We start from the raw sequence: 72,089 nt of genomic DNA on the forward strand, positions 1-72,089 counted from the left end.
AAATGAAAAGTCTTTAAGATGAAACACTGAATTACAAGCCTGTTTCATAAACAAAAAAAAAAAAAAAAAAAAAAAAAAAAAAAAAAAAAAATTGCCAAAGGCACAGAAGGGCAGCAAACAACAAAAAAGAAGAAACCACAACCACTGCATTTTACAGGACAACCTTTCAAATAATTTGTGAAATTTCACAAGGGAGAGGAAGGAAATGACAACCAGGTTRTATACCCTTATCAAGTAATATTAACTATTTAAAAGGAATTAACATGTGAAATTCAAAAAACATCATCTACTGTTGAAAATGATACTTGTTGCATTTCACATGGCATATATATTTACTTTTTCTTAGTTTAGTTTATCTGTACCCCATTAGGCAACCTGTACCTAAATGGCAAATTAAAGGCACAGAATGCATGTGAGAACAAACCAACCGACCCAACAAAACCACATGGCAATAAATTCTGCAGATATTTCCTGTATAAGAAATAAAAACCCAAACAAAACAAGATTTATAAATCAAACGTGAAAACAAGTGCTGTTATAAACTTTCAAAACTAGTAGAAGGCCACAGCCCTCAAACATCTGCAAACTGTACAATCAATTTTTATATATGTGCAGAGCTCAATCTTAGGTAGTAGTCAAGATTATCATGGCTAAACAGGATAATGGGGACGCACTAAAGAAAGGGCTCATACGTGTCTGTGACCAACTGTACTGAAAGGGAAGAAGTTTCTTTGATCTATTCAAATGAGGGAAGATCATACAAAACCCAGTAAAATAAGAATTACTAAGTTTTCACTGTGCTTTTCAGAATTTAAGGTATCTAATCATACAGTCTTGCAGAAGTCTGAAATTTTACTTTTCAGAAAGTTTCACCATGTATCCTTTACCTTTCCAGATCATCACAAAAAACACTTTCTCAACAGAATTCAACTCTAAAAAATAGGTGGAAAATGAAAATAAACAGGGATTTTGTTCTGTTCAAATCTTTTACTTCTCTTGAGCTGAGCATGAAGTGTCAGCTGTGGAGTATCTCTTTAGACTGACACTGTCCATCTGGCTGGGTCAAATCCAGTCACTACCATGTGGTCTCTGTACAAATGCATGCTGACTCTGTTATTCACTGCTCTTGAATAGAAATAATTTTAAAATTAACATGAAAAGGCAGAAGGACATAGCTATTTACAAGGAAGATAAAAGCTGGTAACTGTCAGTCAAGAGTTTCAGCACCACAAATTTAGCAGAGTATTATTTTAGGGGATTGAAGTTATTGCCCAGATCTCACTCACTGGATTATTCTCATGTTCAGAATATGTTTAAAGGCTTGTAATGGATCTTAAGACAGGTGAAGCTTTGACATCTGAATGCAATAATGAATGGCCAAATTCCAGGCTGAAAGCCGTAAGTGAATGCCATAATATTCTGCTTTCTTAATGCCATTTCATACATGGGTAACAACTTCGGTTTCCATTTAGAGACTTAGGTATTTGTAACTATTTTTGTTTGTTTACAAAGGGACTTCCTGTGTTCACAGATTTTTCCTTATCAGCTGTAGATTTAACAGAAATCCAACCAGGTCTGGTCTTATCCATGGCTACAAGATCTGGTTAACGTATCACGTTCCAGAAAAATTAGTCAAGACCAAACCATGCTAATGTGAAGCTGTAAGCTATGCTGAAGTTCACTACTTACGCAATAGACTTTTACATAGCTGAGGCCCAAGGAAGAGGAAAGATAAAAGGGGAGGTATGTGAAAAGTATCAGGTATGTCAAAAGTATCACAGAAATATGTAAGCTGGACAGACAAAGGAGTAAACAATATTTTCACTAAATACCAGTGAGATTGATGCAGAACAGAAAGGCAGATTACCTAAGAGTCAGGTAGCCTGCCCAAGGCAGAGGGATAACCTGGCCATGGCAAAAAGCCAAATATGACTTTCAAACTGTTCACTGCCCAGGATGTATTTGATTTCTGAGAGGATCCTCTGGAAATAAACCTGGCTGTCCTTCACAACAGGCCACTCATCCTTCTGTTGTCTCAGCTGGGATACTGAAAATAMTTTTGCAATTCTGCAGCCCCTTTCTGCCTTGGTATGCTTGACTGGCACAGGGAACTCACCAGATAAACAGCAGCACTAAATTTTTTGCTGGAATTTTACAAATTCTATACATGCATATATTTCTTCAAAAAAAATTTTAGAAACCCTGGTTCTCAATTGAAACTTAAGCTTCACATGAAATTGTATGATTACAGCATACTAAGAAGGTGCATTCATGTATTCTGGTAGGTAGTATATACTTGGAGTAAGGAAGGATTTCATGAATACTCGGATTTTCCTCTCATTTGTTTTGAGATATGTGGTGTTAGCCATCACACRATTTCTGAACTTTCCCTCTGTAAACACACACATTTTCATTTGCAGGTGTACTCATGACAGTGCCTGAATCCTATTCTACATTGCCTTTTGGAGATCCAGTTCAAGCTATACACTAAGCACACCTCTTCCTCTTCACATTTTGTTTCAAAACTAACCAAGAGTCCTAGCATCAGCAGTCTGTCTGCTTAGTGTGACATGGCCATACACAAAGGTAAATTCAAAGCTGTAGATTTATCAAGACTTACAAACATACTGGAAATCCCCAACATTTGCAATTCATGAGAGAGAACAGACCAAAACAGTGCCTCCCTGGGTGCTGTACTGTTAAAAATATGCTCTGTACAGTAGATGCAGGAATGTTTTTATGATGAATCTTAAGTTTTAAAACTATAAAACAGCTGGCTTACAAGCCCATAATAATTCAGGATAAAAACCTCAAACAAATCAAGGACATTATGCTGCAGATTTACCAAAGACTTTGGCTTTTTACTTGCCATTTCCTAACACTCATGATTTTTTGTATAATGTATTTGTCTGACCTTATGCAAAAGTTTACTTCCAAACACCCAATGCCATTTACAAAAGCTGTTGGCTACTTCAAAAGTTCCTTTGTTACAAAAATGATAAGTTTATATGTAGTGAAGTACACCTGTTTATCATTCTATGAAATAGGAATCACATCCTACCTACAGGGTCTGACCTCTGAATGTTTAACTTGATCTATTCTGTGGTGAAGATTCATCAGTACAGTGTATGATGCAATATAAACACAAGGCTGATGTCATATGACTGCGAGACAGAGGCACACACCAGGAGGAACAAGAGTGTACTGGCACTTACACAATTCTTACTGCAACTGGGTAGACAGAAGTATGATTCTGAACCATGAACGCCAAGGCAAAGTTCTGTCAATTGTTGCTTTTACATAATATTGCATCATTTAAAGTCCAGCTTCAAATATGGTCCCCAGTAACAGTTCAATCATTCCARTTCAAGAAGGCCCTTGTTCACTTCTTATTGAACAAGAAATTAATGATAAGCTGTAGCACAACCATGAGTGAAATGAAGACATAGTGCTTAAACTGCAAGGAATGGTAGTTCCAAGGTGATGAATTAGAAGCAACTCTATTTCGTAGTGCCAAGATCTCCCTGTAAGACAAAAAACAATATCCTGTAAATTACAAACAAGACAATTTGAGATTTTCTACTATTTTAGGCTTCCTACAGAAGGCATCTTTAGAGAAAAGCTATGAAATACCAATGAGCAATCATTATTTGGGAAGAGCAAAGATACATGTCAGTCTCTAAGGAAAAAAAAGTTATTAAATTACTATTCTCTAAACCATTTTAAAGTATTTTAATTAGTACTACCTCTTAATGTCTTCCTGTGTGTCCTTTATAGACTCAATGGCACTCTGCAGTTCACCCAGGTCTGCCCCTTTTTTCCTTATTCTTGTATTAAGCTTCAGAAGTTGTGCTAGAAGGATATAAAAGCCAGATGTAATCGACTGAAATGACTGCTGCCATAAAAGAAACAAGAAAATGCCTGAATGACAAACTAAACTTCTGTAAAAATGAGAAGAAAGTTTTTCTAACTAGCTTCTATTGAAAACTTTATTTTAGAGTCACCTACAGCATCTCACAGTCACCTACAGGACAACAACTTAAGTTTCTGCAAGCATTATCAATAACAAAAATCTACCCTCTAGCCACATACTAATCTACAAATTAAAACAATTCATGTTTAGGAAATAAGAGAGTTTATAAACACCATTATTTTTCCCTAGGTATTAAATATGTGAAGCACTTAAGCCTACCTACACTGCATTTAAAAAGACAGGAAAATTTGCAATTAAAAACATGAGCCATTCTGCTCCTTTTGTTTTCCAGAAYGTGCTTCACATTGGATAGAAGTAAAACATAATAAAAACATTGTGATAAGAAGCATATGTGTGACAGTGAACTCTTCAGCTGTCAAATAAATTTATTACTTCTGTATGTAAACGTATCTCTTCATACCTTCACTTCCAGAGGAATCCTGGTTATCAGGCTCTGGGGATGAGAAACCACACTCTCCTTTCTTCTGACTGGCTGGCTTTACTTTCATTTTTGGAACAGTAACCTAAAATTGATAAATTTATGTATTATTTTCAGACAACCAGAACACAGCACATTCCAACAGCAACAGTTAATAGCAYAATATGTAAGAGTCCAAGTTAAAATTTTTGATGTATTAGCAGTCTTAATTTTGTGCATCTTCCCATTTAAGGGAAAATACACATTAAACTGCTAAGCTCAAGTTTTACCTACTTTATATTCCTGTTCAATCAAGTCACCTTTAYAGCTTAGGATGCAACAGAAATGAAAGACATTGTTTGGACTGTGCAAACATTTTTGTAGGAAAACAGCATTTCCCATTAGTTCCAATGCTCTGATGATCTTTATTCATGTAATGCATAATACATGTTCCTGGATCTTGCATGTGCTGTCAGAACTGGAACATACCATTGGTGTCCGATGTCGAACTTTCGTTTGGATTGTGCCGTCTTTTTCAAACTGGATCATATCATTCAAAGGGTCCCATGGTCTGGTACTRGAGAAAGTGAGCATTATTAACACTACAGCAATTTAAATAAGAAATATTTCCTTGCTCAGAAACGACTCAGTCTGAAGAGGCTAACTCTCCCCCTATATAGAAATCAGACATTGTGTCATGATCTTATCTTCTACCTATGGTCCTGTCTTAYCCTAAAGGGCCAACACAGCCAAAAAATGAACTTCACATCCAGATCAAACCCCCAGCCAGCTGGTAAGACTACAAACTATTGTATTAACCAACAATATCATTATGATTTTTTTTTGCCAATCATATGTATTTGCAAACATGGAGAGATTTCCTGCTTCAGATAGCTATTATTTTAATTCCAGGCAAATTAGGGGAATTTAAAAATATTTAGACTGATTTCTGTTTTCTTTTTTTTTCCTTTTAAAAATGCCTAGGAAGGAGAGTTTAAGAATCAGTTACTTCAAACCTGCTTTCATYCCAAAGTGATTAATGGTAATCTGAGACACTAATGAGCTATGCACAGTTTCTTGTTAAGAGTGCTTTTCCAATTACARCCTAATACAGAATTTAAGAAAAAARAAMCACAACAGCATAAGACACATAAGCTCACTGGAGAATGAAGAACAAGCAGGCAAAGGTAAAGACCAATGTCCCCAGTGATTACAGACTGGTCAGGACAGAAACTGCGAGTGAGCTGCAGTAAGGACGTTCTGACGCACAGCTTTAGTGAGAGTAGATTAAGCACGGATTTTCCTTTYGTGTCTTCCTGCATGCCTTTTAAAGAGTTGTAGCTGTTTCAGATGTTGTGAACATAGACCTGCATTTACATCTTAGCTTAACCTGACTTGAATTAAATGTCATCTGAGGTAACTGGGTTAAGAACTAGGCATTGCTCTTTTCTGCATTTGTAATCTGGATGCCTAAATCCATAATCCAGATGCCTTAACAAATGCTACAGCTCACTGAACACATCTTTCACAGTAAGTGCARAAGATTGCTCTCTATCCAGGTGGTGAGCCAGCATTACGTGCTTAAAAGCAGAATGAGACTTCTTCCAGGGAATGCTGACAGTGCAGACAGTCTTTCCAGCTCATAGTAAAATTTCTGTGGCATATCCTTAAATCACAAGGCCTCAAGGACATCAGAAATAATGCAGATTAACAAGACAGGTCTTAAAGCTGCAGGGGATCGTCTAATAGATTTCAAGTACAATTCTTTTCCTAATGGTTTTACACAGGGTTCAAGAGTAAGGGCAGTTAATTCAGCTAGACCGTTCACAACTCTTCCAACAGGAAGAGGCATCAACAGCACTAGAGGGTTCAAACCAAGAGAGGATGCTTCACAGAGCATTTAGTCTTGTTGGGGCATTTCCCTGCTCCAGGTTGTTTTCAGTGGTGAACGCCTGCACAAATTTAATRGGAAACCAATGAAATTAATGGAAAATAAATTTACCAAGAGTTGAAAATAAGAAACTGAGAGTTGCTAAATACACAGATTCCTTGTTTGGTTCCAAGAAACCTCCATGTTGCAAATTTGCTGGAGACATGTAGAGTATTCAGGATTCTTGTACTCTTCCCTTTATATACACTTAGGCCATGGTCTCAGTATTGCCATTCATGTACAGAAAGGTAAGGCCCTCTGAGGTTTAGCCATGGGAATATACTTCCAGCATCCATGGCTTTAAAGTTATTCAACTCTGTGTGTATCATCTTTGACTATTTTACTTTTGCAATCTTTACAATACAAAAGCATGCTYGGTGCTGAAAAGCATCAGCTGAATATGGGTGTTCTGTGAAAACCATGGCTAGTAAAGGACTCAGCTTCAAACTGACCTTTGCAACATTCRTGAGAACACAGAATGCATCCTTCCAGCAGTCACAGAGACCACTAYATCTTCCATCTCCTGATCCAGAGCATCACACAGAGAGATTAACACAYACTCGTGTGTGGGGCATACTCGACAGCCAGGCAGAGCCACCTGGTCCCAGCATTAACTACTGCTGTAAACCTGCTATTCTCAGAGTTATTCTAATATATAACAACAAATTAAATAGCTCAATCCAACTAAGCATAGGCTTTTCTGATATTCAGACACTAAATTTTATGATTTCTAGCTTGTATGCTCATATGTACCATCTTTTCCAGTTTGGGGAATCCGTCTAGTTGCTCTGGTCAGCGTAGGGGGAAAAAGGGAGGACAGTGCACCCCAAAGTGCRATGCCCAAGAAAATCTGGAACATAGTATGGATTAGATATTATAGATAAATAAGCTCTATGTCTGAGTTCTTTTGCTCCTTAAACCATAGAAGAGGCTCAGCAACATTACCATGCCCCCAAGACTCACTCAGCATATCTGTAGTGCCATTCTCCCGTAACTGAATCCTGATCAAACAACTTGCATGTCCAGTCTTCACCCTTAAGTTTCCTCTCCTTGGCACTCTTTCTCTGAGCTTCTTCCAGAAGATATTTCTCATGAGTAGCTTCTGTTTGGTCTTTATTATTTATTGCCTTTGTCACTTGTTGCCAAAGCCTGACAAATGAAAAACATAGTCACAATCTGGCTGACAAATAATTGCAAATKATTTCATCAATTATAAACTAAGTAAATGGACCACCCTCCACACAGAATATTACCATTTTAACAGGTGCTTTATCTAGATTTCTATCAAGATTTCCATGATTGTTGTATTTATAAATAACGATATCATATTTAAAAGTGTTACTTTCTTGTATCATCAAACATGGGAAAGTAATGATAGTTTGCTGATAATTTGGAAAACACTGTGAGTTTTATTTTGGTAAAATAAAGACATGGTTCTAAAGGGAACTTACTTCTCTGACTCAAAGTCATCTTGCTCTTCAAACTTCACAGTATATCTATGTAATCTACGCTGCTTAATATCAGATGTTGGGTTCCAGAATGTCTCTGAAGCACCTGTCTTCTTGTCACTAATAGTAACTTCACTGTCCTGTAACAGACATGGTTACCTTAATTGTAATTATCTCAAAGAGTGTCAAAATAACAAAAAACAAGGAATAAGCTTTTTTTTGTAGTAAGAATTGATATTCTTTTGAATTAATGCAGTTAAGAATAATAAGATATGCTGACTTTAAAATTCAATTTCTACCCTCTGTGCTAGGTTCTTGCTTGGAACAGAAATGCAATGGAATCATTATCACATCCAAAAATGAGTGATGCCATGTCACCTCACCAGAACTGAAACAACCTTATTTCATGCTGGTGCCATAACAATTCTTCATAGTACTAATGCATAGTACTAACCAAAATATTTCAAAAGTTTCATTGTGAAGAAACATTTCATTTTCTTCAGAAACTACTTAAACTTGCACTTTTCAACCTTTTAACAGCTGCAAATAGAGCAATGTTGATTCTCTATTTTCTTGAATACTTTCTACAAAAGCAGTACTTTTTAAAAAGCATGAGTCTTTTGTATTTAAGTGCTATTTTCTCCTGTCTCAGCCATCAGCCAGAATTTATATAAGAGCATCACTCGCTACTTACCCAGTGACCCTCTAAAAGAGCCAGAACTTCTTTGCCAAGCTTAATTTTCCCTGATATTTGGTTAACATTGTCATTGTTACCCAAAAAAGGCTGCAAAATAAAAAGAAATGGTTTCATGTTTCTTTTAATAACACATCTTTTTCGTTTATGTTTAGTGTTAAGGAAATTATGTACATTTATAAAATGTGCTRTAAACAGCCCTGACAGCTTTTAGTATTGTATCTTCTGCCTATTTAATCTCCAAAAGAAGTCTAAAACCAGTCTTCTTCCCTTATTCTTAAAAGATTTGCTGTGTAAAAGTATTGTCTAAGAAATGTGGAAAGAAAACAGAAAAGAATACAGAAAACAGTGACACAGTCATATCCCGAAGGACACAGTCATTTGCTACACCAATTTCATGGCTTTGCAAAGGACCCTTTGTTACTAGAGATTATCTTTTGTAGGAACAACAACTAGTTCCAGTGATTTTCTTTAGCCTTTTGATAGGCTGCACATGTATTCTGTGGACTGACCACGCAAACTGTCACTTAAGACAGTTTCTCAACTTTTGTGTTTCCCCTCTAATTTCAACTGAATACAGYTTCCCTCTCATCGTGCACATTTCTTGAAAACTGCTTTTTCATCTTTAAATCAGTTTCTGCCTCAGAGATGTCCAATGCATTTTTCAGAAGGGCAAGCCATCTAGAAGTAGTTTAGAAATCTTTGTTTAGCCTATGAGAGTGGACATCATGTTAATTCTCCATCTTTTGCCCACTCACAGCATTTACTAACCTTGAGTTTGAATTCAATTGTTGCACTGTAGCCAGTTTTCTCACAGGTGATGTTGACTGTTCCTCCAAGCTCTAAGGTCATTGTGCCATAAACAATTCCTGCAAGAGAAAAAAAACCCAAAACAAAAACCCCCAGCTAAAACAAATGTTTTTAACTGAGAAAACCAAACTCTTAAGTTACTTTGGGTACAATTCCTAGAGTAAACATCCTTGTGCCAGAGGAAAAATTTTATTTTCAGATGTCCTTTCCTAATGATAATCATGATTTTTCTGCCAAATAAGATAACCCAAACAGAAACAAAAAGATCTAAGTGAATAACAGACAAGCAGGAAAAACCTTCTACATGAAGAAAAAACTTTGGCAGCACATACGGCTGGCTCTAGCAAGGGTGATATTTAGTCTTACTGGAGATGGCTAGAGGAGGGAAGCTTCTAGGTTAAGACAAGACAACAACTGATGACAAAGAGAGCAAAGAAAAGCTTCACAGAAACAGACACAGTACATACAGTCAGGCCACAGGTGAAGGCATTCATGGACAACCAATATACGACAACTCTGATCACCTCCCTCAAGTGCACTTTTGAAAGTACAAGGGTGACACTGCTGAATACACTTTCTTGCCCATTACTGTCTTTCCCTCTTCAATCCAATCTTTGAAACATTGAATATATTTTCACATACACTGGATCATGTGCAAATATGCCTTTTCTGCATCTTCTTCTACCTTTCCCCCATCAGCTTTATTAGTAATACTAATTCTCCTTCTTTCTTTTTGACCTGAACATATAGCTGTATGTTTTGTGCTTTAATGGTTAAGTATTATTTTTGTCTTCAAAGCTATAAACAAATACAACATAATATTAAAAACATTAAAAAACAATGGAAAGAGAGAAATTTAAACTCATGACAAATTACCTATTTCTGCTAATTGAKCTTTTTAACATCTCAAAGGAAGAAAGTACTATATTTGGTGATTTTACAGTCAGGCTTCTGAAAGAGAGCTCTACCTATTCTGAAAGGGAATTCTGGAGTACATGGGTAGACACTACTGAAAAAATTACAGCTTAAAAAAGAGCAATTCTGCAATGTATTTTGTGCTAYTACTGAACTTCCAGCTTTACAAAACACTGGCTGGTTTCCCATAGGGAAACTAAAGACAAATGTTCATGATTTACAATCAAATCACACTGTGGTGTAGATATTGCACTACCTTTGATGTTTACAAGAGGAAAATACTGGAGAAGCTCAAAACTGCTCTAAAACAGGCAACTCAAACATTAAATTAATGTAGTGACAGATAACTATATATATACATATATGCTCCTACTATTTCTTACTATTTATGAAAAAAAGAATCTTTTTCTGTGCCAAACATTAAACATGACCTAAACAACAGATGTGGGTTTTTTCCTGATAAAATATGTGGAAGCCTAGAGCCACCACTGCTGCCAATATTCAGAATACATTTCTCAGATGACAGGCTTGAATCCAACACAGAACATTATTTGGAATAATGAACTATTTAGAACAACGAAAGTCTCATAACTTTACCATCTAGAGAATGAAGAAAACCCATTACCTTTACAATGAGCATATGGCATTGTCATTAGATAATCTTCTCCCCTATTTAGAAACGTTAGCCGTCCTTCTCCTTCTAGTATGGCAGATAATGAATTCCCTGAAATTCAAAGACAGACTGTCACATTTCTCACCCTGCAAGACAGCAGTCAACATTCCCTAACAGYTGAGCAATACAATTAAGAATATCAGTATATTTAGCACTGCAATGTATCCTGTTTAGTGAAGCCTCTAGTAATACACTGTGTCTCCAAGTAAAATTTTAACTATTTCAAAAGTAGACATTAAAATTCTAAAGACCAGTAGCAAAAACTCTTTAAGAAAAGGACAATACAACAACCAAAACACTGACTCCTCTAACAGCCTTCTTTTATCCAGAAAACACAGCTCACATGCACCGATTTTACATTCTCAACAAACAGACCACCAGAACTCCCCCATTATTTACCATAAAATTTTGATTTGGCCAGAATACTACCACTAAGGCAAAAACCATCCTTGCGGTTGCTAACATAGAAGGCAGATATTGGAGGATGATGTGATACCTGTTGGAAAAAAAATCACACATTTGAGAGAGAAAAAAAAAAAAAGAAAAACAAGAACAAGCAATATAACAAACATATTATAGACCTTGTGCTAACAATGACTGCAAAATTCAGGCTGCACATATTAGAATGCAGTTAATATATGTGAAATTTGACTAAAATCTTTAGAGATAATGATCAAGAAAACAACTACTGAATTTCAAGAATTAAGAAAATTAGCACTTGACTTTTTCCCAGAGGAAGAGGGAACAGAAACATTGAAAACACCTTCCTCTCTCTTTCTGTCTTCTTTAGGAATGCACATTTAAAAAGACATCTGTAAGAAAACTATGCCCACCAGGAGAGGTTTTAGGATACTACTTACACATTTCAATATATTTCCTGAAACTACCGTGGAATTTAACTAGCACAAAGATACAATATGGGTTAATTTTTCTTAAAAATATTTGTTCCAGTTATTGCAGCTACCTGTTCTGCAATATAAAAAGTCTTGCTGTTAGTCCTTGGATGAATCCACATGCAGCGGAAAGTCTCTCCAAGTATAGGATTGTACGGCTTTTTTAGTCCCTAAAGAGAAATAGAATAGAGTAACTATACTATGCATGTACACAAGTCACAGAACATTTTACCAGTCTACCACTGAAGAGATATCTTCATACATTCCGTATATCCGCTAAAATATTCTACATGTAAGGACACACAGAATATAAGGGGATTTTTTGCAGAATTATTAGAGTCTTTGTCTGAAGTGAGGCAGTAAGTACTTTTTGTCAAYACTATTTCCCAACAACGTGACTATGAAGAGTATTTAGTGCAAAGCTAAATGAAGCAGTGGAAACATCAGTGCTCCAACTGCAGACTGTTATCACTGAAGAATGGTAAATATGGAACTGGCTCAACTTTCTAAAAAATAYTTAGCTCAACTTCTACTCGAAAGGACAAATGCAATTGAATATAGTCTATTTTAAGCATGGGTAGGGACCAAAAATTTCCATGATGTGTTTGTGTAAGTAATGAAAACCTAAACTTGCTTTTTTAAAAAATGTGGAACAATATAATTTAAAAAGCAAAACTTACTCCAGCTTATCCCTAAGACCTCAAACTAGACATAATGACTAAAGACAAAATAGTATGTGGAAGTAGACCTTTGGCTTTTTGTAGAATCCTGACAAATACCACTTCACTACTTTTTTCATACGGTTGTAAGCATTCTCTTCAAGAGCAGCTCTGTGAAACAGAACASACAGATCAAGTATCAGTATTGAATCATTTCTAACACATATTCAATTGTTGTGACATATCTTGAATTGATGAACTGACTAAAACAGTTTTGTGATTTGCAGCATTGTAAAATTTTCAGCCCAATCTCACCAAATTTAAAGTTTTCATATAACTGTCTGAAAACTGGAATCAAACAAGAATGTCAGAAATAGTATTTGAGTCTATTMTTTGTAACATTAAATTCTGTTCTACCCACACTCAAGTTCTTCCATTTATAGGTTACTACTTTAGTATCTTTTTACTACCAGCCTACTTACATGCAGAGCTCTGAGCTGAATAATATTTCAATTTACAGTTTTTAATTTATTACCTACATTTGAGCAGGCAACTATAAATCTAGACAGAACTTAACACTGTATTTAAAAAAATAACTACTATTGGTTTCTCATTTTAAATATGCTTATTTGAGAAAAAATTAAACGGACTTTCAGAAGTCTTCCAACCAGTGCTGGAAGCTAAACCAGAAATGCCTGCAACACAATTCAATTACTCAGAGGGGCCAGACTTTAAGATGCACCACATGAGCTCTCAAGGCCATCAGCTTTCATAAAATGACAATATTTGACACAGTTATCCTATTTTAATTTTAAAAATAGTGAGCATGAAAGGATTTACTTACTCAGACAGAAAGTCTGCATGGTAATAGTAATCAGACAGCTTGTCTAGAAAAGAGCGAGGTTCCAAAATAAATGTAGGCAGTACAACCTTGGACAAGTCCATTCCGGGTCGGACTTGCTTCAATAGTGTCCAGATCAAACTTTTGTTTTCGTCTGACACTTCTTCTGTCTGAGCAGCCTCCCCTGCCTAGGATGAACCAAAAAATGCATACAGAAAGGAAAAAGGAAACAATCCTCCAGAAGACAGGTCAACACATTCTAAGGCTGCAGTAAGAATGGAAATCTATATGTAAAATAAACCACTCACAGATGCTGAAGCAACTACAGGAGTAAGATCAAGTTTCTATAAATACTCTATGATCTTAAATGAAGTATGATAGATACACTATTCAGCATTAAAACTGCATCTGTTTTCCTCATCCCTACACTGGAAGGATTTGAGGTAGAATGTTGTTTGGAAATCCCCCTTTAGTCCTTTCATAGGCATCAAGTACATCACTCTCTTCTCACATGCAGGATTTATACACCAAAGGGCTGTGCATTCTACTAGCTTTTCCCAACTATGAAAGCTGACATAGTTATGCTTTTCACTGCCTTGATCAATCAGTAGCATCACTGGTTTTCCTTAAAAAAAATACACGACTTAGTGGTAACTGAGCAAAACCAGCAGCCACACTCCAATACGCTTCTTTCTGTCCAAGAAGAGGGGAGATATTACCCTTTATAGTTTCTGGAATCAAAAGCAATGGTTGTAGGAAAAACAAAGAAAGGCATCCCCCTTCCAGAACAGTTCTAAAATGCATACATAAAAATCTCGCTTAAAACTCCTCAGCTTTTCCTAAAACACTGCTTTGTCTAGACACGGTACTACTGAGTACTAAAGCATAAGGTAGGCAAGTTCTATGGGTATGAAAAAAACCTCACAACCATTTCTCTTAAGGAGAAAGGGGAGATTTGTGAAAAACCTTATTTCTGTTAGTAAGTTTTTTGGTTTACAAATCTCTGCCCTATTTGCCTGTGTAGGCAAATACATAAAACAACTTGCAGAAGTGGAATGGCAGCTCTGGGGTATCATTAGAATTCCAAGTGACATCAGAAACAGAGCAAGCCTTCCACTAAATTCTGCAATAGAATTCTCYCTTGCAATGGAAAAAGGAAGTGTCAGGTTGCATTCAAACCTTCAACTTGAAGATTTTTACTTGAAGAAAAAAACAGCACTGAGTTAACAAAACTCAAATAGAAGTAACAACAAAAGAACAAGTAGTCATGACGAACTGCTGCTGCAGACAGCCCTTTCTATACATTCTGTCTGAGCAATATTCCAGGTAATTTCATTACCTCTGTAAAAACCTTTACATTAGCACAAGAGTGGCAAGGCAGAGCAGAGTATAGGTGAACAGAACCTTCTCCTGCCATTATTGCTGAAAATATGAAAGCCAATCCTGCAAGTCAGCTTTCAAGTGTAATCTGATCCTTAAAATATCAGCTTTCTATTTGGAGAAGCTGCTTGCTCAGTACATCAACAGCACTTTTACCTCCCCAAGTTCTTCATGACTCTGTTCTACGTAAGTTGTTTCCTTGATGTCAACTGGTTCTGGATCCACATAAGAATCATCCTGTCGCTCCGATGTGTCGCTATCACTTTCTTCACTTTTCCCCAATCCATCATTATCAGATTCCTCGTGGTCATGGTCATTTTCCTTATCAGACTTGTCAGAGTATGTATCTTGATCTTTAAACTGATGTCTTTCAATTTCACTGTCATTTAACCTATTAAGAGAAAAAGGCTAAATGAATCTTCAACTTTATAGTAATTTCATTGCTTTCAAACCAGAATCTTAACAAAATACACCAGGTATCAAGCCTGAGGTGGTAGCAGTGTCAAACTAGTTTAGCTGGAAACATACAGGGTGTATATTCTTCTCACTGGACTTTCAAATGACACTGATGAGCCTGGACATCAACCACCTCTCTAGGAAGCCTGTTCCAGCGTCTGACCATCCTTAGGCTAAAGAAATGCTCCCTAATGTCCAGTCTAAACCTCTTCTGATGCAACTTTAAACATTCCCATGCTTTCATACCAGGCAGAAGAGTTCAGCACCTCCCTTTCCGGTTTCCCTCCTCAGAAAGCTGTAAGAGCTATCAGCCTCTCACCCTCCTTTTCTTAAAACTAGACAAACTGAAAGTTCTCAGTCCCTCCTCACAGGACATGCCTTCCAGCCTTTTAACAAGGTTGTTACCCCTCCTCAGATCACAGTCAAGAACCTTCACAAACTTTCTTAATTTTGGGGCCCAGAACTGCAGACGTCCCTCAAGGTGAGGCCACACAAGTGTTGAATTCAGTGGCATAATTACCTCTCTTGACCAGCTATATAGATCCCTCTGCAAGGCTTCTCATCCCTTGAGAGCATCAACAGCACCTCCCTGTTTGGTACTATCAGCAAATTTGCTAAGAGTGCATTCAACTCCTGCTCCAGATCACTGATAAAAACTCCGAACAGAACAGGCCCATGACTGAGCCCTGAGCAACACTGCTGATGTCACCAGCCAGATACAGCCCCATTCACACATGTCTTTGAGTCCTGCCATTCACCCCGTTCTTCAACCAGCTCAACTGAGATGCTGCCACAACATCCGTTAGCTTCTCCACTTCTCTATGATGAATCCCATCACACCACATGGATTTACAAACATGCAGCTGATACAACTGCTCTCTTACAATTTCAGTGTCAACAAATGAAAAGTCACTGATCCTCACTCATGGGCCTCCAACTCAATGGGATCAGGCAGCCCAAGGTCTATTAGTGGTATTAATGACGAAGGCAAAAAAAAATACCCAATACCGAATATGCCCGCTTTTTCTTCATCCCTGTTTTGCAGGTGACCCTCTTCAGCAAGAGCTTCTTGCTATTAATCTACTTAAAGAAGCTCTCAGTTGAACTAAAACTGCTTTCACCTTTCTTCTCCCTGGGCTGCCAACCCAATTAAAGCTAGACCTGCCAGTTTTGTTCCTTAGTTAAGCACACTGAATATCCTTAGAATATGCTACATCAAAAGATCTACTTAATTAAAGCATTAGTCTTAATTAGACTTAACAATTGTAGCTAATTGCTGTGATTTCATCTGGGCTAACAGCTGATATTAATTAAACTACAATTCAAGAATACAGATCTCCACCTCAATTGTACACAGCAGTTATATTGTTTCTGTGAGATAAAAGGAGGAGCAAAACTGACGCTGAGCCAAGCTTGGTCATCTGGATATGGCCTTGACTKGTTGCAAGGGGCAACGATTTGCTTTTTTGTGCTTTTCTCAGACCATCTATGCATTACATAAAAAGAATTGCATTTCTCCAGTCCTGGTCTCTCTCTGGGAGGGCACACTTAACAGCAGTACAAAATTGCTGCCCACCCAGAAAAGACAAATGGACAGCTCARTCTTCCCCTGAATTGGTGGAAGATCACTGAGGCAGATGCCTGAGAGAAAGCTGTGAAGCCACAGGAGGCTCGTGCTGGAACAGGCTCCTGTCAGGAACCTGCAGATCTTTTGGGAGAGGAGCTCACACTAGAGCAGGTTTCCTGGTAGGATTTGTGACTCGGTGGGAGACCCCCACTGCAGCAGGCTGTGCCTGAAGGACTGCACTTGATGGAAGAATGGCCCAAGCGTTGCCTGTGGAATGGACTCACGTTGGAGAAGTTCAGAGAACTATCTCCTGAGGAAGGGACCCCACGGTGGACTCCTCACCCTGAGCAGCAGTTGGAAACCCCCATTCCCTGTCTCTGCACTGCTGAAGAAGGAGCTAGAGCTGGAAAGGAGGAAGGGGCAGAGCAGAGGTGTTTTTAAGGTKTTATTTTACTTCTCATTATTCTGCTCAGATTCTGTTAGTAATAAATTCAGTTAATATCTCTAATTCAAGCCTGTTTTGCCCATGATGRGTTTTTAGCGAGTGACCTCTCCTGGTCCTAATGTCACCTTAGGAACCCTTTGTTAATTTTTTTCTCCCTATCCAGCTGCAGAGGATAGTGAGAGACAGGCTTTGGGGGYGCCTGGCAYCCAGCCAGTCAACTCACTACAATCATTCATTCACTACACTTAACAGTTTCTTTCCACAAAAGCTTATGCTCACAAAAACCCAGCTGAAAGTATTTATTGAAATAAGCAGGGAGTAACTCCAGGTCACTCAGACATCAGATACCAGGTGATAACATTTAAACTTTTATGCATTTAATYGCAAATTGACTGAATGATTATTCATCCATCTGATGCTTCTGACTTTCCACTGAAGTCAACAAGAGATACCAACCTAAAATTTAAATTTTTTGTATCTTGCACAATTTAACTGAGTACTTAAASCTACTGATGTGATACTTCAAGTACCTTGGGCCAGACTTGCCTCTGGATCACTTAGCTTAAAAAAAGATTATTCGTTTTATGTGCTGGGTATAAAACACAGTGCAAATAAGGCATATAAAGAGAACTCAGGAGCAAAATAAACTGCAACCTTCGTCTCCCTGTGGAAGAATTATCACTATCCAAGTTCTGCCAAAAGGCAATCAGATTTAGTGATTAATTCACTTACGGTAAGTGTTCTCCACTGTGCAAGTTGTTAGCACGAAGCAGACCATAGAGAGAGACATTACTGTCTGTTGAGGTGTTCAAATCATGTTCTTTACCTTCCCTGATCATTGTACGTTTCAGCAGACTTGAACATTTCAGTGCCAGCTCCAAAGCATCCATCCAACACCTGCCTAAAGACAAATTTAGTATTAGACTAAAACTTAAGGATTTAACAAAACTATACTTACTTCCCTTTCCTAACAGGGAAAATGCATCCTTTGGGACTGCTTCAATAGCTTTTGAAGCCACATTTCAGACTTGTTCCATGTTATGTGCACTGGGTTTTATGATCTGGTGGGGGCATAAAAACAACTCACAACTACCCAGGGCAGGACAAGCAAGGTAAATCAGGATTTTGTTAAGAGCATATTCCAGCATRTCTTCCTTAGTGCAAGTTTGGTTCCACTCAGGCCATCACTGTGGAATGCCTCCAAAGTTACTTGCAGCCCTGCTCCAGTTCTGTAAACTAAGTAACTGCATCATGTGGCAAAATTTGCCCAAGTAATATGATAATAGTGGTAAAAGAGTTATAATGATAGCATATAAGTAACATTTCCAAAGATAAAAAGCAGATATTCTAATTTTCTTTGACAAAAAGAAACCAAACRAATGTGTGTATCCTTTCCACTTCTTCTTCTTTGCCACGTATCAAATCCTTTTCTCAATACAGAAGGCAAACACAGTTCTATTTTTAAAGTCTACAGGGGTATGCTTAATTAACCAGTAGATGAAAAGCACCTGCTAGAAAGACTACACAATAGTCTTTAATTTTTTCCCCCACATTGTAACTTTAGAAGCTAGATGCACTGATCTCCACCTTCMCATTTTAAAACTATGTTTTAAAGTTATGTTACTACTACAACTGTATGCAACTGCTGCACTTAACACAGAAATGCTTTAATAAGAATAATCTGTATTAGTACTTTACAAAGGCACTAAATTGATATTTAGACATACACAAGTATAGCTAAATAATATATAAACCTTTCCCCCTCCTCTACGCAGTCAAAAAAAGGCAATCTCAGGGAGTTCAATAACACTTTCTTCAGGACAATATTCTCCTTTAATAACCATGAAAAGTCCTCATACCAACAYAACTGACTGCTCTAAATTAAAGCAGAACCTTAACAACAATTAATCTGCAATCGAAGTGCTGTAACAGCCAGGGTCAGACAATTAAAACCATCTGTGACTAACTCTTGTCACAGCTGAAAATCAGTAAAGTATCTCTTTACCATCTGATTCTGAAGCGGCTCGGATGATCAAGTAACTGCTGGGCAATGGCAGAGTTATAGCACCAACTGCTTCTCCTTTAGGACCCTTGAAATGCACAAAAAAGAAACAGCATCAGATATTTTAATTTCGTTTTACAGTTTATCATTCAATGTAGTAAGAAGCTGACACACTGCAGGGCTATTTACTGTCACTTAGCAACATCTAATGAGGACATGAATGGAAATGTGGACAGCCCTCTTTCAMTGGATTTCTTCTTCAAAGACTTCATTCTAAATAGAGGACCCAAATCAAGCCCACTTTTAAAAAGAATGGTCTTTGGGATTAAAATGAATTTCAGTTTGGTTAGGGTTTTTTGTTTTGTTTTTGGTTTGGAGTTTTGGGKKTTTTTTGCCTTTTTTGGTGTGTAAATCAGACTTAGCCAAAGTTTTATTTTCACTGTGAAGTTCTTCACACWTAATATTTAAAAAAAAATCCAAAAGACCTTTCCATTTCTGTCAATCTTTATTTCAGAATAAAATCTTAAATAACCATTTTAAAGTCCCTTCCAAAAAAAGTTTACCTGTGCTAACTTTAAGACAATTGATAGGCAAAGAGGGCTGTATTAAACATACTTGAAGCTATCGCTGAAAGCTGGGTTAAGTCTGCCTAACAGATGAGATAATATGTTTTGATCTTTACTGATTTCCCCTGGAGAAGCCTGATGGAAAGTCAGTGTAAGGCTTAGAAGAGGGAACTGGAAAGTCAGCAGAAGTTCTGAGCAAAAGCAGATAAAGGCAGATAATTTTAGAAGCAAGCAAATGAAACAGCCAGAACGTTTCTGAGGGTGAGAAGCATGTTAAGTAGTCTTGGTGGCACTTAAATACCAGACAAGCTAGTGCTGGTGTAAATGATGTTCAGAAACTCCGCAAGAGTCAGTACAAAGTAACAGTAATTGGCTGTTAAAACAAGATTCCAAACCTCAGTCTCCCTCTGAGAGARTGGAAAGTCTCTCACAAAAAGTCTTTGGTGAAGCAGCAACACTGGGGATTAGGAGCTCGTGGGYACCAGGGAACCAAGAGGGAGAACCCCAATGCATGACCATTTCTTGCCCCAAGGGTAGGCAGGCAGGGAAGAAGCCCAGTCTCACCAGAGGAGGGGAAAGCACCACGGCACCCCAGCAGGCAGGGGTGGGAGAGGTGCTGGGGTGCTGTCCAGAGAGGCACAGGCCTCAGCCATCAGAAATCCTTCAAACTCTGGGGTCATAGGACATACATTAAGGGCAGACTTSTGCCCATGAGATCTGCCCTGTAGGTTTACACTTTAGGGTATGCTACTCCAAACAACTACAATTCAGAGATGAAGGGTGGTTTTGGTGTCTGGTTTTGCTTTTCTTTAATGCAAGAAAGTTGCACTTGCCTAAGTGTTTTAACAATATATCAAGTAACCAAGTGAGTTCTTTTTAGTGCAGATTTAAGTAAATTGACTTATTTTATACAAATAAAATCCTGCTCAAGGTTCTTGATTTCCTCTAATTTCTTACTGTTCCCAGGGCACTGGATACTTTTCTTTGGTATCAYCCAATTTCCAGTAGTTACTGATCTGTGTAAGAGGCACATTAATTTCAATTTGCAGGGTGACTTTATTTGGATTGTCTCTGCTCCTAATGGAATGATGCTACAACTACTCCAAGCTAATGGTCAACTTAAAAATTCCATTAGATAAAAAAAATTTTGAAGTTTGCTTCTTACAGAATAGTCATGCCAATAAAACTCAAATGCCATGAACATGCTTTAAAGCATAACAATGAAAACTGATAAACAGTCACCCCTGACTAAATTTACTCAGAAAAATATTATTTGCATTAACTTTTCTAGTTTTTAATTTCAGAAAACTGCAATGGCATCAGGATCAGGCACACAAGGAAGACAAAACAAGGTTACCTCRAGCGCAGGAGGAACATCAAAGACCACAGCAACAGGCTTAAAGGAGCATATGAAGTGACTGGCCACAAACTACTGCAGAAGAGAATTTGCAGTCTGCCAGGACACACCGTGGGAAGTGTGTTCAAGTGAGAAAATCTCCTGCAGTACTTACACCTCTATACATGTTTTTTGCTATGCTATCTTTCTGTACTACCTGCAAACAAGTTTCATCTTGCCTTGGAATTGAGGCTCTTTTTGGTACRTCTACGCTAGATTAAGTAGGTTGCTATTACACTTATGCAAGTTTGTCTCATGATAATAAATTTGTAACTAGGACATTAAGACTGACTAGGTAAACAAGGCAGAAAAAAAGTTTCAAACTTAAAAGGCCTTTCATCTAATGGAATCTAGTAATTCTCAACTGCAAATAGCCATACCAAAATGAACAAAYGCCACTCCAGCTCTCAGCACATTTAGAATGGACAATATCAACTTGTTCAGGTTGAAAATTTGACCTACCTTAAAAAAGTAAAAATCTGGTGGGGCATGTCCTCTAAATTCTAAATATCTAGTTAAAAAAACAAACAAATCCATTTCTCATTGCCAAGCAATAAAGAAATATAAGACTGATTTGTGATCTTCTGCAGACAGGCCACCACTTTGCAATGTATGTATACATAGAATAATAAAGCACATTAACACCAAACACTATAGCTTTGGAAAAGGATATGGAGTTTGTGTTCTGCAAATGTGAGATCACCACTAATTATTGAAAAGTCTGCCTAAGCAATAATAAAATAAAATTATTCAAAAGAAACTACAAATGATTTGATCTAAGTTTGGTAAATTTAGATAACACTGACAAATAATAACAATCCAGAATGACTACAAGCATCAGGAATTGTACTGACTTCCCTAAGGAAAGGATGACAAAATTAACACAGCATATTCTACAAATGTGACAGTACATCTATATCAATTTAAGATTTAGAAGATAAGATAGGTACTAATTGTGAGACTGTAAGTTGTATATTGAAGAGGGTATAAATAATTAATTATAACAGTCCTAATATTGTACAGCAATTTCATCTAAAGCAAGATGTTATTTCAGAAGGGAAGTTTGTTCACTTGTGCTGTGCTTCCCCATCCCCTCTCCACATGTAAACATAAAACAAGGACTACAATAGTTCATCAGATTGTAAACAATGAGTAAGAGCAAGCAGTAAAGATCCTTACAATATATTGAAATAAACCTTTGCTCTGCAGAATACACTGTGCTTTTCAATACAGGGAAGAGCTGCTAACAATACTATGCCAGGTATGACAAGGCAAACAGACATCAGAACTAAATCAAAACATTTATCTTCCCAACATCACAGCAAAAAGGAACAGAATTGGCTAACAAGTTGCAATATAAGTTATTGCACAAGCAAGTAATCTGCATTTTGACTCTTACAAGCAAATTGAACTAAGGTAACATTTTATTACATTAATATAGAGCTGGACACCAAGAAATGTTTATAAGAAAACTCTTTCATTTTGGCAAATCTCACCTTAATTTCTAARATTTGAATGATGTAAAATACAATGTTAAACACTAATTCCTTTCATTTATGTGATTGCCAGTGATGGCATTAACCTTCCTAATGACATCCCTTTGCACACCACACTACTGAAGCTCTTTAAGTACACAGAGCAGCACAAATCAAATACTTTTTCTGATGATCAGGACTATATGTTGAGGGCTTATATTCAGAATAAGCAAAAAACTGAAAAACACAGTTCAGTTTTTCATTACAGTTGTCTTTAWTCATAGCTGATTAATGCCAGTCAACCCTTAAGAACCATAAATACTACCACTAACCTTTGTAGCCCATATGGTTTGCTCCAAAGGATGAAAAAGTTTGAAACAAAAGCCATCTTTTTTGGAAGGCCTCTCGATGAGTTCACAAACATTCAGGAGCACTGTTCCCACCCACTGGTCATTTTTGGGAGTTTTGTAAAGAAGCAACACTCCTGGTTTCAGTACACACCACAGTTTGGTCCAGCTTTTCAAGGTACCACGAATCTAGAAGGTAAATAGTTACAGTTATATCTCAAAGAAGTCAATACCAAAACCATACCTCTTAACAAAATTAAAATTGAAATTATTTATTAGCTTTTATTTCAAAGCAAAGTTTATCAGATTTTTCAAGTTTACCCAGGTTTATTAAAGAATAGAAATGTATGCTTGCTCTTCTGTCTTGATGAATATTCAGTTCTACAAATGGGTATACACACACCCAGATATGGGTAGTATGACAATTCATCTGAAAACTTCATGAATTTTCCTAAATGAAAAATATTTTATCACTAGCATGAAGACAGGATAATCTTTGGAAACAAAGCTCTTCTGAACACAGGTCAGACAGCTGATAATAAAAACAAGATACAAACAAAATAACTCATATATTTTAATTTCTTAGGTAAAACCTTTTACAACAGCTGATGCCTTCAACCTGTATGTGAATTAAAAGAACCTTTCAATTTCCTGAATTTCCACATCTCATTAGACTGTTTGCATCAATGTTGTCAACTCTGMATTTTAATCATTTCTGCATCTGTAGAACTGAATGACAACTTGACCTCYGAGTAGTGTTTTGTCCTGTTTACACTGATTTTTGCAAAAACTGGAGAAACCCTTTCCTGGCAAGTTATTTGTTTGGAGCAAACAATAACAACAGGTTAAAGATGTTTTTTCTTGCATTATTAGTACAGTACTACACTATTCCTATCCAAAGAATATATTTACAAATGTAAGGAATATGTACAAATATATAAACTGCATTACTGTTGATAACATGGACTGCTATCTCTGAGACAGCAGTATAGGCTAGTTCTTAAGACAGGGAAGGAAAATTACCAGAAATACACGAAGAAACCTGCATTCAAGTATCTGACTGAATAATTTTTGCTATTGTTTTGTATGTAACGGAGTTTCACTTCAAAGTGTCAAATGAGAAGCACAAAATGAGAACTGYGAAGCCAACTCATCCCAAGGTGATGGCTACAGACACAAGATGCATGTGACTAGGGTGCCTGCAGTAAGTGGGAGCTAGGCTCCCCTATTAGTCCTCTAGGATTTGAGCACAGAGACCTTGGGATGCAATTAGTGGCTGCCGTGCCTGTAGAAAAACATTAACAGCAAGTAAAAGATTGAGCCTTTTCTATTCTGGCCAGAAAGCAGCAAGCAACTGCTCCATCTTCAACTCAGGTTTCACACTTGGATTCTGACCTTCAACCAGTCAGCCATAACAATAACTGAGGGGTCCGTGATCGTGCTAAGTAATTCTTTYGTGGCTCTCTTCTTTTCTTCCCTGTAGTTTTTCTTTTGAACCTGTAAATAACAATAAAAATATTTACAATGTCACAGCCATAAGCCAGTTACCAGCACAAAAAGGCATTAAGCAATACAAGCTGAGGAAAAGCTTGCTAAATTCAATTTGCAATACAGGTACAGAAAAATAGCTTTAAAACAGATTATTTGACTTCAAGGTAAAAACAATTACTTCACAAGCAGCTAAGATATAGCCAATTTCAGATTCTTCTGCAATTTTCTTTTAAAACTGAGGACTTTGAAATGCCTGTTGGAATCAAAGGGGAGAAAAAAACAACCCAATCAACCTCCTCCTCTCTTCCTTTCCTGGTGTAAGGTATAGAACCAAAATTGAACTAGGTCCTAACTTATAGGTACATTATCTGATCTGTGGTCTTAAGTTATGTTTCCTTCCCAGGAGAAATTTGCAGCAATGTATCTCTCACTTGGAGTCAAATAATTTTACATTTCTCCTAAAAYGGTATCTGCCAAACAGTGGAGTTTAGTCTTGCGAAAACACAGGGGGAAGAAAGTAGTAGAAATACATTCAAATGGTACTTTTGATAATTGAATTTGTCATTTCACTGCATGTACAYGTCCTGACATCTCTGCCAATCTGAATTAACCTATCATCTTCTGAGTTATTCTACAATGTTGCGCCATCTTAGAGACTGTATTACAGAAGCCCGTTATTCATACAAAAATACAGTAAAATTTGAAGAGACCCAACAGCATGAACTTCTCACACTTTAATATTCCATAGGTCTCATCATTATTTGGCTTTTTTGTCTTCTCATTAGAGARTAAGGTAAAACTATGTGAATGTATTTATAGTCCATGAGGAGTTACTAGGAAAATAATTCACCTTGAGGGATTCTTTTTTTGTAAGTTTGCTTGAAGATTGAGAGATGTCCTTCTCAGAGCCATTGAAAAGCTTGGATTCGGACTGCAATTCAAAACATACATAATAAATAAATAAATGAYAATGACAGATACAAGAATATATTACTGATGTACTTTAGAAAAGTGTTTGAAGTGCAATTAAGGTTCCCATTCCCACTCACTTCTCTGCTGCTTTCCCCTTTAAAAAAAAACAAACAAACCACCAAACCATAACTTGTAACGTGAGCTGTTCACTAGCTATTCATGGAGTCTCTTTTCATACAGGTTTTATGGGAAAGAAGTCTGAGATTCCTCTGGAAGCAGCTAACCTATACACCGTAAGTATTTATTTAGTGTAGACTGTTACTAGATAGAGCGTGCTGGAATGGTTAGGCATTATTTTAAAAGAGAGAGAATGTTTTAGGAGAATCCTGGTGTTTTAACACAAGAGCCATTCCCATGATATACAAATCAGAATACAGAATCAGTTGTCTTCATCCGCAAGCTTTTCCAGATGGACTGCTATAGAGGCACTTACCCTGTGACTCATGAAGGAAAATACAGCCTCTTCAGTCTAGGATTCAGGGCTCTATAAATCATCAGAGTAGAACTGCCCACTAATGGCACTTGTTCTGCTCCTTGCTCCCTAATTCCATGCTCCGATTATTTTGCAAGTCACCAAGAAGCTCACAGTGGTGTCACGCAGGACTGAGACCCAGGTTTGTGTTTGTGACACCCAAGTCTTGCTCATGCAGGACAATAAGCTGCCTCAGCACCACGTGATTTCTCCCCCTGCCTCTCCCCCCATGCCTTTTAAGGTTCAAAGTTTGCTCCTAGGTGTTTTTTGCCTCCTAGTTGAAAGGGAACTCAAGCCACCAAATACTCCCTTCGGAAACAGCGCTTTTTAGAAGGGGAAAAATGGGAAAAGGAAGAGTCTGTGATAGAGGTTTCATATAATTCCTATTGGAGGTGAGAGAATATGACTAGCTATCCACTATATACAAACTTCAGATAAATCACAAAGATTTGTATTTCTTTGTGCACTGAAGCATAAAACTGGTGGACCCAAACTTTCTGCATTGTCAAAAAAAAAACAAACAAAAAACCAACCAACCAACCAACAAAAAAAAAACCACAAACACCCCCCCCAACAATGTAACATTCTAAACTGTGTATTCAATTCAAATTCAAGGACAATTTATTGAAACTGACCTTCAAGATGTTCCACACTTAAAATCTCAAACTACACTGCAAAGTCTGTTCACTGAATTTGTATTTTGGAATATTAAAAAACAACATTCAAGAAATACGCAAGCTTTGAGGAAAACTTACTGCAATAATAAAAACAGTGCACTTGAGCACTCTTTTAAAAGATTCACAAGCTGCTCAAACAAAAGAAACAAAACCTAAAGATTCACAAGCTGTATTAAAAATAATTTAACCTGGATTCTACTTTGACATCTTTGATTCAGAACTAAGACTCTACCGGAGTCTACTTAGCTACTGTAAAAAAGATATGTGCAATAATTGGCAAAAAGTAATTTTAGCTCAAAATTATTTCAGAGATAAGTAAATGTTCTTTAACTTCTATATCTGTCTTGGGAAAAGGAAGGAAACCTCTTCGTTTTGCAATTAAGGTATGTTCTTGACACTCAAAATTAAGCTTTAAAATGAGGGTACAACTTGAAATTAAATTCCTCTCTCTAGAATTTAAAGGAAATACAGTACTGCAAATGTAATAACAGAAGAGGGAAAAAATGCTTATCACTGTCACATAAGAAGAGTTAATGAACTCATTATGCAAGCTATAATGGAGCAACTTTAGCAAAGCATTCATAAATATTCTAGTTGTTCACTAACAGAAAGCTAAGGCAATCTAAAGGTCATGCATATAAAAACCCCAACACAGTAAGTTTCACAGGCTACAAAAACTCATTTTCTCATTGTCTCAGTTTCAAAGCTTTTACTCTTACCTGAGCAAAAGTCTACATTTATATATTCAATGTTATCAGACAGGTCAGTGTGTATTTTTCAGCCAGTAACTTTCTCAGTGTTACATCGACACAAAGTGGATGGGATAAAAAATTTAGAAGGAAACACTTTAAGAGAACCTGCTGTAACTCCCAGCAAGACACATTAAGTACCAGATTCCAGGCAAGTCCCATCACTGCTTTTCCATTCTCCCTTAAAAAGAAGGGCTGCTATTTCACTTCCACTGTATAATCAAGCCCCACAYGCAGTAATTAAAAAAAAGGTGAAGATAAGCATGTATTAGCTCAAGTAGGAATACTGGTCTCATCTTTGATAGTAGAAAGACACAAAAATGTAATAGCAAAGAACACATAGACTTAAGATCCTGGAAAGCCAAGAACCTTTTCTTCTCCAAGCCAGGAGAAGGAATTGGATAGTCGAAGAGAAATGATTCTTCAGATTCTGGAATAAAGTCTAGTCAAAAGAGACCATATGAACTTGATTTCCACGTCAAATTGATTTAGAGGTTTCTGAACCAACATAAAATTTTGATCAGAAGAAAGCTGGATGGTAAACTTCCTTGATATCCCTGACAAGTGAGGTTCTAGAATGCACTGAAGTGTGTCACGTGTAAGACACAAATAGTTTGAAATGCTTCACTACACACCACAAAACTGTGGCATCAGCTGCAGAACTAAACTGCTTTTCCCTTTGCAATTTCAGCAACACCATTTAAGCAGGAAATGCTACTATAATCTTTTCATTATCCTTCAGTATCTTTGTAATGTATATCTATATTACAGAGCTGCATAGAGAAACCTCAAATATCACAGAAAAATTTGTGTCAAGACCTCAAGTGCAAACCATATCTCCAAGGGATGTGGCTGCCTGTGCCAAGGACAGAGTGCTATGGGAAGAGCTGTGTGCAAAAGCAGCAAAAAGCAGGCATTTCTCCCTTCCCCCTGGGAGTTAGCTGTGCTCAAGCTCAGGTCCTTGACTTCCAGAGCAACCCACACCTGCTGAACCCTGACAATCTGTTTAAGTATCTGTTACCACATTTCCCTCTGCAAAGAGACTGTGGACATCTTAGCAGAAAATAGAAAACCACACAGCTGAGTAAATTAGAGCCTTTAAATTTTGTGGCAGAGCAATTTAAATTCTATGGCAAGGCAACAACCCAGTCCAAGACAACAGCAAGAAAACTCCATATTTAATTTTCACTACTTTGAAACTACAGATTTTCATGTGATGTCATCCTCAGAACTCTATTAAGAAATTCCCTTTACCTATTGCCAGACCTGAAGAGTAATCTTCAAGATTATCTACAACAACAGTTAAATACATTTGCCTTTAATTAAAAATCCGTAACTCCTTTACACACCAACATTTTTAAGTCAGATCAAGAGGTTGTTTTCCTTACCTTGCTTTTTGACATAGAATACGCTGCCTCATCTTTACTTTGTGACACATCATCCTTCCCTTTGTCAAAACCTTAAAGAAAAAGAGAATTGTTGCAAATTATTTAAATGCATTAACAATCTACATGAGCTAGCCTTTGAAATAAATTTGCCAATGTGTTTAGCATAAAAAAGTACAAGTAAATCCATTTTCCAAATAACATACATATCAATGTGTCTCATCAGTTGAAAATGTACCAGCTACTACAATATACACTAATTTAATACCCATTATGAGGCAAGAACAGTCCACTGTATTTGGATAATGCTGCAGCTGATCCAACAACCTGATGAACTGTAATATACAATGTGCCAAATTCTGTCTTTTTTTTTCATTCTCCCCATGCAGGCACAAAGCAGAGTACTAAATAAAGCCTCTTCTTTGATTGTTCATTTCTGTAGCTAGATAACTGTTAAATACCACCTACATGAAAGCAAATCTGATCAAAATCACCAATCAGAWTTTTTTTGCATGAAATGGAAAAATTTCCTTACAGTAGCCTTGAATTTATACTTTCAACTTGACACTGAAGAAGCATAACTACAAGACTTTATATTAAGAGTCGTTGAAATCCCACATTTTTCTTCTGTGACTCACAAACACCACAATTCCCCAACATCCAAAAAGCAAAAGCCAAGTAAATCAATGTATGTGCGACAATGGAAAACAGGGTGACAACTGGTATGGGTGCTGCCACAGAGCTGCTATGTGTTACAGAACATATACTGAGAACCTGATCCCCAAAATGAGAAGCCTTACCAGAGACACTCCTCGATTTCACATTCTTCAGTGGACAGATGTGTGTATGTGAAGGGAAACTATGAGCTTTGAAAGAATTTTTATTAACTGTAGCAGTATTGGGCAATTTGTCCATTGCAGGAATTTTAGTTTTTWAAAAAATTATTATCTTCACTCTTCCACAACTTATATTATCTAGAAACTCTAAGACAGAATTGATTCACTTGTCACAATTTCACCTCTTGGGAAGATTAATGGAGTTAGAGGCATTAGGATGATCTCCAGGTTACACAAGAAATCTTGAGACTGCCCTTGATTTTGGTTGGAATGAGTCTTCTGGGATTTTTCTTCCCTTTGTATTTATTAGCTTTTGCAGATTTTTTTTTTAGGACCAGATTTTTTAGATTATATAATGCAGTACAGTATCTCATTTTATGTTGTCAGACAGGAAGCCCTGCATGCCTTTACAAACAACTTTTATATGTCTTCATAGAAGCCCCACTGGGGCACAGCTCATTAAACCCTTAATTGTGAAATTCTTCCAACACACCAGCAATAGGTTTGCYCAGCTAATGAAAACCTGGAACAATGAACACCATTTGACAACAGGGAAGACGTACCTTGACAGGTAGATTTTCAGTACTAGGGAATCCACCAAAAATTCAGAGACCAGAAACCACATTTCCTATATAATACCAAGTGCAAAAGCACGTTTTCTACAGCACTAGTTATCAGGCATGAAACAAAGCAAAGGCTGCTTAAAGCCTGAGAGGCTATACTTGGCTTAGTTCACTTAGAAGTTACTAGATTCAATTCCAGTCTCAGGCAGTCAAACACACACCAGGATCATAGTAGATACTTTCTCCTCATCCTCTACCCAAAAGAAATTCTCCAATAGGAATCAAGTCCCGCTGAAAATGCAATGCAGACATTTTCTAATGACTTCCCATTTTAAAAATTTATTTAATGGCACATACAGAAGACTTAGTGAGGGGAATCCATGAGGAATTGCTAACTCAGGATTGTTCTTACAGGAGCTGTATTTCAAAGCTTGCTTTCTGAAGCACAACAGCTTCCAAGACTTTACACACCCTTATTTAGCAAACATTTTTATTTTCACAAACAAGCTTTGCATCAGTATCACCAAGAAGAAATGATACGAGACAGAGGGCTATTCTGTCCCAGAGAAGACCAAAGTTCAGTTGCGTTTCCATGAATTCCATCTCCTTGCTTTCAGTGTCAGGCTGGAGAGGTGTGCATGCCAGCTGATTCACCAAMGTGCCATCACACCAGCTGCTCCCTTCCTCACCCCCATGCACAGAAAAGGGCTGTCTCACGGCTTCACTAGCAAAGCCAAGTCAGGGTACTGCACCTGCAGGAACATCTGGMACTGCTCCATCTCCATCTGTGAGGAAACCCAATCAAACAGCTTTGCATCCCCTACTATCCTACCTGTAACCTCCCTCTCTACAGAGGGATAAGCACACAATACAGACAGCTATCTGGAGCACACACTGCCAGGGCACAGGAGGCTAGAAGCAGGGTGCAATAAAAAAAAGTGAATATTTTAGCTTACTTGGTCTTTCCCATCTTGTAACTCAATCGGCAACTGTAATGAAATAACCTGAGCTCACATCTCACAATGTAGAAATTCAGGTGCTGAGGACACAGTCCATTTCTGTAATTTCCTCTCTATTAAATCCTTTGAATTTGCGTATATTTTCCATCTGCAATCCTGAAAGCCATCTTTAGAGCCAGGAGCACCACTACTGCACTCGCTAAAGCAGTTTTGAACGCSAGGGACTGTGTCCAAAGCAACACTACATCTAAGAGACTTTCTGGCAGTGTGACCTTCCTTATCTTAACAGCACAGGTCCCATGGGCTCTGAAAGCTGATCCCAATGCCAGTGCAGTCAGCTTCAGYTCATGGTATGACCTTAGAAGCCAAGGGAAACTGTCCATTAGTGCATTCCTACTGTGGGCACTCAGAGAGGTCTTCCAAAACTTGCAGGTGAAAATCTACATTAAAATTCACTCGGAGCTTTCAGACAGATGCAAGAGCCAGACAGAAAAACCAGAATCCATGCACACAAGCAGCTGATGAAACAAAAAAAACAAACAACAACAAAAAATAAAAAAATAAAAAAATCAGTTATTCTTTAGAGACTGAGCCAGATTATGTAGTCAATACCAAAAGAAAAARTAAATCCTTCTAAACACTGTTGTTGACAAAAACCGAAGCTATATACACTGTCAGATTAAAGACTATTTAGGATAAAGACTGTAGCAGGGTATGGTTTCAAACAAAACTGTCCATTTTGAAGCGTAACACGGGGATTATTTCTTAAAGTTGCACCCACAATCTGTCCCTTCTGAAGGAAGGGAAAAACCAAAACCAACCACAGAATAACTCCTACATCTCAAAGACTGGTTTTGTACATCTCAACAAATGCCATCTGCAATTATAGTACATAAGAAAAATACATTAAAAACTCATGTTGCTTTTTAATGTCAGATCTATTTTACCCATAAAAGAAATAATTACTATTCACTGGAGGCTCTTTTTTCAACATACAGAAAAACCCATGGAATGCATGAAAAAAAGAAAATGGAATTCATGAAAAGATATAACAAAGAGTAATCCAAGCAACAACATTACTGACTTCCAAATGAAAAGAAAGGAACAGTCTGATTTGATTACTGGAGTGCATGTGCCATTGTGAGGAACAAATAACTGAGCTGGAAAATGCCTCTGGAAGAACTATGAGCTGTACTTAGTGGGAATTATCAATAGTGGTACTTTATAATAAACCCATCAGAAAAAAAGAGGAAAAAAAAATTTAAAGAACTGAACACATGAAACAATAGTTTTGTAACTAYTGACTGACTTTAAAAAGCTGGTTGACAACCAGATTTAAGAATACAATCCCATATCATCTAATTCAAATTCCTCCATGGACTTTGAAACTGCAGTGATCAGAAAAGTAAGCAAAGTCCTTCTTTGTATTTTCTCACAGTTGTGTTATCTTTTGTAAGCACCATATTAGAAAATAAAACAAACAAAAAMCAAAAGACAGTCATCACTGTAACTATCCATGAGTATCTTTTAGACAGACAWTTACCCTTTGCTTAAATCAATCTGAGAGTATATAAAGAATGTTTATAAACACATTAGGAATGTTTATATGCTTCAGAGATATAGTGAAGATTCCAAGAGAAAGAATTTTTTAATTCTATGTACTCGAGTTTTTTAATTAAAAATTGCTTTCCATTTATCCTGCATTTTAAGTAGTCACCATTGTCTGCTTATGAACAGTGATCAGCTGTAACTGCAGAATTCCATACAGAAATGAAGCAAATAMAAATCGAAACCCTTTTTGTTTTACTAATTACTAGACTACATGTATTTATTTTAAAGGTAGGAAAGATYTGTCCAGTTGCTAACCCCATGCTTTCAAGCTCTGAGTGCTTTTATTTCACAAGCAGCTTGAATAAAACTCAGTGTTAGATTCTTGGTAGAACATTAATCATTTYCTGAAGCAGAGTAAAAGGACACATTCCAGGACAAAACAAGTTTAATCAAACATGGTGTCTGTAACAACTCTCACTCCCGTGGCTGAGCRTGGTGCTCCAATGATTCTGCAAGCTGGCACGGGCCAGTGATGCAGAGACCCCCTAATGACCAGTCTGTAACCTCCCCCATGCTCTGCACCCAGTTCAGCTCCAGGGCTTCACAACCAGGGCTTACAAGTTCAGTGAGCCATGCTGCAGGGGGCACACAGTCGAAAGTGAAAACTATTTTATTCCTCCCTTCTCCTTCCCCCCCCAACATTCTAGCCCCTTGGGACTACACAATAAAGTGCATCTGTGCGCATGCACAAGACGAATCACACATCCAAAGCAATTCTGGAAGGAACACACAATTTCTACTACGTCCCCTTCCAGGAACGGATGACCTTGTRACACATTTTTAACCATTTGGGCTTTCTGAAATTGCTGAAATTCAGATACCCATGTCATAATTGCACATCATGAACAATGAAACTCTACGAAGTCCTTTCAGTATTCCAGTACTGATGTTCAGGAAATAAATCTGAGCAAAAGGAGATTCAAGCCCTCTCAGGGATTTTAAGTGTTAAAAATCTCGCACTACAGAGTTTAGCAAGGCTATGTTTTTAGCCCTCATTTTCTATCCTGTCATTTTATGTCAAACCTCTCATGACCAGCCTGAACATTTTTCAGTTGTTACAGCTAAATTAAAACCTTCTGCTGTACCTTACAATTTTAAAGCAAATCCATTACGTGTGTGCTGTCGTGGAGYGGAGGGGCAGTGGAAAGTACAAAAGAGGAAGGCATTTACAAACCACATCACAGAACCTCAGTCCTAAAAGCCCAAACAACCAAAACAAACATTCCAGTCAGTCTCAAATACACCAATGCATTTTAAAGTGAGATTTGCAGCAGTGTAAAAGCTAACTTACTTCTTTGCCTGTCTGCAAATCTTGCCACAACAAAGAGTTATCTAAATGCCTGCAAGCAAATAATCTTTCTGATTTCYACCAACATTTCAGTACATTACTTTCGTTCAAGCTTAAAAATTTTGAGGTGGAAATTGTATTCGCTTCTGTACATTTTTAGAAACGCAAGACCAAAACAAACCTGGAAAAGCAGGAGAGAGCTCGTTATATCCGCCAAATGAAGCATTCCGGACAAGCTTTCGGCCATCAGCTCTTGGAGAAAACACAGATGAAATCCCAGCACATGAAGAAAACCTACGTCGCACTGGACCCTCTTCCTTCATGAGTTAAGGTGTTTGTGTAAGGATTATGTTCTCTGTGAAAGCTGGTTAGCATAAGCTGCTTGGAAAAAGAGTGYTGCAGTAGCAGCCTTTTACCTCACATTCTGATGAGTAAGATACAAAAGAGGGGGGAAAAAAAAGAAACAAACGAAGGGCGCACATGAAAAATGCAGTGAAGAGACAGAGGCTGCCAAATCAGCAGCAAGCCAAGCAATATTATACTCCTCTCATCAAAGCCCTTAGAATGCTTAAAGTGGAATGGTTTTGCTTCAGCTCCTTTTTTTCTAGAAACACACCATATCTCATTTTTTACCTCTCAGTTTTGGCCCTACTCACTGCTAAACACAGAAAAATGGTATTTATGTTTTAAGGACTCCTTAAATCAAACTCCTGTTACTCTTTGAAGTCCCAAATTGATACTGCACAAAGGACAACTCATGAGCTATGTGGCTGCCCTATTTGATATTGCGGTACACCATGGGAATCTGAAAAGGGAGTCAATGGTTTGCATTATGCAGCCACGTTGAATTTTCCCGTTCAGGCACTCACCTAACTAGTTTTTATCAACTGACTGCCATGGCCTCTACATCTTCAATTCTTCTGTTTATTTAAAAGGTGAGGCAATTGCTTTGTCTTCTCAAAACTCTCCCATATTCATATATACAAACCAGCCACTCTGGGAAGAACTGCCCTAAATAATCTCCACAAAAAAAGGCTTTTTATTATTAATGCCCCAAATATTCTATGCAGTGAATAAAACACTTAAATGGACCAACTTAAATTTTRACATAAAAAAGAGACTGCAGTAAATTGTGCTTCAAGACTAAAAATCTGCTGATCCAAACTCTTCCTGCTGGCAGCTACCAGAATAAAGTCTAATAATCTCTGCCTAACCTCCTTCATGCACTGCTCGTTACATCATCAGCCTCTTTCCCATGATGACTGATGTGCACAGCCACCCTTTTCCATATTTGGAACTTCCTTCCCATTTGGTGTTTGTCTGCTGGTCCATTTTCCCCATCACACCTTATTTCTGACAAAGCAGATTTTGAAACCTTCTCTGCTAAAAGCAAGACAATAAGACACCGAGAATTGGCTTGAAAATAAGAATCTGAATTCTACCCTACTCCATTACTAGAGGACTCCTGTTCTTACAAAATGAAACATGCCATAAATTAAACCAATAATAGCATGAATGTGATTAATCCTCAAATACTATTTACTCAATTTCCTTATGCAAAGAAGTATAGCTAACTTTCCAATATAAGACAAATAYGTAAAAAGAGATACCAGAAAAAAAATGAGGCATGGATAGCATCTATAGAAACCATTACATACTATATGAAAAACACGATTCACTTAAGCACAAGGAGTAGGAAAATCTGGMTGATCATCATGTATTCAGGGCTGTCTCCATTAATTCAATCCTGTGTGCCACACTTTCACCTGAAGCAGTCCTTGTCCAGGTGTCCCAAAAGCAACATAAAAAGCAGCTAAAAAACTAAAGGAGTGGAATGGAAGGGTAATGAGGAGGAAATGCAAGAAGGGAGAACACCTTTTTTTTGGTTTTGGTTTTTGGTTTTGTTTTTGTTTTTGGTTTTGGTTTGATAAACACAGCTCCATATAAGCTCTACAAAACAGGGCAAATACCTTGGTCCAAATCTATTCAGAATATGCATTTTCTTTTTTTTTTTTTTCTAATTAAAATCTAGAGAAAGCTGCAGTAGAACTCTCTTTACACACAGAAGGAACTGTATCCTCTCATTACAGACCTATCTTGCCCAGTTAATGGGGCTGTTATCTCCTCTTTCAGAGTCAGGGCTTTGACCCTGGCCAGAACAGCGCTCTGCTGACACTGGTACCCTGAGGTTTCCATGTCTTGTACTGGAATGGCTGGGTCACACAGATTAATGGGAGAGGAGGCTCCACCATCAGACACCCGCACACCGCTTGGTGCGTGTCTGCCTCCCGCTGCTGGGCCCTACTGACCACGGCTGCCAGCCCACCAGGTTCCCTCACAGCTTACTCTTCTCTGCCACCTTATGTTCACCTCACTAAAATGTGGTTACACTTCCAAGGGTTTGAGGAAACAACATAATACTGAAGGCCTTTCCATTACTTCTCTCCGTGCCCTCTCAGGTCTCTTGACACTGCTCATATAGCCAAACTGTAAACAGGAACAGATTAAAATACCTCTTTCTCCTTCCTGTGCCCTTTTCTCCATTTAGAACTGAAACTGAACTCTTTGGGTAGATAAAAGTAATTTCAGTATGGATAATGTTACATTTCCCCTCTATGAGGCTCTCTCCTGTCAAGGAAGCTGCTATCCAGGTATTCTAAACACCTTCTACTTTAACTCAAAAGCAACACAGAAGAGGCAGGCTCTGAGCGTTTTACCAAAATATGACTCTGCCTCACCACCGCAACAGAGGAAGAAAAAAAAAAAACCTAATTTAAGCTTCCTCCTTCACCTCCTCAACCCGTCCCCACAAAGGACAAAAAAAAATCCCCTAAATCCTTCTTCTACTTCTCCCCTTTGTGAAAATAAATTCAGAAAGAATAGATCCATCAACTGATGAAATCAGACTTCACGACCATAGACTAACATCTCAGACAGCCTTCTACCCTTTTGATATGAATTTCCAGGGCCTTAATAATTGATGCTTACTAAATGCACTCTCATACACAGCTTAGAAATTTACAKTTTCAGATACTCACAAACAGAACTACAGTCAAGTCCAACTGCAGAAGTCAGATATGGCAGAAAATGCCTGCATAAAGAGCAAAGTATCTGCACTTTACCCTAAAGGCATCAGGGGTGTGCTGCACTGTATCTGTACATGAATAGGTGAGTTTTTTCATGATAAAAATTTAAGTCATGATAAGAGGCACTAGACCACTCAAACAGAAAAAAAGGTTTCCTGGTTTCTGTGTTTCATGAAACACCTACATCAGTAGGAAGACAAAAACCCCTACATGACTTCAATATTTAGTTCATGTAYCTTGGGGCAGGAGGGGAGGGGGGCACACAAGGGGAAGAATCCATTCTCAATCTGTTGAACATCTCTTTAGAGAAGGAAAACTTACTTAATGTAACCATTTTACCAAAGGACAGAATGCATTTCTCACATTAGATATTGAATCAGGGCTTCTTTAATAGTAAATGCTGGCTGAAGAACAAATCACAATCCTCTGCATAAGACATTCTTCCATGATATTGCCTGGAGYAAAATGTCAATCTCAGTGTAAAAATAAAGTCAAATAGAAGACATATGGAGTTCCAATAACTCATGAACACTTTCGACAAAGCCTGTTCTTACCTTTAAAACATTTCTCCAGTGGAAAAATATTTACAGCTAAGAAAAACACAGTCTTATCAAAAAAGACCTMTCTAAATTCTACAGGGATGAATTCCCAGCATGGAAACTAACTCAAATCAAATCTATCTGGACTACTCAAATGAGAAATCTTAACTATAAYAATCCCTTTAATATAGATTTTAGAAGTTTAGAATAATGACACATTGTACAAACTGATACTGATGTAGTAATACAACTAAGAGTATGTCTAGTGATGCAAAATTAAAAAATAATCCTTTTCCCCTARCAGGTACTCAAGGAAAAGCCAAAATCTTCTAAAAACAAACTCTATGAAAGCTAAAGAGAAAAGAAGGAGGAAGGAAAACTTGGTGTAGTAGAGAAAGGCAYAAGCTTTTCAGACTTGCCCTGTCATTTTGACAGTAATTTGCCTTGTCATTTCGACATCACTACCTTTTCCAGTAGAATTCCCCCCCAGTCCATGAAAAGGTCATAAATAATTCTCTACATGAAGTATAAACACACTCTTTGCAGCATGCAGAAAACAGAAAAAGAAAACAGCTAGTGTATCATACCTAAGAAGGTTTTATCCAATACCTGATTCTCATATCTGGATTTGAAGTAAAAGTGGTTTTCTCCTATTTAATAAAAAGTATATTAAAGATATACTTGCCTTCAGCACAGATATTTAATTCAGAAAAAATTATACCTAAACCATAAGGCTACAAGTTGGAGAGCAGTTTAGACAGACAAATTTTGTTCACCAAATATTCTTCTGTTCTCTGGTATTTCCAAGTACAGTGGAGTTTAGCTGAGGAGTAATTCCAGAGGCAAGCCTTAGAGTGGTTATGAACGAGCACCAAGGCTCCCCACACACTACTGGCAACTGTACTTGGCTGCACCTCCTCACTTGCCAGCAGTCTGCTCAGCTCCTCCCACATGGAGTAAATAGCCTTGCTCACTGCTCAGGTTTCAACATTGTCATCTCAGCCCTTATGAAATTCTCAAGGTCACAGCTCAGGTTCAAGTAGGCCAGTCCTGCAGAGACTGTCATGAAGAAAGAGAATTTGCTTGAGATGTTTTACAGCAAATGGCCCTGTTGAGCCTTTTAAACCCAGTACTACACTCTCATAAAGCTAAGGATGTACACAGAAGCGAGTACATGCAATTTCCCCAAGCCACAAATACTGGGTGGAGCAGCACTTCAGAAATGGCAAGTGCCTATAAACACACAATGACTTGCAGAGAGGAATGTGCCAGAGTATGCATTACAGTAAGAAAGCACGAGGTCAGGATAATGTATTCAGGAGACTAACCACACACARCAGAACGTAAAAACATTCTACAAGAAGTTCAGTCTGATAACACAGACTAAGATCAGATGGATTATTTAGGACTCAAGCTCCTTCCTCCTACTGTGAGCAGAGCCTACTCACATCCCATTTCAGACAATCATCACTAAAGCTATTCCAAATAAGTTACACAGTTTTGTAGAATTGGGGCTCCACCTCCGTGCTGTTAAAAAACTGAGAAGTCACCACCTGTGTCCCTGGGCTCAGGTCCCTGCAGCAGGACAACAGACATAAATTCAAAACCACCTAAAGAACAACCAGTGCGCAAGGCTCCTATACACTGTTGATTACAATATCTCATCATCAAAAGCAACGCAAGACAAATTAGAACACCTCTTAATAAAACAGCAAGAAAGACCAAGATTTTCAAAGCATGAGGGCTTGCAAAGTTTTCAAAAGAATTCCTATGTGGGAGGAGAAAGCAGAAGTGTTAACACTTTTTTAAGACATTAAATCCATTTACTCTGCAGAGAAGGCACCTTTACTTCAGAAGTAACACGGTTAATATAGAAGTATTTAAAAAATGTTTTTTGGAGAGCCTCAGGAAGACCTCTGACAGTTTCTTCTTTAGCACTGAGGCAATGAGACAGACTTAGGGGAAGATAAAGTGAAGTAACAAAGMATGACATGCTTAGTAACAAATTGTTCTTACTGTGTCAAAATAATAAATTATTTAGCCATTCTTCAGCTTCTCTATTCAAAGAACATGTACAGTGAAGGGAAACAGGAGACTGCATGAAGTTACTTCCATGACTATGTCTGTCTAGATGTAGAGAGTAAATTCATAAGAAACATGAAAAACAGAAATCACTATTAAAGATTAAATATAACCCAGCTACCCAAAAAACAACTTGATCTGGAACCAGATAGATTGGCAAGATTTTGCTCTCTGCAAGCCAAACACTAAAATAAAGAAGAATTAGTAACACACTGAAAGCACTAGCTGGAAAAAAAAACCACAAGCACAAACTGGAATTTAAGTTGTGATCACACCCAGTGGTGTTACAACCTCCCCTTGCTTGATACATCGTTTGCTGTTATTAGAGGCAGTGGGATTTCTCTCCCCAGCTCCAAGGCAGTTCCTCTCTGCTGTGGTATCAGTCTCATGCATCCAAGAAAGAACAGGCTCTTGTGACCTCTTGGCAGAAATATGCCCTGAGCAACACAGCCAAGTGCCCGTCTCAGGTAGAGTTGCTAATGCTTTGAAAAGACTTTGAGTTCACTGTCACAGGGCTGCATCTTTCCTTCTACTGGTCCACAGTAATCTAACTTCCACTGACAGCTGGTCAAGAGATATTGATGTATCTCCAGGGCTTCTTGCACACTGATCACCAGGAACTCAGAAGGGGATGCCAAGTCAGAAGCTCCAGACCCTTCTTACTGCCCAATGAAATAAACTGTGCTCTTGCTGTCAGCTCAGCCAAACAAATGAAACAAACTTTTTTTAAAAGCCTCAAGTTACACATGTCAACAACAAACCAGCTTTAACTTGTTATTTGCCTTGTGTACACAGTCAGTAACATCTGAGTCTGGTATCTTCTGGATCATTAAACCTCCAAAAGCATCTCATCCCTTCAACAGCCAATAACTTTTCCTTAGGACCTATTGCTTGAAATTGCCTATTTTTCACTTTCTACCTCCTCTCACATACAAGAATAGTCAAATTTGCATTTTCTCAAAAAATGCAGCATCCTATGGATTAAAATCCAAGCACTAGCATATCCTATAAATGTTTCCTCTGGAGCTGCTTAAAGTACAAGGTCAGCACAGTAAAAAATGCCCTCACTCTTCCCCAAAATCAGCTTCACCTCCTCCTTCCAATTCATGGTCATCATCATCATCACTGGCAAATGTGTAATTTTTGTTTCCACTCTCAATCCACTTCCCTGCACCTAAGCCACTTCTGTTTCTCAGTCACATAACGCAATATATTTTTATCACATTGCAAATTGAATTAACAACTACTACTCCTCTACTGGAAAAGAAAGGCAGATCCTGTTTCTTATCTCATGTCAGGCTTCTTCTTGGCACACAACATCCCAGAAGTACATACTCACGTTTTCACCTCATCTGCATCTCACTGATGTTTTAAATAAAGATAGGAAAAATACAGAAAAGTCTGACATTTTCAAGCATTCTATTACAGAATTTTTAATAATACTATCATATCTAGATTCCTCTACCACAAACAGAGCTTATTGCTATTTAAGCATCTATGCTCTCTTCATAAAAAACTTGAAATATGTTTTAAGAAAATATTCATAAGTTAAAAAAAAATTAGTAGTTTATAAGGAGACTGCTGAGTTTTTTCATAAATTTTGTGGTCAATATTTCTGCATTAATTCATTTTAACAAATAAATAAATTGGTATGCCTGAGTTAGTAAGATTTACAAGAATCCAATTTACCAGAGATAATGTGACATAAGCAGATGACATCAGCAAGCAGAGTTCTGCTCCATAACTGTTTTTAATGCAGCCTTTTACGTGGTATTTTTAATGTTAATTTTTTAACTGCAATGAAATAATTCTGCCAATTATTCCTTTTGGTCACACAAGTACAGTGAGACTGATGCAGGACAATCAAGTCCTTGTGCTTTTCAAGCCCATTTCAGTGATTTTCCTAGGAGTAAAAGCCCTGTAAAAACCACAGCAGCTTGACTTTACAAATTAGTGGGAACAGCAACATTAAAAGGAAAAATTTATTAGAATATTAGAATATTCAAATATACTAACATAACTCGAGTCTAGTAAGGGATACAACACAGTACATACAGAGAATAACCCAAAGTTCTTTCAACATAATAAAAATTACAAACAGAAAATATAACACAAGCCAGAGAACATCGTGCTGTTCCAGTGAGGTAACACCAGCAATTAGAAAACATATCTGAGCTAGCTGTGTGTAGTACCAAAAATACTACCATCATACACTTTAAAATACAAAATACCACCAGATTCAGCACAGTAACAACTGCCTTTGCTTTCAAAGCTTTTTCTCTCTAAATAGTACTGAATGGGAAGAGAGGAAAATGATTCAAAGTGAGACACTGCCTTTATTACTCTGAGACACTAATATCACTGCTTGGACAAAGCAGTTTGGAGTTAGGGAGACTCATATCAAAACCAGTAAAAAATATAAAACCATGTAAGAAACACTATTCATGAAAAAAAAACTAAAGGAAGCATGAATGATTAGCATGGCTGCCCATAGTAAAAGGGGAGAGAATATTAGTTTTAAAAGCCTGAAGTTTTCACTAAGAACTTCATGCACCCCAAGAAAGATATCTAATGATTTCCTAGGTAATAAGACAATGCAAACAGTTTCAAATGCAAATAAGCAGAAGGAGAGCAATTATTGCTTGGTTTTTTGTTTCTTGAATAGATTATCAACATGTCAGGTTTACTACTAAGTTTCACTTTCCATCCCATCGATTCACATGGATCCACGGAGAGCTTGTTTTCAACATACTTTTCAAAGCAGAGGACCATTTGAAATCTGTTAAAGTAGTGTTGAGACTTTTTTATTTCTTTTTCTAAATATAAGGCTCTTTAAGTAGAAGTAATTGTTAAAATTTCTTTACACCAAAGTTTCACTTACAGTACATCATAACGCTGCTGCATAAAGATACAACTTAAATACTGAGAAAAAAAACATTACCATGAGTTTCACAGGACTACAAGAAATAATCATTCACCATCATGAGGAGTGTTCTCCCATCAAACAAATCGTAGCATGCTTTAATAAACTAGGGCATCACATAAGGCATTTTTTGTGTGTCAGATTAACACATAAGGATACAAATAACTACACATAAAATTTCAATATGCTTTCTTCCTTACTTATTTGTTGTAAAAGGTAGTGATTTTGAACCAACATTTGGAACAGATAATGTCAGAATTTAAGTCTTTAGAATCTSTGTAAAAAATAACTTTGTCTTACCATGACTATGGGCAGTTACTGGGCTGAGACATGGTTGGAGTAACTCTTTGGTTGGAGTAAAACAGGCTTCTTTCCCCTGGTGCTGGTTCATTTTTCCTGGAGTTATAGGTTGTTCATCACTGTTTGTTACTGCTGCTGAAATACAAAATGGATGCTCATTCAGTGATGTTATGTGCTTGTGCCTAGATTTCTATTAAGAACTTCACTGCTATTTATGAAACTGGTATTCAACTGCTCTCTTACAAAGCATTTCATTCTAGAAAACGAAGTTTTCAAACCAGAGATTTGCTTTGGAGAGGATGGCAGAAAGAAGCCACTAAGACTGGTCTAAGACATGAGGCAGAAGATTAAAACAGAAACTAGCATGAGGCTGAAAAGGCTGATACTGAATTCAGATACAGCATTGAGCTTCTGAAATCCTTCTTTCCTTGCCACTTTTGTGATAGCTTTTGGTTTAACTAGCCACAACTTAGCCAACCCATGAAACAGCTTGCCAGATTATGCTGTGCCAACGTCCCAGAAAGCTAAGATGAATGTCTGTACATACATCACAAGAAACTAATCTTAGCAATAAAGATCATGTGCAAATTCTGTCAAGGCAAACGCTTAAAGCAGAAGAGTTACTCTCCTTGAACCTCATCAGTCTGAAAGACTTGCCTGGTGTCTTCTTACCTATTTCTAASATCACCTGGCTAGCCATCCTGTTTTATAGTTTCTTTATTAAGCTGCAGACAACAGAAACTGTATCTTTTTTCATAGTCAAAGAATGACTGATTCTTAACACCTGTCATGTGAAAGCAGCTATACTGACAGTGTTCAAAGAGGGCAACGAGCAACATTTACTAAAGAAAAGACTGGAACTTACAATACTGATGATTTTAAGAGTTCCCAAGCTTTCCTTAAAAGTTCAGCAGAAGATTTGAGTCAAACCAAACAAGTTCTATTCTCTGGATCGACTCTGCAAAGTACAAAGGGCTTCTTAGCTTTATCACTACTATTATTACAGTAGTGAAAATATTTTGCAGCAAAACCTGGAATGAACATAAAGCAGTATGAAAAAATAAAACGGTGCTCGAGTGTCCAGAGAAGGGCAAGGAAGATTAGTGAAGGATCTGGAGCACAAGTCTGATGAGGACAGCTGAGGGAGCTGGGGTTGTTCTTCCCGGAGAAAAGGGRAGTCAGGGTAGACCTTATAGCCCTCTACAACTGCCTGGAAGGTACCTTCTCCCACATAACAAGCGTCAGGACAAGAGGAAATGGCCTCACGTTGTGGCATGAGTGGTTTAGATTGGATATTAGAAAAATGTCGCCACCAAAAGGGCTCTCAAACATTAGAACAGGCTGCCCAGGGAAGTGTCACCAATCCTGGAGGTATTTAAAAGATGTGCAGCTGTGGCACTTGGGGACATGGTTTAGTGRTGGAATTGGCRATGCCATGTAAACAGTTGGACTTGATGATCCTTAAAGGTGTTTTCCATCTTAAATGATTCTATGAAGAATGCAAGGATTGCAGTACACCCACCTGCATTATTTTTCTACATCAGATAAACCATCTAAAGCTSTGCTCCAGACAAACTATACTCTATGTGAACTGCTGCTGAGGAAAACTATCTGAGGAAATGGACAAGGGAGGCAACGAGCTCATTTTACCAGCTCAGAATTCAAGTCTACCAGATGGCTGGTATTTCAAAATAGTGTCTGATTTTGTACTTCTTGTAGCTGCAGAACAATGAACAGCTAGTTTGGTACTACAAGTAAGGGAAAGGGAGGAGCAGGGCAGTTGCTGAATTCTTGGGAAGGGACTGTTCCAAGAAAGTCTGGGATGTGAAAATAAAAGGGGGATAAGAAAACAGCTGCTTCACAGGTTTGCACAAAATGAGTCACTCCAAAGAGAGTGATCTATACTTGTTCTAAAGGTTTAAGGTGTACAGTGYATTGAAGCAGGACCAACTTGCAGCCAACTAGCTGAAAACTCCTTTTGATGAGCCACTGGCMACTTAGTTTCCACAGGGATAGGATTTCTAGCCCACTGTGCTCTGCAGGTACCTCTGCCAGCCCCCATGCCACTGCAGCAGGTAATGCCTGCTGTGGGCTCCACAGCAGGAACTGCACTAGCAACCTTCTCCTGAGTGACCTGTACAGAAGGCTTGTTTCTGAGTGGGCAGCATCCAACACTGCTAACTTTTTTTTAAGCTTTAAGCTTTGGCAATTCCAAAGGTTTCTTTAAGCTGTCACAATGCAATAATTTCTCAGGCAGTACTTGCCAGTAACCTGGAGCRTAAGCAAGCTCTGCACAGAAATGTTACTAAAGCATGAGCTACACTCAGCAATGGCGACTCAGTCACAGTAACAGGACCACAAGCTCCAAGCTCACTGTTAAATTCATATTCCCTCATTAAGAGTCAATTAGGTCCTGCAACAACTCGYAGCATGGTCAGAAAGGCTCTTTTCCTACAAAACAGAGTTTATGCGTCACCTAATATAGAATGCCTTGTGGCAACCTTACATGCCTGTGGATTCAGGGTGAACTTCTTAAACCAAGTGTGTTTTGGAGAAATTCCATCTATAAAGCTGAAGAATGATTGGCAGGAGAGTTCCGTAATCTCCTTTTTATACAAAGAATTACAGAAGTACTAAACAAATGGAAATAAATCAGTTAAGAACATAACTTKACACCGTAGCAGCCACTAAGAAGGAAGTTGTCCCTCCCTTCTGCAAAATGCCTCATCCTAATGCTGAGATGTTTGCTCTGAGGTGAGGGAGAAGACAAGGCATTATTTTAAAGAAACATCAAATAGTAAATATCAAGCCCTCCTGGAGACTCTTTAGAGGGCACATTTCACTACCAACAGAACTGTTGAGAGCTGAGAATACATACTTTGTCCATATTCATCAAATATGGTCATCAAACGGGTCATCAAATTGCTAATATAAAAGTTTGTCAGTACAATTCATGCATTAGAAAAACAAACKGAGGTMTTTACAGGCAATTTATTCCAGGTAAAGCTATGAAAAAAAGTCTGAAGTGTCAGATTCACAGTTCTTCTGTTTCTACAATCAGCCTGTGAAAGTGCCTACACTCTTGAAAATAACATAAGGACATCATATACAGGAAGAGGTTTATTATGATTCAATTCAACGTTGTTTTTCCATGTYTATAATAAACTGTATCAGCTAAGACCACAGCTTCTGCACAGATTTCTCATTAAAAAAAGAAACCATTTGTGCCTGCACCTTTCTTTTTCTCACATATACAAACTCTTAATCCCAGTCAAAATTACTCTGCGAATCATACAATCACACTAATGCCCACAAACCAGTGGCACCAGTAAATCTTAGGCTGCATGTAAACACACAGATATATCTGAAGTTTTTCCCTAGCACCTCACCAGATCCAATCCTGGAGTATTACAATATATATATCTGTTCAGTTCTGAGTATGTAAAGTTATTGAAATTAGGTGAACATAACACTATAAACAGACAAGCTCAAAAATAAAAAACTGTTTCTGAACCATTATTCCCATATCTTTTACTACCTATACTACAATAGCATTTGARGGTTTCATTTCAAACTGATAAAAAAATAGCTTTTTCTCTTCCAGATAAGTAATATGAAAGATTTTTATTTTTTTCCTGGCTATGACTGGGAGGGGTAAAGAATGAATTTGTCCCACTTAAAAAAAAAAAAAAAAACACCAAAAAAAAAACTAAGGTAGGGAAACATGTGGATTAGTGGGATGCCAGACAAAATACTTTTCCAACAGCAAATTTTCATCTCACTTTATCTTCTCAATTATGATACAGAAGAAAACCTACTATTTATCCCAGCACCTATATGCAAAGATATATGCTAATTACTATGAACATATGTGCAAACATAATGTAGGAGAGAGGAGTCACTTACTTGATGGTCCAGGAGAGTCTCTGTTCTCACCATAATGCTGTGTACACATACAATTGAGGAATGAAGAACAGCAAACATAAAAATCCAGGCCAGGAAGAAGCAAGTGCACAAAAAGCAGCAGCAGCAGCGGGAAAGAAGGACAATGAAAACAGTGTTAGTTCATAACTAAAATACAACACGCACCTCAATGCCAAAGGCAAGATCTCAAGAGACACAGTTCAGAAAAGTTGAAGCAACAAATCTGACAAATATGCTTACAGAAATGCCATTATTAGAAGCCATCATTAGTAAACAGCAACTGCCTCAACCTCTTCTGAGTGGAAACTCACCAGCAGCACTTTAGTGCTCATATGACTTGATACAGTATTTTAAAAGAAATTTTAAACTGGAATGGTTTCAAAAGAGTGAAGCTCTGAAGAAAGCTGAAATTACACAAAACTTGTTTCCAAAACCACTCCACTTTCAGAAAAGTGTTTTGGAAGGAAAAAAAAACGTTTAAAGCAATCAGTAATGTGCAAGCACCTACTAATGCTAGACTCAAGCCTAACTGCTTTTGCGTACAAACAGAAACTTAGAAGCCACAGATTCAGTTCATCTACAGACACARGTAACATTTGAAATTGTTTGGGATGCAAGACAAACACTGCAGTTTTAAATTTAAGAGGGTATTTTTTATCTACATACTTCCACAGAACAAAATTATATAAAAAATTATTTTTCTCACACTGAATGCATCAAATATAAGCACTAAAGTACAGTAATACACAGTAATAGTCTGTAGTCCTTTCTGATATTTGATCTGGATTCACTTTTAAATCCTTGCTAACCAAGACCACAATCAAGGCTAAGATCCCACTGTGCTCAGCCATGTACAGATGTAAGGCAAATCCCACCTATGTCTTAAAGGATTTACTACATTTTAAATCTGTGAATAGAAAAGGAGAAAACAAGAATAATGATCAGCATGAACACTTCATCCTTAAAAATAAAATAAATCCAAACATGACATATCTTCTATATCCCAAATAAAAAATTTGTGCTCCATAAAGCAGAGAAATCCTTACACTCCTTYAAAGAGGATCCAATCTTGTTTCCCTTATCAGGACATAATAGCAGGAAATGTAATCAAAATCTTTGCAAGAGTCTTGTCTTGCACTCCTGATCTCAAAACAGATTTTTTTTTATCCCTTACATTTGCCTAAGGTTGTTTAATTGTAAATTGACAGTGCAACGTGAAAATGTGAAGTACAGCAATTGCAGTACACAACATTGGAAAGATGAGGGAACCCTTCTTTCAAAATTCCGGACTTCCTGAAACAGGACTTGATAAAACAGGAAAAGCTGAAATAAAATGTAAGCACACTTAGCAAATAACCTCCTGTTCCTGCCAGAGACTAAATTCAGGTCAAAGAGTGAAACCCATGAACTTACCAGAGAGATTTGGGTAGTAATACATGAAAAGTATTCAAGAATTCAATGGCTTTCAAGACAAAGTGTTTATTCTTAATGTACAGATAACACACTCCAGACCAGGAAACAATTTATGTTCAGACTGGAACTGTCCTACACTACGCTGATTTTGTAATCAAGAGAACAGCGGCTGACAAGAGAACAAGACGCCTGCAGAAACTGTACAGAGATCCAGCAACCGACTGAAGGACTGGAAGCACCGATATTCAGCACTGGGCTGCTTTATTTCTCACTAGGAGTTGAAAAACAAGAGAACAGAACTGGAAAAAATACATTGTGAACAMACACGGGATCAGAAGTATCTGAGACTCAGACAGATGTTCACTCGCAGTGCGTTACTTACGTGTGGAAGGAAAAGGAATGAAAAGGCACYGCAGCAGGTCCCGTCTCACTGCCTGCCTCGCAAGCAGCCCGGGCCAAGTTACAACATGACACCAGACAGCAGGGCAACCCGTCACCCGAGATGATGGTGCAGGAGCTTTTCATGTAAATATTTCAGCACTGCATGGTTAATCCTATGAACTGGTACAAACAGCTCCTATGCCAGAGGCTGAAACACAAGCCTGTCTAACTCTGTCCTTGATCTTCTCAACAGACATTCTGTTTACACACCAAACTGCCTCTGTTGCTGGTCTACCCCCGCTCTTCATCAGAGGTATTTGGGTCTGTGTATATACCTAAAACATGTAGATTGTAAATTTTTAAACACTGTTGCGAGATGTTAAGGTACTGAAATGAGACTGTATTGGCCAAAATGACCCCTCAATTCTCCAGTGGCCTACTGCACCTCCATATCGTCTGCAATTCGTATCACTGCAGCTGGTATTGCAAACCACTAAGGGAGCAAAACATGTCAGATTTGCTGCTTCAGTGTTTTTTTTCTGAAAAAAAATGCTCTCAGGAAAAGCCTGTCCATCACTGCCCACAAGTCTTATTCTAAATATACAAAATTAAGAGAAACACACACACATTTCCAGAGGCATAGCCTATCCTTATTTTCATATTGTAAAACTGATGACTGTGATTAAAGATTACAGAACAAATCCTCTGCGTGATTGATTTAGACTCTACAGAGGCACAAATACCTTAAAATGTTGCTACCAAGATATATGAAGCCTAGTCCTCCTCCCAGTAAAGTTTTTGACTAAGACTTAGAAGTAAAACCAGCAACATAAACCCAGCAATATAAAGCAAGACAAGACAGCAGCTGTAATTCTGTTTTTATACAAAGGCAGCTCACATGCTTCAAAAAACACTATTATTAAATGTTCATTTCTCAGAAATAAAGCTTGTAACTGCTACTAAACTTTAAGTTATATCTGCCAAGTTCTCCTAAAAATCAAAATCCTTTTCCTGTTAAATATTCGGGTAAAAACAAAAGCCAATGTCACACTAGCATGTCTGAATCTCCTATTACAGATTTTTTTTTAAATCACTTCCTAGTCTTACAATCAAAGAATACAGCTAAATTTTTAATAGAGTTTACATGAAGATTCCAAAGCCAAGTTTGAGGTATTTACCTTGCTGAAGACAGATTTTTCCTGAAGGCAATCTCTGATACATGTAAATCATTAAGATTAATCCAGTTACATTTAAATTCAGAACCGCTAACCCAACATCCAGGTCTGATCAGTAAAAAAGACCTCTATTCTATACTTCAAGGAGAAAAAGTATTTTGATGTCTGTTGGTGTATTAAGTAGCAAGGACTGACACTGACTGTACTAGTTTTATCACAGGCAAATTATTTATTAAATATATGTTTTAGAAAAAATTAGAAATAACTAAAAGTCACTGAAAAAAAAATTTCAAAAAAGAACAATTAATACTATACATTTCCCTGTAATATTCTAAGTTCTGGGGCAGTAAAATTTGTTTAAATTATTCTATAGAAAAACAGGCAAAAACTGTTCTCAAAAGGGAACTCAAAACAAAGAATCTATTATTTTGCACTGTTTTAATGGTGTCAGAGTACAAAAATAGTTGTGCTGACAGCTGAGCTGTCACAGCCTTTGTCTTCAAATTTATATTCAGTAAATATCAACCTAATTCACAGACAAGAAGAACATTTAATATAAGACTTTTCTCCCTATACTGATTCTGGAAAGAAAAGACCACAGAAGGTCTGTGATGTCCTCTCTTTTTTCTTTTAGACGCAAGCCAAAAAAAGCACATTAGAAAGCTGACACCTCTAAAAAAAGGTTTTTCAGATACCTCCTAGAAACATCCCGAAGGACTTAAAACAGTGGAGAAAACCAAAATTACAACTCAGGTATTTCATTAACTTTTTCAAGACAATAGAACTTTTTAAAAAACCAARCAAACAGATCACACCTAAAAGTCTGGAATATTGAAAAATTTTAAACATGGTTTCAAAAAATTTAAATTTCTGGTAAGTGTCAGGATTTGCACTGACTAAAGTCTTCCAATTAATGGGTCAATCTCTCTTAAAATATATATATGGCATTTTTTGTATTTGATTTTCACTTTTTTTACTGTGATATAGACTAAGCCAAGACTTGCCAAATAAGCTTTCAAAAGTGTTTTTAACACCAGTAGTGCAACACATAAAACTTGACTTAGTAACTGCAATTGAGACAGACAGTTACCCCACTAGCTGATACTTTGGTAAGAAATGCTTAGAGTAGCCTCTTACAACATACCATTAGTTAAAAAAAAAATTATTCTGAGATGACAGTGCAGAAGCATACAGGATGAAAGGCGATCTATCCTTAGACTTAGCATTCTTCTGAAGGAGTCTTGGTAAAACACACAGACTCATTTTGAGATACTTTCTTAAGATCATGCTATTCTGAAGGCATGCCACAAAAAGAAGAGCAGTACATTCAATGTTACTTTGAAGTGCTTTCCTATATTTTGAGGAAACAAGGAGCACAGGACCTGAACTGACAGGGTTTTTTAAAAAAAATTAAGACATCCTACTGCACAGTTGACACAGTATGTTGCATCTGAGATATACATGCATTGGCCATGCAGCAAGCCAATGAATTTGTTTATAACAAGAAAAAGCCAAGGATTTTCTTCATGCACTGCAAAATCGTTTGTCTCCAAGTTCATCACTTAAGCTAAAAACAATAACAAAATACTTCATCAAATTAATGCCTCCATGTAGCTGACTATAACAAATAAAGTTTGTCACTAACAAGGTGTTAAACTTGACCTTCACCTCAGTTACAGAAAACATATCCTATTTTGCCTTTGGGAAGCAGTGCTTTAGAAACTAAAAAACATTTCCTGCTTCAGCTATTAGAGCACTTCCACATAATGTAGCTTGCAGAAAACTAAATTCTTGAATAATTTCAACATTTATGATGATAATGAAGCGTATAGATAGATAATAAGATAGTACCCGCTAGCTTCTTGTGCCTCTAAACTGTGCTCAGAAAGAGCTTCACTGCTTCAGAAATTTTATAATCAGTACCGATTATCAAATTTTACACCTCAGATTATGCTGGTAACAYATAATTATCACTCCTGCCTTTTCTGCTCCTCATTCCACCAAGAAATAGATTATTTTTTCTATTGCCCATAGTCACTAACTAGGAAAGTACCAATCAGACTGAGAGGAATACCTTTTTCCTTTGGGACTCTGAGACAAAATCTAAAAATCAAATCAAATCTAAAATGCAAAAGTTTTCTGACATTCAGCCCTCTTGCCATGAGAATCTAGAAAATACATGATACTCTGTGATACTCCCAGTGCATTCACCAGAAAAGTATCAAYTGAAAGTGAAGAGATTCAAATCATTTAACCCTCTCTCTGCAAAAGAATTTTCACATTCATCTCATTATACAAATGCACACTTCAGTTACTCACTGAAATTCTATCCAGCTCCCCATCAACTGCAATGTTCTCCATGTCGAAAGGACCTGTTCTCTGTCTCTATCAGTTAGAGTTCTTCCATCCTGCTACTCGAGATCCTAGAGAGGGAAATAAAAATATAATAATCGGAGAGCTACACTTCTCTCACCTAAGAGAGTAAATAGTGTTACACAACAACCTTTGCATTTTACAGTTCCTTCCAAAACACRGACATTTACCCAGAGAATTTGGAAATAGAGGGAATAGCTTCAAATAAAATGGCCAGAACAAAAACTATTCACCAAGGCAAGCATTTACTTTTACAAATAAGGAATAGAGTTATGCAAAAAAAGAGACCCACAGGTTTTGCTCTATATTTTCTGTTGTTCCAGAGTTCCCAGCAGCACACCACTCCATCCCCACAGGCATGTGCACACAAGCTGTTTGGGTACAAAACAAAGCTATTTTGGAGCAGTCAGAGTTGAGGGCTTCCCAGCATAGCTCCAGAAACAGCCACATATTGCTTTGTRGAACCAAAACCCAGAAACTAAACAGTATGTGCCAGCCAGCACGCTCTGTGGCACAGCAGGCACTCATCTGGGGGTCACCACATACAGCCAGAAAGCCATGCCTCATTCTCCAAGCATCTCCTATTTACTATTTTTGCAAGAGAAGGAAACCTACAATGAATCCTAGTATTCACAGCATATTTGAAGTCATCAGTGAGGCAARTACACACTCTGGAATCAAGCAAAACTTGGTGGAAAAGAAGTGCTTTAACCAGTCATGTGTTAAGCAGGTTTCAGGAGAGATGCAGATCAAACTAGGATGTCTACTAAGATGCCCAGCTCCAGCTCACTACTCTGCCTCTCTCTCCAAGGGCTCCATCAGGCAAGACAGTAGTGGATGAGGAAGCTGTGTGCTGACCTGTTCGAAACAGCACTGACAGTACTGCCCAGGGAGAAAACCCTGTGGGTCCCACCCTCCATAGAGCCGCACTCACTCTGCCCTTCCTGCCAGCCACAGCAAGTGTTTCATCAGAGAATTAGCCAGAGGACAATTTTTTTCTTTCCTTTTTCTTGGGTGGGATGAGGGGGCAGGAAACAGCTACATTACAAACTCAATTGCTAAACCAACACTTGTGCAAGAGCAGTGGTAGAATGGAGGTGGCTTGGTGGTTTTTTTTTGACACTACAGTGTTAGCATATTGTGCTTAATCTATGCATCAACCTATGACATGGTTTAGTAAAAACAAGTGAAGACAGAAGGGTGAGGTGGGAAGAAGCACCACAGTCCCTCCAGGGAACCTGAGGAGCATCCTGGGTGTGGGAGGATGGGAGAAATACAAACAAATGGCTAGAACACACAAGATCTTGTGGTTCAAGGTCTGTCTCAGGAAACAGTCACTCATTAAAACAAAACTCACCATAAAGAACAATTATTTATTCAAATGTTTCAGTGTTTTATTATAATTGGGTTTTGGTTTTGTATTATAAAGCAAGTTAGAATTTTCCCTCAGGAAAAAACATAAAGTATTAACACACTAGCAAGTTGCCATAACATATGCCGGTAAATCACAAAAGAAAGCATTTAAAATATTTTAACAAAATGACCATGTGCTAACAAAACTGCAAAGTTAAAAACTTCCTAAGAACTGAGGAGGACCTTGCTCAAGCACCTGAGCAATTAACTAAGGGGGCACATAACCAGTGAGTGCATGGCTAGATGTTCTCATGTAAATAAGGAACAGTAGACATCTGAAAGGAGATTACTACAAGTGATGAATTTGCTTTAATAAAAGGATCATTTCCTTTATGCATGTCATTACCACAGTAAGAGGAATTTGCCCAAACTCTCTGTTTCCCAGAGCAGCAGGCACTGCAATCCTTATCTTCTACACCCAAACACAAGATGCAGAATGGGGCAATGATTTTTGATGTCTGTTTCTTCTCATCTCTTACCCCACACATCCATTTTAGGTTCTTTTATTAGCAGGAAGTTCAGCAACATCATACTGTATGCATATTCAATTTACAGTAACATCAAACTCTATTAAATAGGATGAAAAATGAGTGGCATTACAAACAGATGGGTGCACTGCTATTTAAAGCAGTTTTTCAGCTTTTTTTTAGTTACACAAACTTGTAACCGTACTCAAGTTATCCAAACTAACAGATCKTTGCTGACACAGGAACATTCAGCCTAAAACACTTTTAATCCATCTTATATTTAACAGACATTTTTTAACTCTTAATTTTTATTGTCAATGCTGCTGGTGTGTTCTGCTCCTCTATTTGCTCACATGACCACAGCTGCTACATCCTTCCTTATCTTGGTGTCAAGAGCAGTACTATCAAACAGATACCCTKAAGTCTAATTCTTAACACTCATGATCACTTATGGTCCCCAAGACACTCCAGGAGGGACCAAAAAGCTGCAGGGAAGTTTTCTGGGAAAGGTAAAAAAATTCCACCTGCTTATGTTTAAACAGTAAAAAAGGTGCAGAAAAGGGTTAAGGATACCTTCCCCCAAGCTGTTTAGCTTATGAGTACACAGCCATTGGCTATTTTTCTTGGCAAATTGAAGTCTGAAAGTGAACAACATTGCTTCTGTTATATGCCAAAATAAATACAAAAGAAGGAAAAGGGCTCTCTCAGCAAAAGGATATTGCCAAAGAGTCAAATGAGTATGAAATTGGAGAATAGATTTGTTTTGAAAATTACAGAATGCTTCTAACCATCTGAGCCCCATCTGATGCCCCTAACCATCTGAAACAATCTTCCAAGCAGTATTTCCAAAATAAATGCAGTCCTGTTATTATGAAGGGTGCTTCCACAAACAAGCAACCTCTTTTCTAGTTTAGCTAACCCAACTATTAGATTTTAAGATGCAACCCCAAATGTACAATTTCATTGATTTGGGGGGATTTTTTTTTAGCTTTTGGGGAGCATTCAGGACATGCCTTTGCTGCTGTCTGTAACACTAATAAGTGTTTGCAGTTTGGTCAGCTTGAGGTTTTAATTAACAAATATTCCTTCACAATCTTAATTCTTAAAAGCTAAAGTGTTCAGGAGGGCACATGCAAAACGAAATTGTTTGAAAATAACYCTATATGGCATCCAACTAGTCAGTTATTTTTTCCTTTAAAGATAATGGATATAAACAGGTGCTTACAAACACATTGCTTCCCTCAAAGCACCTGTAGCAACAGGACAAATCCTGACACAAAATAATATCTTTCTCTTCAACTATGAAAGCTGAACAGGTCAGAAACACGTATTTAAAGCAGAAGGAAAATGCTTCTCTCTTATCACACTGTCCATCACCTGTCCTGTTAACATCTGTATTCCGTCTTACTTTTGMTGATGACACCAAACTGTGTGGAAGAGCTGACAAGCTGGAAGGTCCATCCAGAGGGACCTCAGCACACTTCAGAGTTGGGCCTGTGTRAACCTCACGAAGTTCAACAAGGCCAGGTGCAAGGTCCTGCACCTGGGCTGGGACAATTTCCAGGACAAATACTTCCAGGTACAAATACCCAAGGCTGGGTGGAGAATGGGTTGAGAACAGTTCTGARCAAAAGGATCTAGGGATACTGGTGGATGAAAACTAAACACGACCTGGTAATCTGTGCTTGCAGCCCAGAAAGACGCACAATTTTTTCTAACTATCTAAAAACATGCATGCTCAAAAGTCCTGTGGGAAGAGGTAAGGAGACAACTCCTAACATTAAAAAAAAAATCTCAAAAGCCATAAAATGGATATCTCAGTACTATAAAGTTACACAATATTCTCTTAGATATACAGACCACAAGCAGCACAAGTTAGGCATCTTGGCCATGAGAGAAACTGTGGCAACAAGTCATTTCTATAGAGATCAGGGAAGTGGACTTGGCACCATTCTGCACTGACTTACAGATTCTCTATGAACCAGATTACATAAGATTTTGTTGTAGTCTATGTTTGTTTGAGTAAATAAAAGGGTTATTAGGCAATGCAAGCCCCTTTTTTGCCAGCATAACAAGAGCTCATCACGAAACATGGTATTTGTTCCAGTCACAAGAGCKTCTAGCCCTGAAACTGTAGCAGCAATGCCCTACTGGAAGTACATTTTTAACATTAAATCATAATTCAGTTCATAAAAAGGACTCTTCTTCCCTTTTCCCACAGATTAGTGGGAAACAATTCACTAAATCTGGACAGTTTCATCAAGAGTCTCCACTGTCCCCACACAATTTCTGGAATTTCAGTCAAGTGTAGCCACAAAGTGCAAGTGATAGCTATGACCCCTGAATCTAATACGTCTTCTTTTTAGTCAGTGGACCAAGTTACTTGAACACTTGCATACTGTATTATATAGGCAGGTTTTAGCTTTCTTCCGAAGGACTATCACCCACAGTCATTAGATCCGGCACTGGCACTGGGATACTGTTTTGTGATCTGTTATAGCATCACAGCACCCTCTTGCACTCCAGCATCAAACCCCAAAGGCAAGGCCCAGCCTCACCTGTGACCTGCCCCTGGGCTGCCTGGTGAAATGGTTTCTGTCTTCTGACCCAGTCTTTCCAAATGGGAAGTGCTCTCCTGGGCTCTGACCTCCAAACTGACCCAAGCTCTGCTGGATTCCTAGCTTTGATTCTTAAAGCCTAAAAATAAGGAGAAGCATTTAAATTGCTTGAGATGGGTATCAGATAAGAATATACCATAAATTTTTTAAGATGACACAAGCATAATAATACATTGATTTTAAAGATCAATGTGGCAGCAAGGCACATTAGGAGAAAAGAAAACTAGATGTTCACAGTGATGTCAACAAGGATCAAAATTCACCTAGGTCCTTGCTGAAAAGCAGAGTCACAACAGTACCAAAGAAGTGCTATTTCACACGGAATAAGAGAATGGTTGAAGTAGGAAAAGACCTCTAAAGGTCATCTTGCCCAAGCCCCTTTTGCAGAAGCATGTCTGGACAGCTTTAGAATATCTCCAAGGAGAAAACTACACAACCTACCTGGCCAACCTGTGCCAGTGCTTGACTGCCCTCCAAGCCATAAAGTGTTTCCTGATGTTGGGATGGAACTTCTGGTGTCTCTGTCTGTGCCCATTGCTTCTTGTACCATCACTGAACCTGTCTCTGTCACCTTTACACTCTCCCTTCAGGTATTTCTACACAATGATAGTTCCCCTGTGCCTTCTCTTCTCCAGTCTAATCAGAACCAGCTCTTTCAGCCCTTCTTCACGTAAGAGATGATCCAGGCTCTGATCATCTTCATAGCCCTTCACTGGACTCCCTTCAGTAACTCCACATTCCTCTTGGACTGGGGAGCTCAGGAATGTACCCAGCACCCCAGAACATGAACTCAACAGTGCTGAGAAGAGATGAAGGACCGCTAATTCTCAACCTGCTGGCAATGCTTTGTCTAATGCATTCAGGAACACCATTCATCTTGTTTATTGCAAGGGYGTGTTGCTGACTCATGTTCAACTATCTGTCAGGACAACCAGGTGAACTCTGGGTAAGCAGTTCCCTAAGGTCCCTAAGAAAGTTTAAGGTAATACTCTTGAGAAATGAATCTAAGTGCCAAAACAAACCAAAAAGAACAAGTTTCCTAGACATTAACAGTTAACAGGTATAGAATCAGTCTTAAGGGATGAAAGGAGATCCAGACCCTAAATCTAACTAGAGTGATCAAACCAAGGCTCTCCTGCTGTCATATGACTGCTGAAGGCATTTTCACTTTGCTCCATGCAGCAAGGGAACAGCAATAGCACAGAAGATAATAGAAGTACATGCCTTACTCTCAAGGTTTTTTGAATAGTGCACCAGAGGAAGAGCAGCCTCATGGTTGTAGTGCAAGGCCACAGATCATCTTTCTCAGCTAACAAGTCTGCGTTATTATCAAGCTACAGATCAGGCCAGCTTCTTGCACATGACACAGTGCCACTGCATGCCAAGTACGTGTTCGCTGAGATCAGTTCCGAGAAAGCAGGAACTGAAGCAGAGTTACTGGTAAAGACAGAGGARGGGCAACAGGGTCAAACAATTCAGCAAAAGATCTGATAAACAAAGAAATTACAACTTTTTCTCAACTCTCAAACTAAGCATCTTACATTAACAAGAACTTGAAGAACAAGGAACTGCCTGTATTCTGCAATTCTAAAAGACAAATGTGAAAGTTGCGTAAATTTCTAGGTTCAATTCCTTCTACTGCGAAGTCAGCCCACACAGGAAAGCTTGACAAAACCAATAATTATATAGAAGTCATAGAGGACAAACTGCATAGTTACATTAACTTTGAAYTGCAATGCTTGAATGCTCAAAAGTCTGCTCCAACTACAACCACACCAGAATCAGCAACTTCCTCAAGTCCCCCAAGCACACAGGGATCACTTAATGCTATCAGTCTACAAATCTACCCTGATGAAACACTTCCTTTCACTTTGAGTTTCATCACCTGCCTTCTCATTTCCCAAATAAACAGTCCACATGCAGAGCAACCTGTTTCCTCTGTTTCTGTTTTGCTGTTTTCAGAAGGGAAAAAATTATCAAATACCAAGCCACCAAAAAAACTCACGGAAGTCGAAGTGCTTAAGAACAGGACTTGAAAACATTTCTCATCTATAAAATATCTGGCACAGTCCAGTTACCTCAGCAATCTTTTCAGAGAATTAGATGACAATGAAGGCCAAGGAAAGCATCACAAACCTCTAAATACCTACGGCAACTTTCATAATTGTTATCTTAAAATGATGTTCCAGAGTTAAACTTGTCCTGAAAAAAAGTGAAGAAGCACAACAAAGATGGTATAAGTCACATACAGGCACTAAATCCTAACATTTGCCCTTACAAGTTTGAGTTCCTCAGGTTCTGGAGACCTTGGCCATTGAAATACACTTCAGAGCTCCCAAACTTAGCTCACTCTTCATTATACGTATTCTGCAASACTGCTCCCATTATTCAAATGAGTTGCTGGTCTTAGAGAACTTATTTTCAAGAGGTGAAAGAAACCTTAAGGCCTCTTTTAGATTTTCATATTTGTTGAAAGGACATCGTAAGTGTCAGAGTTCCCAAAGACCAACTCACACAGAATCAGTTTTCAGCACCCCAATGGCTATTTCAGCAAATTAAGAGCTGAGATTACTTCTCTGCTTCCTGCTGATGAGCATTATGGACACATTTGACAGGAGCTCAGGTGAGAGAATAACTAAAATACTAATTTCTCCTCTACACAGAAATAGATAAAATAGAAAAATTATGCAAATTCCAAGATTCAAAGTATGAAAGAAGACTTAACACAGACAAGTCTCAGGTTGAGCTGTGCTTAGCTGTAATAAAGTGATGTTGTCTCAGAGGTTTCTAAAAAATGGGCTTTCTTGAAGCTTAGATGTAAATATTTTAGACAGGAACCTTATGTTCATTCTCATGTACAGTTTAATGTTCTTATTTTACCRGCAGTGTCTCTTCTTGATATTAAAATAGAGTTGATGACATAAGAAATGGCCTTCATTTGGATTTCTTATAGCTAGTGCAAGAACACAGTTTACAGAAGTTTAAGTACAGGATATCTGCAAAGAATTTAAGAACAAAAGGTCAGAGTAGCATACTGCTATAGGAAAACCCAAGAAATCCTAACTTAGAGTAGCAGCAGGTTCAAACAGGCACCAGTAGTATCCGGTTTACACATCATGGTTTATTAAAAAGATGTAGAAAGTCTAATTTAGATTTCCATTGGTTATGCCAAGTTTGGTTTTTTWCACTCTAACACTAAAGTAAAAGGAGCTGGTGAATCTAGCCTTGCTTTTTAGATGTCAATGCTGTTCTACATAATCACAATTCAGGATCTTTCACAAGTATTTTCAGTGGAATTTTTTTTAATTTGTTTGTTTGTTTATGGTTTGTGAGGTTTTTTGGGGGATAATACGGAGGAAAGTTGGTGTTTTTTATGGGAGGTTTTTCAATGTTGCATTATGARGTTTTTTAATATAGGAAAAAATACTACAAATAGACTTTGTACAGGCTTAACAAGAACTGGTGCTTTTAGCACCAAACATCCAAACTCGTCTTCTGAAACAACTGAGTAGCTGCTGATCAACTTTGATTTGGAACTGCTGCAAGAATCTTGCATAGCTTTTAGTTTAACAGAACGAAYCAATAATATTTAAACAATACAGCCTATTCCACAGGAGCTGTACAATATTAYTGCATTGCAGACTTGGCAAGTGACCTAACAATAAGCCTCTTGTTTACCTACCCATTTCTATTTTAACAAATTAGAAGCTCTTCTGTGACATTTCTTTGGGCAACGAGAAGCACCTGGCCTACTACAACAAAAGCTACGAAAGAATTACAGGCATCAAGAGACAACTTACCTGCAACTCACAGCCCTCAGAAATCAGGTCAATATCATTGCCTAATGTAAGTCAGGCCACTGCTCACACTATTTGTAACAAACAAGCAACTTCTATAAAAACAATTTTTGACAGAGATGAGAACAGAAGCCAAGCCTTTCACAGATCAAAGCCAGCCCTCAAGAACAGAAATTAAACATATCTGGTCCCAAAGCTATCCCATTTCTGAAGAGAAGATGCTTTTTGCTCCCAGTACTGCACGGAGGCATCAAGACTCTTCATAACAAGAACCATGTATTATCAGGGTATATTTAATGTTCTGCTTCAGGAACCTATATAGAAGATACTTTCTTTTCTGTTTCAATCAATTGAGTACGTGTCATGGCTGGGATAAAGGGCTCTGTTCCCTGACAATCAGGGCGTGGTTGATGGTTCATGGACAGGAAAACAGTCTTGACACTTCACTGAAAGTTCTTTGAAATGCTTTGGAGAAGAAAATAAAGAGGAAAAAAAAATGACATACATCCAATATTATTCTGTTCAAGACTAAACAAATATTTAATGGACAAGGCACCTCCTCCTGACCTTCCATCCAGTCTATTCAAATACTGGGAACTCTTTCCCATGAAGTGGTTTAATGGGGCCATGAGATGGCTTGAAGACCTGATTTAAAGTGAATACAATCCTCTCAACTGTGCAATCCCATAGGACTGTGTGATAGGATGTTCTGAATCCTGCCTCCCCACCATCCTCTATCTAGCCCCTCAATACTCAGCTAGTTAAAGGAGCTAGTTAAGGGGCGAGAACCATCACATACAGGGGAAAACAGGGTTCAACAGAAGACAGACACAAATGCTAGAAAGGAAGGATGCAATACTTATGAGCGCAAATTCAATTGCTATTTACAATAAATAAGGAAAATAATAATTCCAAGAGGGAATGTATTTGTATTTTAAAAGGAAAAAACCTAAATCCTTCCCTTTCAGAGCACTACAATATTCCAACATTGTCACCCAAACTGACAAGAATTATCAGTTAATAGCATTTTATTATTTGCTTTCATGTTTAAAAACACACACAATACCAAGATAACACAAGCTTAACTACCAAGATAATATTAGCATAAAGTAATTTAATATCCTGTATCTCTGCCAAAGCAGTTAACTACACCTCTAGGTATAATGTTACACATTTTATTCCCTTGAAGGCATCTTACACACGTATTTCCAAGCCTAACGTGTAGGAAAAGAATGAAACACTAATTTCCATGCTTCATGAAGTAAACGGAGCCAGGCAGCAATAGCTCAGAAGCTGTAACTGAACAAAAATGTACGCCCCAACCTACCCACAGTCAGATTGTGCTCCCAGGGCACATTCCATCTCTGGTGCTCACTTTCACACACTACTCTGCGATGTCAGAAGGAAGAAAACTGCATGTACCCATAGAGGCTCCCGGCGGGAGCAGCCGTAAGAGTAACTGGCAGTAGATGCTTCCAGCCATTTGCAATGCTAAAAGAGGTGACTGGAGAAACCTTGTGCCCTTCACTTTCAATCCATTATTAACTGAGTATCCAAAACCAGATGTCACAGATACAAACCAGACACCTTCAGCAGGTAGTGTATTTACAACTAGAGTCTTTAACTKAAACCCATGATTTGTCCAAGAAATCTTACCATGAACATGTAGGAGAGTAAAAATTTATTGGCTTGGGGTTTTTTTTCCAAAATTGTAAAGCAAATGTACATGTAATACTAACTTTAATGACAGCAACAAGCATGCAGAGCCTCTAATCTTAAAAACAGCTTGGCATATATAATCTTTCCCATCAGAAAGGATTTTGTTCTTTCATTTTGTAGCCCATTTTTGTAGCCTCAAAGAAGGATGAGCTGTTCTCTTCCTGATGATCACAGCCTGTGAAAAAATGCCATAAGCCAGCAATTCTTAATASAGTGGCAATTTTACACTCTCATGACAGCTTTCAGAAAGTCTGTGTCATTCACAACTTTAGCTTTTTCATATCTGAATCGTCTGCAACAGACATGGAATGTGAAAGTGCTATTAATTTAATAAAATCCAGATTAAAAATGAATAGCTAGATGAGTATTTCAAAGCCATTTATAAGCACCTAAGTGTGAAGTGAGACACCCATCAAAACCACCTAACCAAGATAAGGACACAAGCATTCCAGTTACAGCATGAAGTAATAAGCAACTTCCCCCCAAGAGAAAAGCACCATGCCAACACTTCACATACAATGAAAATTGACTGTTCCCAAATGTTGATAAGTACAATTAACCTTCACAACCCTGTCTTTGGCCTTGAACATTAAACCATTGAATTCATCTTGAAAACCAATTAATATGCTAAGCAGCCTATCTAGTCTGGGACTGGAGAACAGCATATTGCATTCTATCAAAAAAAAAAAAAAAAAAAAAACCAAAAAAAACAAACCCACAATGGTCTCCTTAGATACCTTCAAGGATCTTTTAGCTGTTTTAGTAAAAACTGTAATTCATAAATAAATCACATTTTAACAAGAACTTAAAAATTCATCAATTTTTTAAGAAGATTAAACATTTAAAGTTTATGAARGCAAAATTGTAGTTTTAACAGAAAAAAACAGGCATAGGATAAAGATATCTACGTGGGCTATGAGGCCTTTTCATGCTATCTTTAACAACAGATATTAATTGCACAGTACAGTTGTACATTAATTATATAATAAAATGTATATTAATTGCACATTAATTTAGATGCATGTGACTCTGTGATGATCACATTTCTTTTCATAACTTTACTTGTTCAATGAAAGGAAAAGTAGGTAATTTTTGATTCTCTAGTGAATCTGAGATGATAAGCACCATTTTATAGTTACTATCCAGTTTTAACATCAGAATTTTGCTTCCAGTGATATAGTCCAGTAYTATATTTCAGTATAACTTCATTCACTATTGGAGATTGGAGTGGCATTAATTACTTTTTCTTCYCCATTTTTAAAATTTATTTTTCAATATACACAGTAAGTCTGCTTGACAGGCATCTGTTCAGGTATTTAAACAAGATTAAATTAGCTCTTCATTTGGAAAACAGGACTTTATGAGGTGGCTGAAAGTCAAAATMATTTTCATGTCACCTTAAGGCATATTGCAATCTTTGTAACTTCCAAGGAGTTCTCTTGATGCTGTGCAGTTATCCTTGACGGTGCTGTAGATGGCAGTATTTCCCAGAGCTCACCTCCCTGCCATAATCTGGGACTAATGACTGTAATACAGGGAACTGAAAGGGTGCTTCAAGAATCTTCATGCATTTCCACGACATACTATACGTGGCAAGAAAGTACAAAAAATGAATTAATTTGAAAAGCAACTTCCTCCGATGACTAAAGAAATGTACCATAATGCCAGTGAAACAAAAATGTTAAGTTACTGCAGGTGAGATCATGCTTCACACAGAGATCCACAATAAACTGTTCCTGTGTATGGGATTTGAGCACACAGGACATTTCATTTCAGATTACCAAAATAAAATCAAGTTTTCCATACTAAGTTCATATTCCTGACTAAAAAGTGCTGTTCTAGGGCAGCTGCATACATCCCAATCATCTGAACTTTGCCTTAACTTGAAAGTGGGGTATTTTCAGAAAATAATGGCCTGCACAGGAAACATCACAGTTTCACACTAAAATGTAGCTCTAGTCTGTCAGCAACACACTTCAGAAGGTCCACGCAGAACCTCCTAAAAGCAGTCACTTTTGTCTGGAAGTTGACTGTTCACATCATGCATGACATGCACGACATGAGCTTCACAGGAATGAACATCACTCACTCCTGGAAAACATAAGCAACGTGAACCCATGTATATATACTGCCTTGACTTCCAGTTCCCTTTCTTCCTAAAATTTTAGCAGGAATTGACAAAAGCAGAGTATGCTATATCCCATTGCTACAACTCTTACATGTTCTGCTGCGCATGCCAGAAGCAGATAGAGGAGCAAACTGTGCAAATCCCCTGCCACCATCATAGGGGCTTCGCATCATTCCATAATGGGTAGAAAAATAACTCAAATCACTAGCAAGTCAGTAGCTTTCAGAAACACTTCAACAGCAATTTCAATGCTCCCCCAGATAAAATCCATCTCCTAGCTGTCAGCCTCATTATGCATCTCAAGCAAACAAGACACTGAGCATGCAAGCTTGTCTTTGCAATGTTCACAAATCAGAATTCATAGGAGGCTAGCATTTCCATTCCTTATGAGGAAGGGCAGCCTGTTGAAGATCAAAATTACTGCCTTTACTACTCAGCTAAATATTTGCTGGGAACTAGATGTGTGAGACACCAGAAATATTAATGAAGGAGGAGAAAAAGCCAAGACACAATAATATGTCATCCTCATTAACTCAGGAAACGAAGTCCAAGGCTGGATTCCTCCACTGGATTCCACCAGACTATCAGCAGTAGGGCTCCTAAAAGTGCTGGTCAGAGTAAATATATTTATGCTGATAACAACCTCCCTGGACTCAGCACTGGGAGGAGTGGAGTGTTACTAATTTTGCTTTATAGCTTATGCTTGCAGTAATTTGTTTGAGGAGGGAGATGTGCTGACATAGGCACCTGAACTGCAACTTCTCCCACACTGTTACAAAAACACGATCTTTACAATGTAAGCAGCAAAGTCTGCCATGCATGGAATGCAAGTAGACAAATTTTAAATTTCACAACGCAAAATATTCATKCCTCATGCAAGCTTCCATAAGTAAACACTGGTATTTTTCTCCACAGAAAGTGAAGCAAAGGACAAGAACATAGGAGAACACTGCTAGGTTTTCAAATTGCTGAGACAGGCAGGACAGCAGCACAGAAGAAAAAACAAATATGCTACTATATGCTTAAGTGAAAGGAGAGATAGGTGTATGGGACTAAAGATGAAACTATTATGGACATAGAATAAAGCCGGGATGGAGAAAAGACTTTGAGAAGTGTCAGACAATTCTAACCAAATAATTTATTCACCAGAGCTATCACCAAAAATATGACTACAGCAGGACAATCATAGAGATAAATGTATTTTTCAAAAATCACAGAACACATTTCAAGCAAATGTGACCCTGTAACAAGACAACAACTATGGCCACCAGAATTTAAGTAGGCTTTCATTCAGTACTGATGGCAACAGCAGCACTGTGCTTTAACAGGGCAGTGAAGTGCTAAGTGAAGTTGGAAAATTATACCTATTACAYCTGTGAGTGGTAATAAAAAAGCCTCATCATTTCTCCTCCCCCACCACTCAACTCTTGGGACCCTTGATGCTGGAGAAGGGAATGAGTATTCAGTGAGAGTTTTCAAATTGAAAGGAAAAACCCTGATAACGTATGCACACCCTCTTTCACTCCGGTCCTTTTCTAAGAAATGAAACTCTTCACTCCGGTCCTTTTCACATGAAACTTGTTTACCAATTACTTTCTGCTCCTCCACAATTTCCCCTGCTGGGCTTCCCTGCCGCAGAACACGCTGAGCAGATTGCAGAAGGTCAGCTATAGCAAGTTACAAGTCATTCAAACACCATCTGCTACCTGACAAAAACAACAACAAAACACCAAAACCCCCCCACATCCCTTTCTCCCTTCCCTCCATCCACAAGTTTACAGACATAGCTGCAAATTCAAACACCATCTTTATCAAGACACTAAACTATATTCAGAAAATTATTGTATGAGCCAAGAGATTGCTTCTACAACACTTCCTCCAACACCTTAAAGCCAAGTGAATCACAACAGATGCTCCTCATTTGGCAAGGAAGACAAACCAAACTTCCTCAGTCGGCATTTTTAAAAGAAATAATCTGCTAACCAAGCAGTTCATGTTTTAATCATTTACAAGAAACAAACAGTGAAGAAAACGCCAAGCAAACCACACTACAAAAAAAAACCATCTAACTGTTTAAATGAAATTGCTTGCTATCACTGGAAACTTAACCACTTTATTTAAACACACACAAATGTCTACAAAATGCCTACAATGAATCACAGCTAAAATTTACATGCAATACCTCACATACATTTCATCTATCACTTATGAACACTGTATATTGAGAGCAACGCCAGCTCTGTGTCACTGTAATTTCCCTTTCCTCTACCTGCCAGAACAAATGCTTTTGTACATACTAAATTCACAAAGGGTCAACTGCCAGACAATAATCCACATACAAAATTRAAAGGAAAAATGAATTAAAACTCATTGCTTTAGTTTGTTAGAACAATACACAATGAAGTTACCTTAATACTGTTTCCTTAAAATGCAACAAGACCTATCTTCCTGAAGTTTAAAATAAAACCCAAAACCCGAAAGAGCCAGCTGTTTGAGAAGCCTGAGCCTCCTGTTACTACACAGCAATACCAAGTGACCACCATGTTACAGAAAAATAGTCTCTTCTTCCAAAAAGCAGACTAAGCCATCTAATTTTTCTGCTGGATCTTTATCATCAGCCTGATGCATAAGGTATTGTTGCAACTTCTGATGAAGAAGACAGGAAGATATGGTTTTTAACTGTTTGCAGCAATGAGAGGTGTCATGCTGTTAAGTATTTGTGAGGCATAATGAATTCTTGAACCTGCAATAAGAAGAAGAAGGAATCCAACAATTATCCAGAATAATTAAGGAACGGAGTTCAGAAATAAATCCATGTAACAGAAGAAAGAATGTAAATGCAGGAAGATAGGCAAAGCTACAACTACAATATATTTGTCTGAGGTTCCTACTGGCAAATATTTATATAGGATGTAAAGACAATGAATGAGCTCTCTTTTTGAATGAAAGACTGAAACAGCTCAGTGTTGACTTTTGCCTTATTCTGTTCATGCCTCAATTTCATCTCTGCTGCTAATATGGCAATTAATAAGATGGAGATTATTCAGTATATTTATATTAAGAGATAACACAACTCTCGTTCATAAGTAGGTTATAATTACAAAATCAATCTATCAATCACAGCGTAAAGTGACTTAAGATAAGCAAAAAACAACCAGTTTTACTTATTTCATAAAGSAGGATATCAATTAGATAACTGATAAAATAAATAGTAAAAATAGGTGCATTAAAGTTCTTTTCAGGTCAATCAGTAACAAAAAATAAATATTTCTACTCGATAAATGSTACAACATACAGGTTTTGTTTTTGCTATGCTTGAAAAATAACCACCACCTACTAGACGGTAACATGCAACTTGTAATATGTGATCTCACAGTGACCAGAGCAGAGGTCAACAAATTAAAAAAGAAAGCAAGGCAAAACCACCAAAACCCAAGCCCTCTCACACCACACGCCTCATTTCCTTACACCAGTTCTTAGTTTACATAAGAAGAAAGTATGTTTCCCTGCTCCAAGCTGACAACCAAACAGAACTGATGACACTAAAAAAAACTGATTATTAAGCTTCAAAGAAAAATATTCTTGTTAGCACATGGAGAGGAATATTGAGCAGTGTTCTTTGAAGCACTGACAGTAAAAGGGTATAGTTAATATTTAATTAAAGTAGCTGACATGGTACAGATCCATCTGTACACTCTCTCAGGTTTATTTTTCGCCAGCTTTTCCTTTATAGGGCAGCTCTCTGTTCTGCATTTGCTCTCTGTTCTGCATTTGACCTTGACTACCATGTACAAGCTTTCTGCTTGATGCTTCTTTGCCTTAGCAGACTTTTATTTTTCATCAAATGAGAACTTTTTTTCATCAAGGAAGAACATTCATTCTTGTTGATGATTTCAAAATTGCATCTTAAAAATTCTGCTTACACTCAGTAATTCTGTGTGCTGTTTAAATAGACATAATTGTCATTTCTGTAGAGGAAATGCTTTCTGCTTGCAGTATCACAGGCCTCAAGTCCATGGTTTCCCCTGACGACTTTCTATCCCACATCTTTTAATGCAGCTGTTTGCATTGAGGTTCATCCAGAACCTTTCCAAGGAAGCACAGGTTTATAAYAGTTAACAGCAATCGTGTCTGCAAGCTAGAATCAAGGCACTGTTTTTAAAAACAGCAAGCAGTAAATCTTTATAGGTAGGTTAGTGTGGGGTCCTTAATTCTATGTATGAAACACAGATCCATACATTAGCTTGTTGGCTTCTCTGTACAATGAAAGAGTACATTTTAATTATTGATGAGAAATTACAAAACTGTGGTATCAGTAAATATGTAACATAAATCTTCCAACTCCCAACAGATCATAACATACAGCCCAGCAAGACCCCTAGTGTTAGAATTGTAACTTTTCATGTATTGTGCAGATTCAATTTAGTATTTATTTTTCCTTTAAGACACTAATTGAAATAAAGAGATACCTTCAAAGCCTGCAATTTGCATCATATAGATAATCAAAGTTGCCTTATTACCCAYCCCAAAAACTTACTGTTTTCTAAAGGAGACTGCAAATAAAATGAACCCCACCTGTTGTGTTAGGCTGAAAACCCAACTGGGAGCCCGGCACTGAGGATTCCCAGCTTGCAGGAGGTTATCGCCTTCTACTGTGTTACCAGGACACTCTTTGCTATGCAAATATACACATGCTCATATGCAAATTATGTTCCACAGCTTCAGCAAGTCGTTGCAGTAAAGCAGATTGAGCATAGACACAGCACGACATCCACACCGCACATACCACTGTCTAAGTAACACACACAAGCATAACACTTCAGGAAAAGAAAAAAAGACCACCTCTCCCAGCTAGTTGTCCTCTCTTCTGTCTGGAGAGAATATAGTGTATCATCATACCCTCTTCTAAAACTATAATCTCCTGAAAAACAGCTGAAGCCACATTAATCAGATGGTGCCTAGAGTTACAAGAAATCAGACAGAAAATTCCCTTTAGCACTTTGATGGTGATTTTTGTAGACCAGGGTAGAAAACAGATGGTAAGTATCCAATGAAATTGGAACAGGTAATGTAGCTGAAATTGCAGACAAAGTAGACAAGTCATATCTCACAAGAAAAAGCAGTAATCCCAGATATCTTTTCCTCAATAAAGCTAACAAGAAGGAGGCCCTCACCATCCGACTTACACAGGAAAMAATGGAAGGAAGAGAAGCAAAAGGGCCACCTCAACACTGGCAGAGCAGCTGCCATTTGGTTAGGAAAGTGATGCAAGTAGTCTTTACTCACTCCATTAGTAATGTGCACATTACATTCACTTTAAGTATGTTAGGCATCAGCTACAAAAAGCATGGCCAGATGTACAGTCACACTAAATTAACCCTATCTGCTATTTCACATAAGAATGGAACGGTATTCCTCAACCCTCCTCCAGTTCCTCTCCTCCATATTACCATAACTTTCGTGACATTGCCTGAATTGGAAAAGTATATTATCATGGACAAAAAMCAGAAGGCAATATGATAGAGAAGCACAAAGCATTGTAAGATCCCCCCATAAGGAATGGAAAGAGCAGAGGTGCAGATTTCTTATTCAGAGAATCACTCATGATCAGGCATCTGGAGAGCTGGAAAATACACAAGTCTAAAAACTAATATTGACATGGAAATTTCTTCTAGTAGATGCTGTCCTTTCGCTCCCCAGTAAAAGACCTAAACAGCTTCTGTTGCAGAGACCTCTCTCTTTACCTCCCAAAGAWGAAAGAGAGCATTAAGAATAATGAGCAGTAAGAGAAGAGAGCTTTCTTTTCTGCTGCAGCATAATCAGTTACTCAACTGTACAGTCATACTAGCAATATTTAACACRTTTTCCAAAATCATATTGTCTGGCATTCTGTACCCAGAATAAATGCATGGTGGCTGCACAGTACATGTAACAAGCCCACCAAGATAAGTCAAAACCAAATTTTCCCTCCATTTGGCCCAGGTTTACAGTGCAGACTATTAACCAAGTTCAGCTGGTATTCAATACCTCCATGTGCCAATATTGTTCAAAAGGAGAACAAGCTATTAGAAGCAATGAATTGACACCAAGTTGATGCCTATTTGTGGCCCAAGTCTACAGACTACAACTACTTTCCGTTGTAGAGTTCCCTCCCAATCACAGTATCTGTTATTTGGCATCCTCAAGAAATAATTTTTAAGTTTTTTTAAAATATTTATCTCTGCATCTAGAGAAATTCTGTTTCCTCTAGACTTGGCTTAAACACATTCGTAAGTACTCAAATACTCCTTGCTACAAGGAGCAATAGCTGTGCCACTTCTGAGTCTTGTCATATTCATCTTGTTAATGTCTCAACTCTGAACCACTCCTCTATTTCCAGTAAAGGTTAACACTTCCCATATGTACCAACATGAAGTCTTTGCATACTTTATTTCATATTTATGCATGGACTATGCATTAACAGAATCATCATGTTTCATGTACTTAAAATATATATTCTTTTTTCAAAGTTACTCAGTCTTCTTTGTAGAAAAATACATTGATCTTGAGTGTTCAATAGTGCCTCAAAAAGTGCAGTACAGCAACTTCCAAGACTTGTGGAAAAATGACAATACTAGCATTAGTCATATTAAAGTATTCAACTTCTACAAAAAATTAAATAATACATCCACCTACTTGAGGAAAAAGATGTCCACTTTCTAAAGCACTTGGCTGACTTCACAGATACTCTTCACCTGGAAATGACCAAGGCCTGAAACAAAGCCACTCCTAGCATTCACACCACCTCTACCCCGTCCCACTCCTACAACTTAAGACTTGGTTTAGCTCCCAGTTATAACTCTACAGAGCCAGTGTTCAGTAAAGCACACAAATGCAGTTTCATGTTCAGCAGCCATGGTGTAGGTGGCAAGGAGTCAGCACAACTGACATGTTCCTACACAGGAAGCACAAAGATTATCTGTGCCAATCTACAAAGCAGGAGATGCACCAATGGTAAACTGCCCAAGAACGAATAAATGTCTCCATGAAGCAGATCAGCTGCCTCATTTCATACTGCACATGTGAGGGTGGGGATGAAGGAGAAAAAGCTAAACGGTTCACTCTTAAAGACTCGGGTCCAAGTAACATAGACTGCATTATACACATTGCCCTAATACATCTGTTTAAACTGAAACATTTTCCTTGCATTATGTACCCAATTGCACTACCCTAAACTGGCTCAGTTCMTTTCAAAGCCACAAATAAACTTGCATTTATGATTGCTTTCCACTGGAAAAAGTACTGAAAGAAATATCAGAAGAGCTCTGATTACATCAAAAGCCTTTTAACAGAGCTCTTATTAGACAAAGGTAAACTCATGCAAGGAGGGAGACTAGCGACCTTTTACAGCCCTGTTAAATACTTGGTTTCATGTTTGCTACATATTTAGAGTTTCAGACTGGAACTCCAGTATGTTTCAGTCTTTCTCTTAGACTAGCTCTCCAGTGAGGAACAATAGGAAAACCACTCTCATGGTACAGTATGGTGCTGCTTTATGTGAGTACCACAGCTGACAAACAACAAACTGCAGTTCATGCAGACTCACTGCTTTAATGCCTGAACTATATCCTAGCTATCCCTTATGGGCTAAAGAACAGTATTTGACTAAAGCAGAATAAACRTTCACGAGTTGCACCAAGACCTCCACTGCAAATAAACTGCCTCATTGTCTCCTGGCAAACCAGCACCAGCATCCAACCACACAAAGAACAGAACCCCTACCATGCTCCCCTCCACCACCCATCCCCATGCACTTCACAGGTCTCTCGCACACCCACCTCTGAGACGACACTGAAAGGAACAGCTTGCACAGAGGGTTGC

The 72,089-nt window shown here is 37.9% G+C and overlaps 1 protein-coding gene across 6 annotated transcripts; it reads right to left on the reverse strand.

Moving 5' to 3' along the window:
• Positions 1 to 1,781: 1,781 nt before the first annotated feature.
• On the reverse strand, positions 1,782 to 52,137 carry OSBPL8 (oxysterol binding protein like 8). 6 transcript variants are annotated; one of them, XM_057378094.1, is made up of 23 exons: positions 52,034 to 52,137; positions 46,728 to 46,764; positions 42,822 to 42,953; positions 28,638 to 28,708; positions 25,230 to 25,310; positions 24,284 to 24,385; positions 22,874 to 23,077; positions 19,108 to 19,192; positions 17,835 to 18,003; positions 14,791 to 15,025; positions 13,258 to 13,442; positions 12,503 to 12,584; positions 11,826 to 11,924; positions 11,261 to 11,357; positions 10,814 to 10,912; positions 9,235 to 9,332; positions 8,464 to 8,553; positions 7,773 to 7,909; positions 7,285 to 7,470; positions 4,881 to 4,968; positions 4,395 to 4,497; positions 3,747 to 3,852; positions 1,782 to 3,524 (listed from the first exon to the last, which is right to left on the reverse strand). In XM_057378094.1, exons 1-23 carry the CDS (start codon positions 52,073 to 52,075, stop codon positions 3,383 to 3,385), a joined length of 2,670 nt encoding a protein of 889 aa, XP_057234077.1. In that variant the 5' UTR covers positions 52,076 to 52,137; the 3' UTR covers positions 1,782 to 3,382. The 6 variants fall into 6 exon arrangements, with proteins under 6 accessions (XP_057234077.1, XP_057234068.1, XP_057234102.1 ...); XM_057378085.1 differs by having other exon boundaries at positions 42,822 to 42,956; XM_057378119.1 differs by lacking the exon at positions 52,034 to 52,137 and adding an exon at positions 43,687 to 43,779 and having other exon boundaries at positions 42,822 to 42,956.
• Positions 52,138 to 72,089: the final 19,952 nt, after the last annotated feature.

Source organism: Malurus melanocephalus, unplaced genomic scaffold (assembly GCF_030028575.1).
Source record: "Malurus melanocephalus ecotype Western Australia unplaced genomic scaffold, MMel_1.1 scaffold_10, whole genome shotgun sequence".
Taxonomy (NCBI): domain Eukaryota; kingdom Metazoa; phylum Chordata; class Aves; order Passeriformes; family Maluridae; genus Malurus; species Malurus melanocephalus.